Source organism: Triturus cristatus, chromosome 7 (assembly GCF_964204655.1).
Source record: "Triturus cristatus chromosome 7, aTriCri1.1, whole genome shotgun sequence".
In the NCBI taxonomy this organism is placed as follows: domain Eukaryota; kingdom Metazoa; phylum Chordata; class Amphibia; order Caudata; family Salamandridae; genus Triturus; species Triturus cristatus.
In genome coordinates this window covers 537,847,977-537,920,065 of record NC_140590.1, presented here as the reverse complement: position 1 = coordinate 537,920,065, position 72,089 = coordinate 537,847,977, and the positions used below count along the sequence as shown (strand labels likewise).

General features: G+C 49.6%; 1 long non-coding RNA gene across 2 annotated transcripts; it reads left to right on the top strand.

The window, feature by feature from the left end:
* Window positions 1-34,176: 34,176 nt before the first annotated feature.
* On the top strand, window positions 34,177-66,526 carry LOC146810047 (uncharacterized). Of its 2 annotated transcripts, none has more exons than XR_014965626.1 (3): window positions 34,177-34,247; window positions 65,097-65,476; window positions 66,185-66,526. It is a non-coding gene; the product is annotated as an uncharacterized LOC146810047 (long non-coding RNA). The 2 variants fall into 2 exon arrangements; XR_014965627.1 differs by lacking the exon at window positions 34,177-34,247 and adding an exon at window positions 39,491-39,620.
* Window positions 66,527-72,089: the final 5,563 nt, after the last annotated feature.

Below are 72,089 nucleotides of genomic sequence, written 5' to 3'. Positions count from 1 at the left end.
TCTCTCTCGCCCTCTTTTCTTCTTGAATAAATTAAACGACATACACCCCTTTGGTAAGTGTATAATTGGCCTGAACACAGTGGTGTTCGAACAAATTGACAGAAACAAAAACGACCATACTTTACCACGTTACTACCTCTCCTTTTTACAAACATTAAGCCTAATCGGCTGAGAAGGAAAGGACAGGTAAGACGACTGATGTCCCCCAATCTGACCCACAACACGGGGACTATATGTCAGTGGTTTTTGTTCTTAAAGGACACCATCTCCACCACCCAGAATTACTCCCGCCCAATTACCCCGAAGTAATATGTCTAAAGCACCCTGTTCTCCCAAAGATAACCCCAGCCCTATACTAGCCGCCTCAGAGTATTTCGAACGACACAGCTGATGACCTTATTCACTAATAAAACCTCGCCTAAACTGATAAAGGGTTATCTATTGTCACCAGCAAAAATAATGCTTAGCTTATGTTCCTCCCCGAAATGGATACTCGTGAACCCGTGACAGTAGCACCTCGCACTTTCTTTTTATAAACTTAGCAGTCCTCGGAAAGAAATATGTAGTAACAAAACTTGTGTTGGGACGAACGAGCCTCTGCCGGAGAAGCCGGTTCGAATTTCTTTTTTTATATACTAGGAGGTTGACCGATGTCAGGCTTCCTACAACCAGTATCAGGCGCAGGAATCGACACCTAGGGGGCCAGACGATGGACAGGGACACCCACAGAAACTTGCACCACAACAATAATTGATAAGATTAGTAAACGCACACACTATCATCAGAGTTAAGAGACACCAACCATGCAGCAACCGATAAAAACATGTCCGCGACTACTCGGTGGTTGGGAGAGAGGATGAAGTATGTAAATGTCTTCCCTGCCAACTCTCTAAGACTTTTGTTTCTTGTACCCATTTAAAGATAACGTGCTGCCATCGGAAGGGAGGGGTCGGACGTGACGCACAGCCTGGCTGCAGACCTTGGAACATCTATGACATCGACCAAGGGGGAGGCTACGAAGCAAAAGGGGCATGGGACGAGACACCTTTTTCAGGACGATAAGCGCGAGGGGCTACCTCGAGGCCCCCTGCTCACCGACCAGCGCGCCTGAAGTCTCAACCCGTCGGGCCCGATTGATGGGCCCAGTGCTGGAAGATTCTGCTCCCCTTGGTCCACATATTTGATCTGATCCCACTCCACCCCCTCTTCCCTCGGCGTCCCGAAGCACGTCACACCCTTCTCTCTCTCACCATCTTTTATATGGATTATGAATCTGACCCACCCACAGAAGAACAAAAGGCAGGTACCCTGTCTCAAAGTACCTATGGTGAACTGTGTTAAGGAACAGGGCTGTGATCGGAGAACAATGAATGATCACACCCTGCAACGTGAGAAATTGGATTTGAGCTGGACCTTAGCTCCGCCGCCGGTGCTCAACAGTGCCAACGAAAGAAGAACAACAATGAGAGCTTACCAGTGATAGCTCTTTATAAAAAGGACACTGGAAAGAAGAACCCATGTCAAAGTCGAAAATCCTCTCCCAACCACCTTTTTATATTAACTATCTTCTTATCAAGTTTTCATGGTGTTGCATCAATCACTTCCGACTGTACACTGAGAAGTTAAGAAAATGTAACTTTGTATAGTAACATTCATACAACACCAGCCATGTACACAACTATACTGCAACTTTGAATGTACTTCCTCCTCGCCTGCTTCATCAAACTGTATGAGACAATGTACAAATGTGTCAGATTACTCCTGCCTACCCTAAAGACTCTGTATCTTTAAAATGTGTGACGAACATTGACGATACTGTAACTGAAAGGCTAACAAAGGCAAATATTGGCCGGACAAGCTGGCGAGATATGTTAAAAGGGAGGACTGTGGAAATTTAGCTCGCAAACTGAACATTATCTGCGCCATCTTGCCCCTCCCCAGCACCACGCGCAACGAATGCACGGCCGCCATTTTAGACACCCCACTCATTGTCAATCGCCAGCGCGGTCCCCTTGGCGCTGCGAGCATCCCCCGCGCGCTGGCCACCCCCGCTCTCTCATACAGGCCATAAACCCTCTCCTTCTGCGCGACCCTGCTACGGAACCACTTCCGACCGACAAACCCATACATGGTCATGCCTCTCCTTTGATAACCCCCTTCCTCTGCGCCCCATTGACCGAACTGGTCCCAGGCCATCACCTAGCCCTGCGGATGCAGTTTATTGCCCCTACTGTAAAGGAAACACCCCACATCAAAGGGATTACAGTAGAATCAAAGCCCCTACCCCCTGAGACCCGGCCAGTTGCACACACCCCCGGGAATTAGCGGAATTCCCTGCTGCGCGATAGCCATCTCCCACTGCGGGTAGGGTGGGAACTTCTACTGTATCTATGTGTGGGATCGGATCTGAACCGGGGCTTCAGGGGATATTTCCCCGCACATCAAGGGAATCACAAGAATGTACTATGTGTAATAAAGCAATAAACCAGTGTATAAGAGACCAGGTCTCAGAGATGCAGTTAGAGCACCTCGTGACGATACCTTGCTGTCTGATCTGATGTGTTCTGCTCCGACGGAATAAAACCTTGTTTCCTGCCTTCCAGTCTCCGGCGCCTGCCTCTTTTATTGGTAAATTATCGAGTGGTATGAGAGGCGATTATCGCCGGGCAAAATACTTGGAAGATATCGACTGAAACTGCCGCTACCATTTAACACTACGGCCTTATTCGATACCTTTCTAATCTCTTTCTCTTGCTTTTTTCCTCTCTTTTCCCCACTTATTTGTTTACCCCTTCCCTCCCCCACTCCCCTCACCCCTCCCTCTTGTACCCTCTCTTTTTCTACCCCCCGCTCCTCTAACCTTTACCTTTCACAGGCTGCTTCTCAGGCATATACTCGTTCGACTTGATGATGATTCCCCATTTTTAGTTGAGATCGAAACGTTGTCGACTTGCACATTTTGACTCCAAACTGGCTCATTTGGATTTACGTGGAGCACAAGATGTTTTTTGTATTGTGACTGTTCTTAATATGCATCTGCTGATGAAGTAACTATGTGTGTAAATGCCTGAGGTTTGGAAATCTGTTGACTTCCAACCTTTTACACAGAATGTTGTATATATTTTGCTTTGTGTCTTTTGATTGTGCGTTTAATAAATACATTGTCTCTCCATTTGGAGAATTTTGACACAGGTCTCATTGCGGTTCCGTGAACCATTGCCCTTAAGCTCTTTGGAGGGACAGTTTTCTCTTATAATACGTTGCAATGACGTCAGCCGCAGCTGAATCAGTCAATCTACCTGTATGAAAGAGTAGTAAAATCAACATTAATACAAAATGAATGAGTTTCAGGGCTTGTGTTACAGGGTGTTTATGAGGGAATATGTGATGTGCGACTAAAAAAAGTAGGAATGAGCGAAGGACAGATATGGATGAGTTTTTGTAGGTTTGATCTTAGAGAGAGTGAGAGAGTTGGGGTGGGGGGTTATGATTTAACTGGCACAACATTAGTGTTGTCCGGAAGTGGTAGCCCATATTGCAGGTACAACTGCAGTGTGGAGAGGATGTCCTTCTCGGGGGGGGGGGGGAGGTGAGACAGGGACAGGAATTATTTGGGACTCCAGGAAGAACTTCAGCCAGCTGAATCTTGGAGCACTTCTTCTTCACCCACCTCCTTTCACCATGCCATGTTTTTTAATGTCCCCCATGATACAGTCCTCCTCCTCCAATGCATTCACAGAGCCTGTGACCTCCTGCCATGAGGCTGCCTTCTGGGTTCCAATGAGGGAAAATGGAGGCAGCTCATATAGTTGCGTGTATCATTTAACCACAAAGTTTACTATAAGGGCCATCTCCTCAAGTGAAAGTTCTCTCCCTCTTCATAACGGGCCGCATCCTTCAGGCATAAAAACAGGGGTGGCTGAAGAGGCAAAAAACAGATCGTATGGTGTGAGCAATATTTATGTGGTTGTAAGGAAATGTGTGTCAGGTGTGTCTACTTTGAGGTGTATATAATTGTCCTATTCACTGCCATTGGGAGGTCTCTGCCCCAAGGATGCAGAGGTCTCCTATTCACTACCATGCAGAGGTCTCCATCATGTGTGTGGAGGTTTTCTATTCACCACCATGCAGAGTCTCGGCCCTAAGTGTGGTGATAAAATACATCTGTAAGTTATTTCTAGTAATCATATGGTCTTAAATTACGAATATTCTGACTCCACCTTCAAAATAGAGGCATGTAAGTCTACACTTTTGATTAACTTTACACTCGGATTTTGTGAATAGGCAAAAGTAGTAATGTTACTCAAAAGTGTGAGAGCAAATTACATGTGTAAATTACCCACAAGTGTAAGTTACCTTTGGAATAGCCCAGAGTTTGTGAGATACTGGCCACTAGAGGGAAGATCTGCTGTCTGAGGCCTGTAACACATCTTATCACTACTATTGGAGGCTTAAGCCTGTAGAATCTTGGTAATCATGGGAACAGCTCTGCTCCTCAAAACTGGGCTTGTCACCCTTGTACTCTCTGGTCAACTCTGTTGTCTGGGCACAGTTCTGGGAGGTTTAGTTCAAGGCAATGTCTCTGAACCCTGTGAGAGCGGTGTGTTGTATTTTTGTATCCTCTGGAGCCCGGGCGCATACAATAGTTGTATTAGCAGGGATATTTCGCTGCTCCAGTCCTAAGCCTGTGGAATCTGTGTGAACCAAGGGATACCCTCTTGCCTGCATCTGTAAGATCTTTGTAAGTTGAAAGATAGCTGGGGTCACCGGGCAACAGTATAGTGGCGGTGACCTGCCCTTTTAAGCCCAAGGCTGAGAGACATGGTGTCTTTTGAGAAGAAGCAGACATGTCCCCGGGTGTGAGATCGTGCCACATGAGTGCTAATCCTCTGTGCACACATGCCCAGGGACACTTATGCAACCTCAGTGTCTGCCTCCGGAAGATGGTTGTATGTGAGATTCAGGAGTGTCTGATGGCTGTTTCCCAGGGAGGCCGCTCGTATTGTAGCAGGAAACTCATCACAGAGAATGCAGTGAGCTAGAGAGCTTGTCTGTGACTAGCAGTGGTGTATGCAAACTCTCTCCTCACGCATTTGGAGTGGGGAATTAACTCTGGAGGCAGTATCAAGATACGGTAATTACGTTGCCGCTCGGTATTGCCCAATTATTTCGAGATTTGTGTGATTGAAATTAGGAATAATGGTGAATAAAATCGCTACCTTGCTTTTATAAAACGTTTCTCCTGCAATACCGCTAGCATTTTGCCTACAAGTCACTGACAAGCTGAAACTGCCACAGCTGTATCTTCATTAACTTGTGTGGGGAGTAAGAATCCTCATCTTTTTACAATTAAACCTACTAATTGCTGCACTCCAATGGGATCATTTAGAGTCCTTCACAAAAAACCGGGCACAAAGTTTGGGTTATTTTCTTCCTGCAACTATGGAGATGCTTAAAGAAATTGTGAATAATGCACAAAAACTGTATTTCTACCAGTTTTGCCCATGATGCTAGTGTATCTTTTACAATTGCTTTTACTAGCAGCAAAAACTGGTGGTAACCGCAAGTGAAATACCTAAGCAAGCTCTTCTGTAAGGTGCCTGATATTTGGGGAGGTAATACAGTACCAAATAAATACTAGTTCATCAGTTTACAAAATGTTCTCCCTATTTCGAGTTCTGCACCTCAGAACGCATGATATATGGAATGAAGTATCCCCTACTGTATAGTATAAGGATATTGCAAGTCACCGAAGAGTTCTATGACTATATGTAGACACGAGGCTGATATCCTTTATAAGGAAATGACTTGCAATATAACTTAATGTAGGGCAGGTATTTTATTCCTTATAATACATTGTTCCACCATCACTCTCTGACAAACCGCTTAAATCTATGGCGTATTGGTCCTTCATATGAAGAGCTAGTGTGTTTGCAGGCTGAAGAACAAACGCATAATCTGTAGTGGGAAATTGAACACACCCAAAAGCAGTTAGTAATTTGTTGCAAAAATATATCAGAATCAGTTCAATGTAATCAGATTGAAATACTGTAACTCAGAATGTTTAGAACAAGGAGAGAGATCCTCTCTTACCTGTAGTGATGTGCAAAAAATAAATATGTTGCTGTAAATATCTCCTTTCAGCTGATCACTGTTCATTGAGAAAAACAGACATTTTATTAGTTATTTTAAAGAGGTTCAATATTGACTATTACATAAACCATCCAGCACTTACCATAGACTCATGTTGCATTGAGCAATAGCTAATTTTAAAGACATTGTGTAATATGAATCACAAACCTCCTTCTCGCACTCCTAACTCCCCTCGACCATCCGCCAGTGATGACACAGTACGACTTCCATGTGTTCAATCCAATCACCTTCGACACTATAAAAATGCGGTGAGGTCCTCCCTCCACATATTTAGTTCATCTCAGCCTCCCTCCCCTTTGCTTTGTTCTCCTTCTATGTAAACAAGGCTAGAGCTTTCCACAGTGCATGGAGTATTTCAATAAGGACTCCCAGTTGCAACTGTCCTAGCAGAGATCCCCATTGCACCTCAAACTAGAGGTGCAAGAACGAACCACAGGAGGTTACCCCTAGACCCAGTTGAGACCTGGGTAATAAGTGTATATAACAAATAACCGTCTCAACAGGTAATACTTTTTTTTCCTAACTTGTCTTTATTAGTAATGTTGCATAAGAATAGGTAATACTTAAAGACAGTTTTTGAAAATAAGCACAACAGTTGCAAGAAGAAGGATAAAGGGAGGCATTCATGGTTGTTGCAATATATGAGGAGCAGTCTGTATTCAAACACAGTGGGGAAACGGCACAATATTACATTGAATGTACGTGTAACCGTACAAACTTGTGCACTTGTGTGCTTGCGATAAAGGTGAACGGTGCAAAGTGACTAGTGAAACAGTGAAAAAATGGCACAAAAGGGAACAGTAGTGTCAATATATACAAGAAATCTTTTTGTGGTTGAGATTCATTAACAAGGATTTGAGGAAGGTAAATTATTTGATGAACCACAGAGCTTGCATCAAGGAATTGCGCTGGGAGGCCGACGGCGTTTCAGCTTGTTGTAAGTTCAGGTCACCTTCAGGATAGGGTTACAGAGTTGTAAGTGTGGAGGAGAGAGAGAGAATGAATGGCCAGTGTAAGAAGTAGTGACAGAAGGCTGGCGTAGCCAAATCAGTTGGGGAAGGGGTAAGACTATTGTACCTGTGTGACGGTAGGAGGGCAATTCCAAGGAGCTGCGAGAGTAGCACCCAGCAGTGGTGTGCTAGGGGAGACAAGAAGCCTACAAGGCTGTCCAAGGGAAGGTGTGCGTTCTATAGGTTGCTAATGAGTTTTCTCATGGCGAAAATGTTCCACAAGCTTTAATTGACAACATTTGGGGAGTAACCCTTCAAACAGTTGAAGGGGAACATGGATTATTATACCTATTACCAAAAAGTGTTCACCTTCAAGCCACACCTTGAGATTACCAGGTATTCCACATGTATCTTTAGTTCTTAGAGGATTTTCAGTAGTAATATGTACTATTCTTGCACATCTGTGTTTAGTTAAAAAAAATCTAATTTATTAAAAACTTTTCACAAATGTTACTTTGCACTAATATGAATCTCAATATCTAACATGATCTTACATCAAAGTTTTAGCATCTGGAAAGTGGGAGCAGGGACCATGTCATGAGTGATGCAATATGTGACGTCATCAGCAGTGCATTGAGGGTGCGCGAGTTATAGTTAACTCAGCTAACTATATTGGCTGAATTTCTCTGGTTTCGTACTAGTGAAATGTCAGCCTAACTATAACGTTCCTGTAACCTTTGTTTTTTTCGATGAATTTCTAAGGTTTTTGAAAATTATATTTCCAAACTATATCGTCTCTGAAATCTGTGTTATTTCAGTGAATTTCTAAGGGGTTTTAAATGCTAATTCCTAACTATAACATCCCTGTAACCTTTGGGTTTTTTCTGTGAATTTCTAAGGTTTTATCAATTCCATTTCATAACTATAATGTCCCTGTGCCACTGAATGTTTTAGTGAATTTCTGAGGTTTTTTAAATTTTATTTGCTAAATATAACATCCCTATAACCTCTGGTTTTTAAAGCGAATTTCTAAGGTTTTTTAACTAGCAGTCATGTATCTAGAGTGGTGGAGAAAGGGGTCTGGCCATCCAACCAGCTCTCAGGCATTTCGCTGCGTAGGACTTACAGGTGGTAGCAAGAGGGCTTCTTGGCCCCCAACGTCCCTCTGGAGCCAAGGGGACTTTATCCCCCAACTATTAGTGCGCCTGGAGGCACATTTGCAGAGTGGTGGAGAAAGGGTGTGTGGCCTCTGACAACTTTTCGGCAAACCTGCTGTGTAGGACCTACTGGAGGTAACAAGAGAGGTTGCTGGCCCCCATGGACATCCTTGGGGGCCAACTACCCCTTCTATTACCTCCAGTAAGTCCCACACAGCAGAATTGTTGAGTTCTGATAGGGCACGCCCCCTTTCCCCACCACTCTACAAACACGCCACCTGGCGTGCTCTTGTTTGGGGGGTGAAGTCCCCTTTGCTGCAGAGGGTCCTTAGGGGCCAACTAGCCCACCTGTTACCTCCAGTAAGCCCCACACAGTGGGATTGCTGAGAGGTGGTTGCAGGCCAGGCCGCTTTCTACACCATTCTGCAAACGCGCCTCCTGGTGCACTACTATTTGGAGGATGAAGTCCCCTTGCCTCTTGAGGGTCCCTGGGGACCAACTAGCCCTCCTATTACCTCTATTAAGCCCAACACAGCTAGATTGCTGAGGGGTGGTCAGAGGCCACGCCCCCTTTTTACACCACTTTGCAACGTGCCTCCTGGTGCACTGCTGTTTGGGGGATGAAGTCCACTTTAGTCCTGAGGCCCTCAGGAGGCAAGGGGACCTCATCGGTCCACCAGCAGTGCGCCGAGAGGCGCGTTTGCAGAGTGGTGGGAAAAGGGACGTGGCCTATGACCACCTCTCAGCAATACCACTGTGTGGGGTTTACTGGAGGTAACAGGTGGGCTAGTTGGCCCCAAAAGACCCTCACCAAGGAAGGGGACTTCATCCCCCAACCAAGAGCGTGCCAGGAGGCGCGTTTGCAGAATAGTGGAGAAAGTGGATGGAGCCTCGGCGAGCTGACGGCTTCTGTTTTTTTATTTTAGGAAGGGGGGTTGTGTAACCCCCCTTCCCTTGATGCTTTTGGTCTCTGGGGACCCCATCCCCTGGGGCCTGACTCATTTTTAGGTCTCGCTGAGACAGCGAAAGCTGTCTCTTTGAGACATTTTGTAAGTGAGTTTTAAAAGTGCTTCCCCTGGCATAGAGCTACAGTGCACGAGGCGTGCACGCGCGCAAAGCAGCCATATGGCTTTACATCGCTCTCCCTCGTAGCCCCTCTCCGCCCCCTTCCCTGCTGCTATTTCACACCAGTTTATCAGAACTCCCGCTTCTCTCCCCCACCCCCCACCATCGCGTCTCGCGCGTCCAATGCTTGTGTTTTTCACCATCGCGTCTCGCGCGTCCAATGCTTGTGTTTTTTTTCTTTTTATGTATCGAGCACCATGGCACAGGATACGTTGCCCTTCATCGCTAGTGTGTCCCATTGCACCGTGGGTTCTTCGCCATGTGAGGCCGCTCCTGCGTCCTCACCCTCGTCTAGACTGCAGGCCACCGGTTGAGTATATTTGACACCAAGATAAAATGAAACCTACTGCCGTCCTGCCCGTCGGTGCAGTTCAGCCCTGCTGCTACCTCCGTCCTGTACACTTCGCAAGGGAAAATGCAATATTGGGTGACATTATTAGAAAAAAATAAGGACACCAAAACACTTTTCAGCTGAAAATACACATACTTTGAATTCAGCAGAAAATACACATACTTTGAAATACAGCGTTTTATTATGCACTGCAAAGTAGAGCTTATCGACTCTGCAGGTACAGATCAACGCGGGGTTATTTTAAGAGAGTTTTGAAAATGTGTTTAGTGCACAGAATCGACTCCGGACTAATCAAGTTTTCCCAGCTGCCTTTTAATAAAACACCTTGGCGTTTGAGCCTTCTGCTGTGTTTCCAGCAGGGATGACTGGCGCGTGAAAGCAGCTGGGCAGAGCTGGCGGAATCTGGGGCAAATCTAGGTCTCATTTGTTGACGGGCTCATCACACGTTTGGATGTCATAACCAAGTTAAGATGCGCTCATACGGCGTGGCGGTCTATCAGTAACTTATTATAACTTGCTGGCGCCCGTTCTGCTGCCCATGGCCGGTGTAATTAAGAAGGGCGGCCTGCTCGCGGTGTTAGCGGCTGTTGCGCATTCTGTCACACACTGTTTGGCTGTGTGGGGGTAGTTTGAGAAAAGATTAACACCGCTGACCTTTAACGCTCACAGAGGGTTGAAATTAAGCCTGCAGTCCGCTTCATCTTACTCTGATATCAGCTTATGATGGCTAGGAAAGCGGCGTGTCCCTACCTGCAAACTCCATCTGTCAGGCATCTGTCAGCATGTCACATTGTACCCAAGCTACCTAACTTTGGCTATTTTAACACGCATAGGCAAGTTTGGCTTTGTATAGAGTACAGCATTAGAGTGTAAGGTGTGGCTGACTGGTGTTTAATGGTAACATTTTGTGGGACAAGATAACTAGAGAATCAGCAGTGAGCGAGAAAATCAAGAGGGTGTTGCTGCTTGCCTTTAAATTTATCCTTTCGCATACTCTTTCGCTTAGTGTGTATAGGTGTATGTGGGGCGTCTGTGTCCCTAAAGGCTGGGGAGGGGCTCGCGCATCCCCCTCCCCGCTAACAATAATACGGCACCAGAGGATGGGGTACTCGGGACCTGTAACGGCTCGATGAGGGGTCTACATGCCTCCCTCTCCAATAATTATTAAACAAGCATTTGCAATGCAATAGGTCTCGCATTTACGCAAGTTTAAGCTATTGGCATTGTAAATGACAATGCCTTTTATTTATGTTTTAAAAACGAAAACAAAAATAAAAGGCATTGTTAATTGCAATGTCAATAGCTCAAACTCGCGTAAATGCGAGACCTATTGCATTGCAAATGCTTGTTTATTTTTGTTGTAATAAAATGAGAGGGGGGCCGTGTGGCTCCCCTTCACAGGCCGATTTCAGCCCCAGAGACCCCATCCCCTGGGGCCCAGCCATTTATTTTGGTTTATTTACACGTGGCCCCCCTCCTGAGGCCAATTTCGCCCCCAAAGACCCCAACCCCCCGGGGCATGGCCAGGTTGTTGGGGACCGCAGGGGGAGCCTCAAGGCCCCTGCGGTCATTGCCAGCTCCCCGCCTCCTGGGGGAGCGGGCATTGCTTTCGGACAGAGGGAGCTGCAAACATGCAGCTCCCTCTGCCTAAAAGCAATACTGCTTCACTTCATGGAAGCAAGAGCATTTTTCCTGCTTTCGCTTTCATGAAGCAAAGCAGAGTTTGCTATGGCTTGTCCGGAGCAGTGCTCCCACCAAGCAATAGCAAACTGCAATGTCCCAGGCGTGGGCACGGGGCTTGAGCCGGCCCTGGAGGTTGGCGGTCCCCAGGGCCATTTATGGCTCCAGGAGGAGGGCCGCGCCGCCCCCCTCCTATCTAGAACATAGCCCCGGGGAGGTGGTGGTCCCCAGGATTGTGTGGGGGGACTGGTGCCCCCCACTCATTATAATCTACATAGCCCTGGGGAAGTGGTGGTCCCTGGGGCTACAGGGGGCCCCGTGGCCCCCCGCATTACACATACATAGCCTCGAGAAGGTGGTGGTCCACAGGGTTGCGGGGGGCTCGTAGCACCCCCACATTGGATGTATAAGCACCGGGGAGGTTTCAGTCCCCGGGGTTGGGGCATCATTATTTTTGTTTGTCCCCAGGACCTGGCCCACCCGGGGGCTTAAGGAAAACGGAGCTCGGGAGCCAGATCTTCTTTTTAAAAAAATAATTCATCCAGATTCGTGGATCAAGTGCAAATCTCGCCGGAAAAAATATATATATTTCTTTGCACTATGGGTCCCTGTGGGACCCCCTGGACAGGCCTAGGGGGTCAAGTTGTTTCTACCCTGACCCCTTTTCTTCATTTTGAAAGTTTTTTGACTTTTTTTCTTGTGACGGTGTTCAACCGAGTTACAAGATGGCTATCAACACTTGCTGGTTTGAAGTATTGGCAGCCAATCAGATTGCAGACACGAGATCTGGAGGGTTTGCAAATCCACAGCGGCCACAGTTGTCTGTCTGAGAAATGTTTAGATTTCTCAGGAACTACTGGACAGAGTTACAGCAATTAACAAAAAGAGTGCTATCTGAACCAAGAGCTACCTTTTTGCTAAATTTGGTGTAATTCTGTTCAGCAGTTCGGGCTGTAGCAGTGTCCAAAGTTTCCTATATAAATCAACATGGAGAAAAAACGTTTTGGGACTCCTGCCCTTTTTCTTGCCCCCCAATTGACGACCCTGAAACTTTTAGCACAGCAGCTAAAGTGAGTGGGTCATTAGTTTTGAAAATTTCCCGACGATTCGTCAAATGGCGCTAAAGATATTGGCAAAAGAAAAAATGCTTTTTGAATAGAAACAAGGTCCTAACTATAACTACCTACTGGCGACCACCAGTAGGTAATATATAAATTACTCAACTCTAGACTCTTTAGTTAGTCCATTTCACTTTAAACCTCTGATCTTTAATTTTATAACCTCAGCTGGAGTTGTGGAATTTATGAATCCCTGTTATTTTCCTGACTTTTTTTGTGTTATATGCTCTTACAAATACAATTAAACCTTACCCACGCTCACCCTAGTTATATGTATAACTTTAAGCCAGTCCAGTATATTCTACAACCCCCTTCTTTTTCTTTGGGGTTTGTAGGAAGGTGGAATCTGACTATATGGTTGCCCCAACTTTTTGCCTGGTATTTGGATGGTTTTTGACTAGTCTGACTGGGATCCTGCTATCCAGGACCCCAGCCTATCGGCTTTCTCCCTAAAACTGATGTGAGTACCCTAGGTACATACCAATTGGATACTGAGGACACCCTGTCAGCCCCTTGTAGATGGTACCCTAGGTACCCAGGGCATGGGTCCCTCAGAGGCCTACCAGGGGCTGCAGCACTTATTGTGCCACCCCTGGGACAGCCATACCAAATGACACCACCAGACCACTACTGTAGTCTGGGTAAGGTGGTGCTTGCACTCCTTACAGGGATATAGGTATCCTGTATCCCACCTAATACAACACATATATCCTCATAGGTCACCCCTAAGGCAGGCCTTGCTAATCCTACAAGGCAGGGTGCTGAGATATGTGTGAGGGGGAACCCCTACCTGAGTAGGGCCCCTCTGCAACCTTCGTAAAACTATTGCTGGGTTGTTTGTAGTGTAGCCATACCATATACTCTTAACCGCATTATAAGTAAATCGCGATAGCGTGATAACTTGAGAATGGCTACACAGAACCATATCGTGTTTGGTGTCAAACATGTAGGAATCATACCCCCAATCCAACCATGGGACTGAGGGCATGATTCCCCCCTGCTAGAGGGGCGAGATGGGAAAAGCGGCAGAAATTAGACACCAATTTAAAAGTGCACACGTAGTACAAAATGGATGCTACCCGCCCCCCACACGGCTCTGGCTGCCTGTTGCTGGGCAGAACTCCAGCCACGGCAGCTGGACAATAGGGATCTTGTTGCAGGGAGGTGCTCCCACCTCCCCAGACAGACTATGTGGATTGGATCTGGGTGGGTGCACTATAGGATGTCTTTCAGACTTGCACGTAGGCTTCTCCAGTGCCTACTTCTGCATACACCGCCTCAAACCAGTTCAGGGGCATCCTGTCCCCTGCCCAGGCAGGAAACCACACAAAGGGGAGAGGGTGTAGCCAGTGCACCCTTTCCCGCCTGAACTCTCATTGGTGGGCTCTGATCTGGACACTCCCCTAATCTTTGGATAAAGGTGAATACAGGGTCCCCAGAGCCTCAGATTATTCTTGAACTTCACAGACTTGAACTTTGACTTGCTGCCGCACAGCTGAATGAAGAAATCTCCCTTGGGGTAAAGGAGTTACCCCCCTGTTTGGCAGGCACCTGAAACACTGCAAGTGACCCGGTTGGAACCTCGCTGCTCCTACGGACATCGACGACTCTTTCCTACCTTGAGGTGGGTTTCCAAGCATCCCTGAGGCCAGTGACTGTGCACAGCAAAGCTCAGCACCGTGGACCCCGTGGGTGCCGAGATCCCCAATACCGCAGGACACCGGCCACCTCTTGCACAGCACCCGACCCCAATGAGTGGGGAAATTGTGCTTTGGTCCATTATTGAGCCAACCTCTCAGCATCATCTGTGCCAAAGATCGACACCCTAGCCTGCTCCGGCGACCCGTGGGTGCATCTTTACGCACGCTAAATTGCTGCCTCTTGCGGTCCCTTGTCTCTTGACTTGTGGGCCCTAGCGGAGGTCAATCTTTGATTCCAAGAGTTCCCCTGGTTGCTCCAGGCCTGCTCTACAGTCTTCTTGCTGGAGATCTCGGTCAGACCTCATGGGTCTACACCAGTAGCAGTTTTGTTTTTCTTGCGTGGGTTGCGGTTGCCAGGGCTTAGTGGATCTAATCCGGACACTAACACTGCAGCGATCCTCATCCTTTGTGGGACAGTTGCCCTCCAGAAGCTGGCCTTCCTTGACGCCTCCTGGACCCCGTGGCTGACGATCCAAGCTACACCTCTTCTACCTGGAAGCACCCGACATTGAAGGGCTCCTTCTCTTGAGCCCCCTGGTCACTGTGCCGTGACCCAGACTCTGTCCCCTCTGCTTTCAGGTCCTTCTCTTCAAGATCTACATTTTCATTCTTCACGACATCAACGACGCTTCTTGCTAGCAGCAGTTCTTCACGTTTTGCCATTGAAAATCAGCCCGCGACCCGACATCGAAAACGACCTATGCACCCGGCTTCCCTGGGGCAGGTAACAGTGGTACCTCGGTACTCTCGTGGGTGTGGGCCCTTCAAAAGCTTAACTCTAAAGTATTGAACTTGAACTCCTGCTAGAAGTGTTTTTAATCTTGTAAAATTCAACTGCGACATTCTCCATAGGCTTTAATACAGATCCCGACAGTATCTTTAGCCACTGCACGCGTCTCCCGTGGGTCCCCTTCCTCACTACCTTGGGTGGTTTCACAAGGGGCCAGCGACCCTAAATGCCCTAGGCATTGTCTGTAGAATTGTTGTGGTTCTTATACCACTTTTTTGATAAATGGTTTGGTCCCCCCCTGGGGCCCTATGATTCCAGTGCTATTTATTGTATCTATCAATGCTTGTTTGAATTGTATCTTCACCTCTAGCCTCATAAAGAGACTAGTGGGGTTATTCCTAGAATAAATACATATATTTTATATATATACCTGTGTGGACTACTCTTTCATTTGGTTATTCAGGAGGTTATCTATGGTAAAACAATAAGCTTAACACTCCTTCAAGACTTAGCCTGAAGGCTGCTCTCCACAGCTACCACTAGGATAGCTTTCTTTAAAGGTTGTCTTTAACCTATCACCATAAGAGTCGAATTGGACTGGTACAAGGTGTCCCCTAGAACTAGAGGACAGCATATGCCAGGCCAACTTCTCACATTGGTGTGCAGCGTTTGGATTCAAGCTTGCCATTGTTTTACCAGATGACAAATTGAATTTCTAAAGTAAAAGCCACTTGGTACTAAAGGTACATACAAATTTAAGCTTAGAATACAATAAGTTCTACTGAACTTAGGAGTTGTGTGTAGAGGGCTTAGCACACCTTGACTACAACTCAAGAAAAGGTTCAGTAGGCCACACCTAGTGTAGGTAGATACACCAGTACCACTACACTAGAAATGTCTTCTGGATCAGGAGCCCATAAGGCCCTGGAAGGACCCTCAAGGGTCCCAGTCAACAAGTATGACAACCTCTCTTTTGCAGAGCTTAGGGAGATGTGCACTACTAGGCAACTGAAGACAAACAAGGGTGCCAACACTCAACGTCTCAGGGAAATCCTGCTCATTGCAGACTTCAAGCAGACTCTAGTGTCTGAGGGGGTAGACAGGTTGGGTGGGCATCCTGCTGAAGAGGACACCCTAGTGGTGGACTCTGATGAGGACCAGGAAGAGGAAGTTGAACTTGACCTGGATGAATCAGACCACTCACAACATGGAGGTGATGGCCCAAGAGGCACTCCCTCCATCCCTAATGGGAGAGTGGTGGATCCAAACAGAAGGAACAGATCCCTCTCAGAGGGGTCTAACCATTCTGGGAGATCCAAAAGGACCTCTGCCTCTTCTCAGAGAAGAGAATCCTCCCAAGAGAGGAAATGCAGACTAATCCAGTTTGAGCAAGCCAAGCTTCAGCTCAGGAGAGAACATTTAGCATTAGACAGGAAGTCCCTGGAGCTTCAGAAAGCTTCAAGAAAATGGGGTCTAGAGACCCCTGGTGGCAGTAATAATACCCTTAGAGTTAGAGAGAAAGCTACAGACAATAGGAACCTGTATAAGATTGTGCCCCCCTATCAGTCAGGGGATGACATCCATAAATGGATCACTGCACTTGAGAGGGCCTGTAAAGTTCAGAGGGTCCCAGTAGAGCAGTGGGCAGCAATCTTATGGCTCTCCTTTGCAGACAAAGGAAGAGACAAGCTCCTCTCTTTCAGAGAAGAGGATGCAGATGATTATTATATCTTGAGAGATGCTTTAATAGATGGTTTTGGCCTAACCACTGATCAATACAGGTTAAAGTTCAGAGATACCCAGAAAGCACAAAATCAAGATTGGGTAGACTTTGTGGATTGTTCTACCAAGGCTCTGGAAGGTTGGTTAAATGGCAGTAAAGTAAATGATTATCAGGGATTATACAATCTCATCATGAGGGAGCAGATCCTTAATAATTGTCAAAACCAACTCTTACACCAGTACCTGGTGGACTCTGATCTGACCTCTCCCCAAGAATTGGGTAAGAAGGCAGACAAATGGGTCAGAACCAGGATTAGGCCCAAGAACCAAGGTGGTGACCAGAAGAAAGATTCCACAAAGCCCAAAGAGAAAGGTGGGGATAATAAAACAGAAAAGTCCTCTGAAGGGCCCCAAAAACCCAGTTCTGGGGGTGGGTCCCAAAATCCTTCCTCTTCCAATAAGAAACCATATCGCCATGTGTGCAAGCAACCTGGCCACTGGAGTTTGTCCAAAGAATGGCAATAAAGAAAATGTTCCTCCCATTGCAGCTCCGACACCCCCTGTCACTACTAGTAGTAATCCCCCAGGTGGTGGGAGTGCACCCAAAAACTTAGTTGGGCTTTCTTGGGGAACTCAGGTGGACTCTGGCCTAACCAGGTCCCCTACACAAGCAACTCTAGTCTGTGATGGTGGCATGGGGTTCGCCAACTTTACCCTGAGTCCCAATATCTTGGGCAGGTACAGACAAGAGCCCATGATCAATGGTCAGAAGGCTGTGGCCTACACGGACACAGGGGCTAGTGTCACCATGGTGACAAAGAGACTAGTGCCCCTAGAACAGCTTTTACCTGAGTTTAGCTACCAGGTGACCAATATTGATGGAATTAGGACAGACCATCCCATGGCAGTGGTAAATCACAGCTGGGGAGGGGTAACTGGCCCAAAGAGAGTGTCAGTGTCCCCAACCTTACCTGTAGATTGTCTACTGGGGAATGACCTGGAAATCTCAGCCTGGGCTGAGGTAGACCACAATGCCCATTTAAGAATGTTAGGCATCCCTGAGAGAGTGGATGGGACCCTGAGGGCCTTGCCTCCACCCCAGGAAGAATTAAAGGGAGTGAAGCCTGAAACAATGGATCACTCCACCCAAACAGAGAGCATAGGGGGTGAGGAACAGTCCTCCCCCCACCAGACTAAAGGTAAGGGTCAGCTTCCTAAGGGAACTGATCCAGCCCCTTGTGAAGTAACTGCCCCAGAAGTAGTCAGGCCTGTCCTGGCCACAGCTCTGATGGCAAGGGATCCTTCCAAGGTGGTACCCAGTCTGGAGCAGGTACCCTGCCCCTCTCTACCCTGCCTCAGTCAGCCCAGGGCTGCAGAGGGCAGGGAGGTCAGTGGACCCCTAGTGGACCCCTGTCCAGAGGAACCCCCTCATCAGCAGATTAGGGACACCCAGCAGAGTAGTTCTAGCCAGGCGACCATTCCTCCACAAACTGAGGGATTCCCCCTTACCCCTAGGTACAGGTACCCCCCAGATGGACTTTGCTGGGCACAGGGAAACCTGGAGCATAGTTGCCCCAAACCTTCCAGTGCCCTCCAGTATTCCAACCAGAGGGACCCAACCCCCAGCTGTAGGCAGCCAGAGGTTGACCCTTAGGGCCAGATATGACACAGACATGGACAGAAAGGCTTCCATGGTGACCAGTGACCTGAAGAGGTTGAGACCACCCCAAATAGGGCCTCACTTCCAGACTCAGACACCCCACCAGCCTGCTTCTGTACCTATTATGGATTGCATATTTTATGTTGTATTTGCATTGTTCTATAAGAGGAGCTAAAAGGGCGCTATTTTAGATTGCAACCAATTACATTGAACATAATCAGAATCACTGAACATTATCACATACCTTTGAAGGCACCTCTCGTTAGCAAACAATGCATAATGGCTCATTTTTTGCATATGTTAGGTAAATTCTAATGCTTTATCAGCTCTAGGAAAACACTGTGTTTCATTTAACTATAGAAAGTATGAAAAACAGAAATTATCAAAAGGTATATCATATACAACATTAGAAGTTAGGTGCCAGAGTCATGACAATAGCAATACTAGAGTAATCATCTGTTTTTAGATAGTAGGTTATGTTATGTTATGTTAAATTTTATTTATAGAGCGCCAATCACCGGGAGGTCTCTAAGCGCTCATAACATAAATCAGAGGTCCAGAATCCTTTTCACGCTACTGTACTCCACTCACAGTTTATCCAAAACGCCTCCCTGAACAGAAGGGTTTTAAGTTTCCTCCGAAACGGTAGTAACCTAGTTTCCTTACGCATACCGTCTGGTAGTTTGTTCCAGCTCTGGGGGACGGTAACTGAAAATGCCCGGCCCCCAAGCATCATTCTGTTGAAGGGTGGACAGACTAGCAGGCAAGACTCTGATGACCGAAGATAGCGTCCGGGCACATAAGGCCTCAGGTGATCTTTGATGTATTTGGGTGCCTCTCCGAACTGGGACTTGTGTGCAATGCATAACCACTTGAATTTAACCCTTTTCTTGATGGGAAGCCAGTGTAGCTGCTGCAGCAGGGGGGTGGCATGGGCTCTTCTTGGCAGTTTATAGATCAACCTTGCTGCGTCATTCATAACCACTTGGAGCTTCCCCAGAGGTTTTTAGGGAAGCCCAGTGTAGACTGCATTTTTTTTTTTTTGCATATTTATATAGCGCGAACTCGACCCAAAGGTATTGGAGCACTTTACATGAGCACCGTATTTACATTACACATTCAGGGACGGGGAGATTAAGTGATTTGCCCAGAATCACAGGATGTGGATGCGACCTCGAGGCTTGAACCCTGGTTTCCAGCACCAAAGTCGGCAGTTTAGCAGATGGACCACATCCTCTCCCTAGCATTACCATAGTCTAGGCGGGACAGGATTAATGCCGTCACGACCGTCTGTAAGGTGGAAGAAGGCAGCAAGGTTGCCAGTGTCCGAAGTTGCCGCATCAGGCCAATACAACTCCCCAAGACAGCAGATACCTGGTTATTTAGGGTTAATCCAGTGTCCAGCTTTATACCCAGGCTCCTCACTGCTGGTACCGGCATTGGGGTGGTACCCAGCTCTTGAGGCCGAAAAAGACTGGACCAGGGCGAGAGTAAAGGTCCTGCAGTGCAGATCAAGTCAGCTGCGCCACCAATCAGTGGAACGATATCCACTGTCTCTTTGTCTTTCTCTTGTCCAACTCCCTTTCCCTGGGTCTACTTCTAACCTACATATTGTATGGTTGGCAGAGGGTTTGGCGAAGTGTGGAAGCACACATCACTCCCGTTGCATCTGGATTGCAATGTTAGTGCATCTTGACAACATCATCATCATCATGCCCTTCGCTCACCATAAGTTTTCCACAGCTCACTTACAGACACCTTTGCCTGGCCCTCAGATGCCCCTGTAAGAAGCTTAGACAACTCTCAAAAGCCTTAGCCGACTCACACATTTCTACAGCCAGCCCCCACAAACCATGGCTGGTCGTCACTGGCCCTCTTACAGACCCTGATCACCACTCTGCTGAGCCCATTAGCCTTTTGAACTTACTCTATTTGCTTTATTAGCCCCATTGCTGACCCTCAAATGCTGTTGGCAAACGCACACGGCGCCTTGCTGAACCTCATTGCACTTCGGACCTCTTCAAATGGTCCTCGAAGGACCCTCAATTGGCTCCCAGGGAACCCGCAAACATATCTACTGTCTATCAGTGACTCCAGCTGCTTAAAGATCACTTTAAGCAGCAACTCTTGTTGAAGAGTCAAGTGTTGCACTTTTTTCTGAATTTCAGTTAGTTTAAGGTGTTCTTTAAATCTAAGGGAAAAGTATTCCAAATTAAAATGTCTTTGGTTCGGAACGCTCTTTCTCCCCAGTTTTTCAATCGGTTTTTGGCAGATCAAGTTTAGGTCAGTTACAAGATCTCGAGGTATGTGTACAAGTGAATTTCAAGGCGGCTGTGACCTTAGTCATGAAAGGTTAAATGGATGCACTCGGACTGTGACAGTTCGATTCGTTTGCAAGCTCCAATGCTTTTTTGGGCATCCAGAAATACACTAATACACAGCCTTCCCATAATTCAGACGTGACCATATGAAAACATTTTCATCCATTACAGACCAGTTTGGGCGAGGTACCCAAGGAAGGATGTCGCAAACAACAGACCCCATATGGAAACGCCAATGGAAAAGGGCAGAATCTCTTTACTGGCAGAATTTCGTTTCAATACGCGTTTTCCATTTATAATCAAACGACAAAAAAACACGCAAAATAATAGGTCATCATGAGTATCATTGGAGTGCTTGTCAAATTTAAAAGCAACTGCGATGAATTGAAATTGAACCTAAAACAATCCTCAGAAAATCATTACAAGGCACTTTTGAGACACAATTATGGTAATGCTGGAAACTAAAATGCTAGAAAATGTTTACATGGTCTTCCAAGACGCAAAATATCTGATCATGGTCCGAAATACAGACCACAGACACACTGCTCACCTAATACTGATTGAGGCCCTAATTTAGAGGACAATGTTAAACCCAGAGATTTTACCTCAATACAATAATAATGTTACCACAATCAGGAGATGTGGTTTTAATCCTGAATTTACGTAGTTTTTGGCCATAAATTATGTATAGTATTCCAACACAGATTTTCCAAATTTATGGGCACATGGGTTCTTCCAGTTTTGTGCTGGGGGTAACCCTGGGGGTAACCTTTCATGGTTTTCTGTGCTGACTCTAAATCAACAGTAATTGTAAACTGCGAGGCAATACTGATACAGCTGATGTATATCTTTACCTTTAAAACAGGGCGCCAATGATTTCAAATGTGCTTGCACAGACCGAAATAAAAACCCTGGGATGCCAGGGCCTACCAGCAGTGTGATCTGGTAGAGGTAGAGCTTTGGAGAAACTGCCCCTATATTACCTCACATACATCTGGGTTGAAAATAAGCACTCACTGGGAAAACAGCACAACTCTACAAAACTCTAATCATTCCTAGAGAAACGCAGAAGACAGTGGAGAGAGCAGCCGGGTATACTTCTGCATGCCAATTGCTAGATTTCAAGTGATCCCACATTTATTGTGGTCACCTCATCCTGAACGGTTTAGCAATCTAGGTCTTGTAGTTCTGCCTCGATGCAAAGAATAACACCAGGACTGAATGAAATACTTATGCCTGACACAGAACAACTTGAAAGCTATGCATAATCAGAAGAGATGAGACACACAGAAAGAAAGATACAGGGGAAAGTTTTTTCCTGAATTGCCAAACGAGGTTTTACTTGATAAATGCCAGTTTGCAATTGCAAACCCCGTGATTTTGTGAATCGAAGGGGTTTGCAACCGCAAAATGCTTTTGTACATCAGGCCCACATTTCCCTTTATGACTACTTTGTTACTCAAAGATCCTGCGCTGTCACGGACTAGATGGAGATAGCAGGGACAGCTTCAGAACGCACCTGTTGCGCACTACAAAGAGAACCCGGGCATCCCTGGTGATGTGGGTCCAGCAGTAAAAGCGAAGTGAAAGCCTTCGCCTCAGATGTTGTGGAGTGAGACTCCTGATTGAACCTGAGGAGGAGGACAGTGGAGGTTCAGTGATGGGGATTGGGCTTAGGTTTTGTGCTTGTTCTTTACCTTAGAATACATAATCTTGGACTGTGTGACTGAACCTCAGAAGAGGAGGCAGCTGGAGCAAAGGAGGTTCTTGAAGCACTTAAAACGCCTCAGCATGTGGAAAGAAGACTGTGGTCTAACTGCTCCTACTTGGATGATACTCAACAACTAGGCCGCGCACATTTTGTGCTGTTGGACGACCCTGGTGATGGAATGGTTGAACAGATATTTCCATTGAATAGCAGGTCAAGTACTATTTCCTGGGCTGCTGTTTTTAAGCCCAAAGACTTCAGCCCAATGATGTCTGAGGCGTCAGCAGTTTTTGTTTAGCTTCTTCTTTCCTCTAGTGAGGCATATGTTTCCAGTGGTTCTTAACCTTTTGACTTCTGTGGACCACCACTTAATCATTACTGGAATCTGGGAGCCTGGGTCTAAGCAATTTCAATGATTTTAACTGCAAAACAATACACTACAATATGGAAACAAGCATTCATTAAACAAATACACAAATTATTAAATATTTTATTTAATTCACAAACAAAATTAAAAAAAGTCATTTTAATTTTAGCGGGAAGGTTGCAGCTTTTCTAAATTCAATTGTGGCTACCCATCGTCCATACTGTATAATGTTTGATTCACTTGCGCTGCTCCCACAAATCAATCTGAGAATACCGACCTCAATTTTACATTTTACTTCTTTATTTACATACTCTGTATTACTTTGTTAATATTATTTAATATTCTAAGCAGTTGCGGACCCCCTGAGTAGGCGTCTCGGACCCCCAAGGGGCTCGACAATGGGTGAAGAACCACTGGATTATTTTTAATTTTTATTTTTTGCAGAGTTTTATATAGCGCAAACTTGACCCGAATCCAATCAGGTATCAGAGCGCTTTACATAGCACCAGTTACTGTTACGTTACATGAGGACACACATTCATATTTTTGTTAGGCACGGGGAGATTAAGTGATTTGCCCAGAATCACAGGATGTTTAGCGTCGTTACCGAGACTCGAACCCAGTTCCCCCAGGTCCGAGGTTGAGTGCCCTAGCCGTTGTTTATACCACTCATGGGTAGAGCTTGAGAGCAAAGAGAACTAATAGTCAAACATGTATCATGTAAGTAGCCCCTAGCTTGCCATGATGGCTTTAGCATTCTATGTGGGAGAACAAAGCCTCGTGCTTTGTGAAATCTGTCAGTACCACAAAAGACTGCAACTGGACATTCTTCTCAATATAGATGGATCTGTTTTTGGGTGCCTAGCACATGCTGTTCCGAAATGTTGAGATAGGTCTTTCCGAGTGCAGAGCCTTGATGATGTGTGCTGTCTTTGGTGGTGGAGCCTGAGCAGTCATCAGTGCAAGATAGCTACAATGGCACCAGAATCTAGCTGGACAGATCCCGAGAGACCTAGGTCTGCACCTAACAGAACCGCTTGGTTGGGTTACATTCATGTGCCTTTCATTGCCAGCCTCAGTGTCCAGGTCCTACAAGAACGATGGCCTCCTGAGTGAAGGAAGCCTGGAGGAATCACGCAGCTAGAGCTTCGCCCATTGCAGATGGTTTTGGTGGAGAGATTGGAAGTGTTCCTGGAGGGGGGCAACAGGACTGGCATCAGTGGTGCCAATAGAGACCGGGGACCTTGTGCTGGGAGGGTCTGACCCTCTGGTCTGGGATATGAGTAGTATGGGTAACTGGGGACTAGCGGGTCCTGTGGGAGCTTGCACAGGCTTCTTAGGCTGTTTACTTTGCATTAAAGCCATCCAGACCACGTCTAACCTGGGTAAGATAGCCACATGTTGGCAAGCCTTGAGCTCGGATCTGTGCCAAGCACAGCAGTCCACATCATATCAAAAATCATATGCTCCTGATGTGATTAGTGGAGTGTTTTGGATCAGTTCCCCATGGGGTTCACATTTCCAAACAGTGACACACCCAGAGGGGAATGTTGAAAAGATTGAGTCTTAGAGAGATGGGCAGTTTGTAAGCACTATGACCGCAAAAGCCTGAATCCTCGAATTTTAACAGCGATTCAGGGTGAGCTCCAGTGGTTCCTAGATCAAGAGCAATAGTGAGGAAGGTGGTGTTTTTACTGTTACATCCAGCAACCAGGTAGTACTTTACTTGCTAGTCAACCAAGGATTTGGGCATGGCCGACACGGTGACACCATTGCCTTTATGTTCCTGAGCTTCTTGTATTTCCATGGGAAGTGCGATTACAGCTTAGCTCCAGTAGAAACAAGTCTTTTTTTGCTTTTTCTTAAGACATATCTTTTCGTTCATGGGCTTGGTAGCCTTCTTATCAGCAGCTTTCTGCACTGATTAACTACGCTCCATATCAAGGAGAGAGGAGGAGTCAAGAATTGCATGGGGATGGTTAGGTTGGAATATCAACAGAAGGTGTCCAGAGGAGGAGAGGCTGTAGTCCTTGGACCATCCCCACAGTTAACAGGAAGGCCCGATACTGGATGCCCTGAGGCACATCCAGGAAAGGAGGAGTCCTCAACCATTTCTCTGACATCAGAATGAGAAACTTGCTCAGTCCCTCAGTGCAACCACAACTTGAGGACGCTCCACTCAGAATAAGAGTCAGAATAAAACTGATGGCTTAGCAGAATCTCTGAAGCAAAAATAGATTTGGTTTCTGCAGGGGCATTGGGTCCTAGATATTTGGCTCCCATTTCCTACACCATGAGAACTTAAGCCGCCAGCTGAAACAGGTTGTCAAATATCATGGGAGTGGTTGTGCAACCTTATAGTTATTTGCACCAATTATGTAGGAGTGGGGTTTTCCCCCCAAAGAAGTGCCTCGCTTGACTTACTCATACTTGCCACCTCTACTCATTTAGGAGGTGGGCTGGCATTTTTCAGCAATACTGTTGCTAAGCAGATGTACCACCTGCAACTTTTGGGAAAGCTGTATTTTATACTTGTTAAGACATAAACGTCATCTCTGTACACAAGGGCAGAATTTCTTCTGAAAGCCACGAGATATCTTGAAATACCTGTCTTACAGCAGCTGCTGGAGTTACTGACGAACAATACTACTTTGATGTCTACTTGTGAAAATATGTGTTGAGTGATGGCTTTAAGGTTAGCTATACTGCACAAAGGTCACTCGTTTATTTCATGTTATTTTTCTCATGATTTCACCTGCATCTGAAAACACACTGCTATTTGTTCTAAGCTATGTCCAAGTCATGTTATGTAGTTTCCAGTAATGTAATGATTATGTTAGTTGGTGGTTTTGAAACCTAACAAAGACTCTTCTTGTAAGACAATATTAGCAAGTATGCTCACTAGCAGACCCTAGTTCTGGATTCTGCGTTCTCACTTTTGAGTATTTTTCCTAATGATGAAATCCAAATCCATCTCCCTGATTGTGATGTAGTTCTAGACGCTCAGGCGGCTCAGCATGCAATGTCACCCCATTCCCAGTAAAAGTAAGAGACCGCCATTTTGGTGGCTGTTTGTGAAACACCATTCTGATAGACTTGCCTAATTTTGCTTGAGTCCTTCACCCCACTCATCTCATACTACACATAGCACCAAAACCTGACAGAGTATACGCATGCCCATCATCTGTGTGGTAGCATACAATTCTGTCAAGAACGACCTCAATTATGATCAAGTTTTAGATTGAAGTGTTTTTACTGTAGGGCTTTCCTTTGCGTTCAAAGCCCGTTAATCAGTGCCTTTGCCATGGGCTGCAAGCAGACTACCTGCAAGAGTGGCACTGGCAGAGCCAAGAAGCCACACTGCTGCCAGCCTCGGACATGGCTGTGCTACAGATCTGCAGCTACCAGAAGTCCAATGAGCTTCTTTTCTGCAAACTGTACCAGTAGAATCTTGGAGCTGAGGTCATAGGTGAGGTGAGGGTGGAGGAGGAACCAAAGCTTTAAGTATGATGTACAGCATTGCTTACATGAATGGGCTCAGCCTAGTAGTGATCCTGTGACGTTGTGGATCCCCTTTGACACTGCGATGCTATGATTCCAGGTGTGCTATAACACAGCCTGGGCCCCAACTGGTATCATCAAGGCCTTTGTGTGGCACAAGGAGTACAGTGATAGGTGGCTGTCACTGTAGATTGCTACCAGATAGTGCAGTGATAGACGGCTGTCACTCAAGAGTGCTGCTAGATACAGTACAGAGTTAGGTGGCTGTCCCTATAGATTGCTACTAGATAGAGTGCAGTGATAGACGGCTGTCACTCAAGAGTGCTGCTAGATACAGTACAGCGATAAGTGGCTGTCGCTCTAGAGTGCTGCCTGTTAGTGGACACCAACTAGAAAGGCATGGAATGATTAAAGAGATCTGGTACACAATACTGACCTCTGTCGGACTCTATCAGAGACCACCACTGCAGATCCAAACTGTATACTATGACTGTTTTTTGACATGGTATAAAGACAGTCATATAAGGGAAGACAGCAATGCATTCCATTTGAGCAGATCTCTCCCTTCCACGTATGCCAGCTCAGGACTATAAAATATCTGATTTATAGTATGGTATGGTATGATCTGGTATGGTAACCAGAATAGTAGACTGTGAACAGGGCGGCTCCTCCGTTGAGGCGAAGGGGTGTTGCCCTCCTGCATGAGCATCAAGGAGCTACCAAATGTAAGGTACCTGCTAAATTGATGTTAATGCTACCCCTTGGTCTCTGTGTTGTCGGTAGGCTGTCTAGGGCTGGGCGGGGCAAATCCGACTGAATTGGCAGGCCCCATGGATGAAGGTACGTGGGCATGTCAGGTTGGCCAGATGCTTTACTCTGACCTGCCCGACATGCACACTTCAGGCTTCTTCAACCCGTGCTGTGTTGAAGAGCCAGGAGGAAAGCAGCACATCCCCTCCGGAGCGTGTGTTCACCAGACCAAACCAATCCTTGTGTTGCTCATGTGCCCTTTATTACCATAAACCGCATGAGAGCAAAGCAAAGACTGGTTGTCCTCACGGTACTTCAGTATGGTCTGTCCTCGCAGGCCACACTCAGAAGTAAGCCCCGGGGCGGGAAGGTTAAACAAGCATTTACAATGCAATGGTCTCGGCATTGGTAAAGTTAGAGCTATTGGCATTGCTCATGACATTATTTTTGTTTATGTTTTTGTTTCTAAAACATTTAAAGAAACGGCATTGTCATGAGCAAGGCCAATAGCTCTAACTTTAACAATGCCGAGACCGTTGCATTGTAAATGCTTGTTGTTTTAAGCATATGTGGGAAGTGCTTTTATGTAGTGCGTGATGACACGGAGGTGCGTTTAACTATATTTAACCCTGCATAAAGTGCTGTCATGTGTCAATCTCAGAAGTTACTGAAGGCCTCAAAACCTCCTGCAACACACCCGAAAGAAAGGCTGTCCTTTACTTTACTGCTGACCTAAAGATCTTCGTAATGATGCCGGTGGCACAGAGCGTCCCTGTAAGTAACGGGCAACGACTAGGGAAAGGGTCAATAAAAAATAATAAAAATTAAAAAAAAATTAACTTAACCCCCCGCAGAACAGTACAACATATCAAATTATTTTTTAGGGCAAGGTCATTTTGAAATACACTAGAAATAAAAGAATAATAAGATTGGTAGAAATAAAGTCAGGAAACGGAGAGAAAAAAAAAAGGCATGGGACCCACGTGCAGAGAGACTGACTTGCAGATAGCGGAGGTTGTGGCAACGCGGCGAGCAGGACAAAGTTGTAAAAAGATGGAGGTTTATAGAGAATCAGAGACGTGCAGAAAATCCTAAATGAAACTTGTGAACCCAAATTATATTTTAAGAAAGATTAAGGCGAAGGGCGAGCTTATGTGCAACTCGCAAACTGCATAAAAGGTGTAGGGTTGCTCTGTCAAACCCCATATTTCAAGGGCTATATAAATAAACGCCGACACTCATTCCAACTCCCGCACCACCTGATCGCAGCTACGGGCTAGGCCCCTCTGCACCTGCACAGGAGCAGGACCCGGCTCAAAGTGGAGCTGGGGCCGCCCTCTTACACAGACGAGGCAAGCTTCGTGCCCGGGCATATCAGCCAAATCAAACCCCGGCAGGGTGTTCACTGCTGACAGCGTGAGTGCCTGCGCTTGGGCTTCACATGCACGCACCCTACTGCTCCCCCACAGGCCCGAATCCATCCCCTCCCCTACCTGCGAGCAGAAGTACGATCCTTGGATGCCCAGCATGATGCAGGTGGGGCACTGCAGCTTGGCCTGGCTGCAGCAGCCCTGCATCTCGCACACTCGCCTGCTCTCCACGGCCTCCATGCTGCAGCTCCTCCTGCCGCTGGCAGCGCACACTCGGGCCAGGGGAGGAGAGAAGGAAGGAGCGGCCCCAGGTCCGCCCAGGCTGCAGCGGGGAGGGGTGAGCATGGATAGGCCCACCGGAAGGTTGTGTGTGGGGGTAGGGGCCGCTGCAGGACACACCACCGCCTTTCTCCGAGGCAGAGCAGAAATGCCTCGGAGAAAGGCAGCGTCCTTTTCGGATTCAGGGGCGTGTTTTGCTGTTGTCTCCTCCCTGAGACTTCTCGCAAAAAACACGCCCCCCGATCCGAAAACGACGGGGCCTAATCGGAGTGACTGACCTCTTCTCCAGTGGCTGGCCAGCATTTACGAGGCCAGCCAATGGAGAACAGGGGAGAAGAGGGGCGGGATCAAGCCCCTCTTCTCCAAGTCATTAAATCTCGGAGCGAGACTGCGCAAGCGCAGCCTTCGCAGCCGAGACCTAAAAACGTGGCCAGTCATCGTATGGTTTCATTTTAAAGGCACATGGTGATTGGTCATGTTTTATTATGCTGTTCACCCCCTGCGTAGCGCCAGTGAAGCCTTAATGTATTCACAAGGGAGTAAGTATTTGCTTTGGCATGTCATCCTTCAATCCAACGCCCCTGTTGCAGGCCGTGCCCGAATGTGAATTTAAATAACATGGAATTAAACTAAAAGGGTTGACAAAGTGAACCTCGGCAGGGAGATGTCAGACAGTGGAAAAGACACTTCTGAAGCTTGAAAGTTTTAAGAGTTAAGCGGAACGCACACTACATTTCTTTAACTGATGCAGGTAACTGCAGCACGTTATTCATAGGAACAGGTCGTGTCTGAATCTCAATTGCAAATGTTCTGTTCACGCACCCTTGACCCACGGGAAATTGGGAATCAGTTCACAATGCGTGAGGAATAAAGAGCTTTCCTTTTAATATTAGAGGTGTTTGTCTGGACGAGGCAACAAATTAACAGGGCGAGCTGAGCCTTGGAATGTTAGGCTTGGTCAGGTTATGAGTTTAATCCCTCTCCAAAAGTATAGGCAAATGTACAAAATGTGTGATATAACTGACCCCACTACAAAGTGAGGGAGGAGGGTGAATTGTGTGCCGCCCTGTCTCACCAATGTCTGTCATTCTCAAATGTTGATACTCTCATGTTCTTTGCCATTTACTGCCTCCGTGACCGGCTTCTGCATGGGGCGACTCCCAAAGCGACTCTTTTTGTTTGCACACCACAATTCCGAGATTTTTATCTGAGGTTTTTCTCACTGCTGCCCTACAGTGGTGCCCCTCTTTCACATTTGGTTTGTTTGGAAGGGCTGCATATCCCAACTAGGGTGTTGGAGGGCTTTGCATCCCACACATACGTTGGGCAGAAACTGAACCACTCAAAAGTGTGTATCTGTCTATGGGAAATGTTGTATGGGACAATGGGGGCTACAGAGTATGAGAATAGCTCATCATCCACAATAGCGATTATTGCATGTGGACAGCAGGGGCGGCTCCTCCACCAAGGCGGAGGAGCTTCACCCTACTGCTTTCTCACAGTGCGAGAAGCAGAAACATAAAATGGCAAAACTACCATTTTATGTTTCTGCTTCTTGCACTGCGAAAAAAGCAGAAGGGTTTAGTTGGGGGCAGGCAGGTGTGCAGGTCTGCTCTAGGGCAGGGGAGGCGTGGCTTGCCTACTGCTGAGGGCGCTGACTGTTGCCGACCAAACCAGTCATGCGCACTCTGCCTTTTTTCCATGTGAGCTGCATGCAACCTACATGGAGAAAATAGCCTCCCCATAGGCGCCTGGCTGGGCGCCGTCCCGACCAATCACAACGCTGCCAGTGCAGCATTGTATTAACTTAGGGGAGGAGAGGGAGGCTGCCTGCTTCCTGTTCCTGCTGGAAGCAGGAATGCAGGAGCAGACCGAGCAGCGAAGACGCAGGAAAGGTGAGTGGAGGTTTCTGGGAGATAGGTGGAAATTCAGGTGGTGGTTCATGTAGGCGGGTCTTTGGTTGTGGAGGACTTTGTAAGCGTGGATCAGGAGCTTGAATTTTCTTATTTTCTGGATGGGGAGCCAGTGGAGGTATATCAGGTGCTGGGTGATGTGGGTCCTCTTTGGCAGGTTGAGGCTCAGTCTGGCAGCTATGTTCATGATTGCATGGAGTCTTCTCAAGAGTTCGGAGGTGGTGCCTGCATAAAGTGCCTTGCCGTAGTCCAGCTGGCCGGTGATGAGGGTCTGTGTCACAGTTTTCTGGTGCTGATGAGGAGCCACTTGAAGACTTTGCGAAGCATGCAGTGCGTGTGGAAACATGCTTAAGAGACAGCACTGAGATGACGTTTCATGGAGAGTTCGCATCTAGGATGATGCTGAGGTTGCGGGCGTAGTCTTTCGGAGTGGGTCTGAGTTCTGATGGCCACCAGATGTCGTTCCAGAGGGAGGTGTGTCTGCCGCAGATCAATACTCCACTTTTGTCTGTGCTGAGCTTCAGGCAGTTGTCCTTCATCCAGGCTGAGATGTTCTTCCTATACTTGTGGAAGTTGGTCTTCATCGTGGTGAGGTCCGCTGAGAGCAAGAGGACGAATTGGGTGTCGTCGGCGTAAGAGACGATGTTAATATTATGGGTTCTGAAGATGCCACGAGTGGTGTCATGTAAATGTTGAAGACGGTTGGACTGAGGGATGAGCCTTGAGGGATGCCACAGATGGTGGACTTGGTTGAGAGGTGAAGGGAGGGAGGCGGATTTTCTGGGTGCGCCCCATGAGAAAGGATGCCATCCATTCGAGCACATCGTCTGTGATTCTGATCGGGCGCAGTAGATTGATGAGTGTGTGGTGGACACAATGTTGAAGGCTGCGGAGAGGTCGAGCAGGATCAGGGTGGCTGATTTTCCTCTGTCGAGTAGGGTGCAGACGTTGTCTGTTGCGGCGATCAGGGCTGTCTCTGTGCTGTGATTGGCTCCGAATCCGGATTTAGAAGCATGTTTTTTCTTTCCAGGTGTTCAGTGAGTTGGAAGTTGATGGCCTTCTCCAGGACTTTGGTGGGAAACGGGAGCAGTGAGATGGGACCATAGTTCTGCAGCTCCCTGGGGTCTGCAGACGGTTTCTTGAGAAGAGGTCTGACCTCTGTGTGTTTCCCAGTGTCGGGAAAGATGGCTTTGGCAATTGAAGTGTTGAGGATGGTGGTGAGTTGGCGGCTGATCTCGTTTCTACTGAGGTTGAAAAGTCGGTGGGGGCGCATGGGTCAGCGGATGCGCCAGAGTGGATGGAGTTCATTAGAGTATTTGTGTTTGGTGTACTGAGCTGTTCCCATGTGATGAACCGGTGGTTGGTGGCAGTGATCCATGGGATCCTGAGGAGGTTGGGGATCGAAGTTTCTGTAGATTGTTGCTATCTTGTTGTGGAAGTGTTTGGCGAGGGTGTCCCAGAGTTCCTGTGTGGAGGGGATCAAGTTTTCAGTGGCTGACAGGCAGGTGAACTCTCTAACAATGGTGTGTAAGGGCCTCCTTTTTTGCTGCTTTGAGCTAGCAATGGTAGTTTTTGAGGGCCGACTTGAAAGTGTCTCGGTCCGTGTTGTTCCTGCTGGTCCGCCACTTTCTATTCAGTTGGTTGCATCTGTTTTTCGATGTGCTGAGTTCCAGGGTGTACCAACTGGCTTGTTTGGTGGATCTGTGCGTTCTGGCTGGTTTGGTGGGAGCGACTCAGTTGGCGGTGCTATTGATCCAGGCATTGAATTTCTCTACTGCCTGGTTCAGATCTGTGATGTTGGGCTGGGTGATGTTGAGGGCAACGTTCCATTGGTGCTGTGTGTCCTTGATCCAGCTGTGGAAGGGGGTACTGTGGTTGTTTGGTGTGGTACGGGGGGCCCTGCCGATGGTGAGGTGTACGATGGAGTGGTCTGACCAGGTGAGTTCTGTGGTGTGGCCAGCGTGCACGTCCTGAGTGGGCCGGAGGGGTGGGGGCTGGTTTTGTGCCTGGGTAGGGCGGTTTTGGCACTGGGGGCTGGTTTTGGAGCAGTGCTGCAATATTGGCCCCCTGTAACAAAAGCAGGAGCGGTGCTTCTTGCACCCCTCCACCCCCTGCTCTCAGGGCCGGTCAAGCAGCAATCTGCCAGGGTTGGTTGCTATTCTCAGTCCGGCCCATGGATGTGGCTGGACTTGATTCTATTACTGGACGTGAAGATGGGGTCCAGCGTGTGTCCTGCTTTGTGTGTGGTGTCTGTGACCAGCTGCTTGAGGCCTATGTTGTCCAATCGTTCCAGGAGGTTGCTGGAGTTGATGTCAGTGGGGTCATCCATGTAGAAGTTGATGTCTCCCAGGAATACGAAGTGTTTGGATTTGATGGTGAGTGTATGTCATATGTGATAATGAAAAGAAAGGAGGCTCTCTGAAATAAAATATTTGGTTAGAATCCTAACATTTGACCAAGTGGGGAATCCGGGATTGGCACTAGATTTTCTGCTTTAACACTGTGCAATTCAGCAGCTGGGTATCTTTTTCAATTTTTATCAAAGGTTAATGCTCTGTCTTTATGTTTTTTGCACATGAGGTTAGAATTTGGGTGACACGCAGAAGCTATATGAAGACTTAGGTTACTTTGGACCTCACACTCAGCCAGAGCCAAGCATCTGGCTCAAGCCTTCAGTCCCTTGCTCGCCTCGATTTTATAGTAGTATGCATGCAGTGTAATTCTTCAGGATATGGGACACTCTTTCCGATTTTTTAAAATTCAAGACTACACCGTCAGAATTGCTTTTTCACCAAATTCTTTAAATTATCTTTAAAAAGAAGCATTTGTCCCTTTTTTTTCCAACCCCCAAATCGTCATTCACTTGATTTGCTAACGTAATTTACGCCTTACCACTTTCAAATGTCACCAGACACCACTCTGCAGTGGTGAGCATACTTCTAACCATAAATTGTGTGCCTATTTCTCACACTTCCTCATCCATCACAGGATAACTGCACCTCGGTCATCACACACGACATGGAAACTCCTGCCATACAGGATCATAATAAAAACTGTACCCTTCCAACCACACACTCTACATACAGTATGTACCATACTACAAGCATGTGAGCGCTCCACATAGGGCAGGCGCTATATAAATGTAATTTCCATGTATTCTTTCTGTTAAGTAAGTGATACCGCACGCAAACTTGACAAGCCTCCTTTCACAATATAGCTAGAATTCCCTGTATGAAATTATAAATATCCTGCTGCTTAATTACTATAACACTGCTCTCCTTACGTATTTTCTCTTCTAATCAGTCCTATTCAAAATGCATGTTACCTGGTTTAATGATATCTTGTTAATTGCTTACTTCTCATCACTTGGTTTTTAATCTATCCTATATCTTAAACTGTATACTATCTAAACTCTTCTAGTCTATCACCCCCACCAATTCATACTGCATGCCATAACTGCACAAATCTTTCTAGTTTACTATCCCCAAATGCTTCACCGCCTTGGACGAGGTTGTACGCCCTATATAATTGTTCGCCCACGTGAGTGAGGGGTAGGGCCGTGCCTGTGTAAACCGTGCTCTCTCCAGCACAGTCAGGCAACGCTGTTAACGGCTATAGAATTCAGTTTCGTGTTCCGCCACTAGGGAGCACCGGCAGGCAGGTCGAGAATGGAGAAAGCGCGGCTGTAAAAGTAAGGCAGCTTTTATTCTGTTAGAGGGAGAGAGGGGGGTGTTGTGTCCTGCTGGACACAGTCTAGTGTTTTCTGCCAGCCACTCCCCCGAGGGCTGGCCCACACACACCCCCTCACCCATCCAACACGGACGTCACCAGTCAGGTGACCCGGCTAATAAAGGGGCCCGAGTGCACGTGCTCGTGGCCAGTTAACTAACGGTAGCCACGGTGTCTGTGTCAGTCATTGAACATCATGTGGGCCTAGGGCCCACGACATAACATTTGGCGACGAGAGGGTCTATCCCGCGTGTGCAGCCGCCCTGTTCCCGGGGGAGAAGGGGGAATGTGCATCGCCCTTGGAGAGGGCAGACCCTGAAGCAGGTGATTAAATCATCGAAGCGTCCGAGGGGCGTGTGAAGGGCCCCACGGTGAAGTTGAGGTGGTGGGAGCCCACCCCGTGCATGACGAGCCTGCTGACCCCCCTGCACATGACGAGCCTGCAGCTCCTACCGCCGGTGTGAGGTAAAGCCCCATGAACACAGAATGAGCACGGGCGAGACCGGACTGCTGAGACGTGCCCCGAAGAAGAAGTGAGCCTGTCGGGCGATCGGGACAAGGTGAGCCCGAGATGGCGACACGTGCTGGGTGTTTATGGAGCCCCGCAAAGGAAGCGGCAGCCGCCCGTTGCTGACCTGACAAACACCGGTGCACAGCCGTGTCCAGCGAGAACTGCAGAGAGGAAGGCTGGCCGCAGTGCAATCGAGCGGAGCGGGGGCACATCCTGCATTTGATCCGCCTGCAATTCCGCGGGTGTAAGGTGAGCCCTGGCTGCGGGACATCGGGGGCATTGAAGCGAAGCGGTAGCCTGCTATGTCACCCCTCGAAGGAGACAAACAATGCCCCATACCGGCAGCTGCGCCAAACTCCCGCACCCCCCCCCCGCGCAGCGTGTGAACTGCGAGGCTGCGGCGGTGGGGTGGAGTAAGGAAGAGACCGTGTTCCCCCCACCAGGCGATCAGAGCACCGTAAATGCAAACTCTGACCAGGCGGCCGTCAATTAAAAGTGCCGAAGCACACGAGGGCTGCTGGGCGTGGGACTAACCCGAGATGGAAGGCCCATTCAAATGTGTGCAGAAAGAATAAAAAGAAATTTAGAGAAATCTTACCGCAGCATAGAGTGGCCGTGGAGCCACGAGGACTGCTGGTGCCGTTCGCAGAGGCCCAGGGACGTCCAGGTGTGTCTGCAGATTGGTGGGCATCGGGGCTGTAGAGAAGGCAGCACCCACCACGAGGTGCCTGCCCTCCACTCCTGTGCCCCATCGAAGCCCGGGAGTACAGAACAAACGGCAGCATAACGGAACTGAGCGGGGTTCCAGAACGAAGGAAAACGACCGCAGTCAGCCAGAATTTGCCCGGTAGCGCCATCTAGTGGCCGTTTTGCGCTACCGCGGCTAAAAAAAAAAAATCACATTGAAAGCATACAAGAAAAGGGAACCAATTTCTGCAGCATGCACTAAGTGCCAGGGAAGAATGTCATCCATGTGTGAAAAACAAATAAAACATATAACAATCATAATACGTTAGAGGACACAACCAGTGCCAGCAGCAGCACAGAACTGGTTGTTGCACCAGGAACACAGTGAGGGCTGACAAGGGCATAAAGTGATTGTGCAGGAAAGCCGCCATGCCAAAGTGGTGCCAAGAAACTACACAGCTCTAAGGCTGAAGAGATAAGGCGCAGTTAGGCGCCAGGAGCACAGAAACACAGCGCCAAGCACGTACGCAGCCACACAGTGAGTGCATGAAGTAACACAACACTGCACCTAAAACGAAAAGCGCCCACACCCACTGTACTCACCCCAGCCAACCATAAGGAGAGGACAGAGTGGGAGGAACTAAGCAATGGTCAAGACATCACAGCAATAGATGGATCAGAATGGTGCCACCTGCCCCATGGACTGCATGTCAGGTTGACAAAAAAGAAACTGATGCAGAGTGAGAGACCCCCCAGGCCGGTGGAGAGAGTGAGAGACCCCCCAGGCCGGTGGAGAGAAGAAGAGACCCCCAGGCCGGTGGAGAGAGTGAGAGACCCCCCAGGCCGGTGGAGAGAGTGAGAGACCCCCCAGGCCGGTGGAGAGAGTGAGAGACCCCCCAGGCTGGTGGAGAGAGAAGAAGAGACCCCCCAGGCTGGTGGAGAGAGAAGAAGAGACCCCCCAGGCTGGTGGAGAGAGAAGAAGAGACCCCCCCAGGCTGGTGGAGAGAGTGAGAGACCCCCCCAGGCCGGTGGAGAGAGTGAGAGACCCCCCAGGCCGGTGGAGAGAGAAGAAGAGACCCCCCAGGCTGGTGGAGAGAGAAGAGACCCCCAGGCCGGTGGAGAGAGAGAGACCCCCGACCAGGAGAGAGAGACACCCTGCTGCCATGCACACAGAGCCACCCTGATGCCACTACCAATGTCTTCAGTCAGAGAATTACCTACCCTGGAGAGCTGAAAGTGTAGTGAACCGAGAGAAGAAGCCACACAACAGTGACAAGCTCTAATGAGAAATGCGAGCATTTGCACGCCAACTTGCGGTGAATAGTCCCATCGCAGTAAAGAGAACCTGGCTGATATATTACAGCGCCACTGCTGCCAGAGCAGAGGCAAGGAAAAGAGGAGACGGAAGGGCGATTACCCGCCATCTGTAAAGCACCAAGGGAATTCCCAGAAGGGATAGGGGCCCTGTGTGGCCCGAAAGCAGGAGGAAGAGAGATCGTAATCACCCCACCTGCACCAACGTCGCCCAGCAGTGAGCCAGAGATTATTCAGGGAGTGCCCCCAATACTGCCTTAAGACTGTGGTGTGCAACAGTCCGGTGCAGGCGGGAGGAGAGTCCAGCACTCCGAGTGGCACGTCACCACTACTGACGCAAGAGAAGGGAGATACATACCTCCCAAGCGATCCGAAAGTACAGCTGGAATACTCTGTCAAGGAGAGGAAGGGTATGGAAGGTCTTACACAACGGATCCATCAAAACTCACCTACCTCCACTGCCGTTCCTGAAATGGCTGACGCACCTGAGAAGCACAGGTGTAGAAGCGACTTGCACTGCAACACGATGCCATTGCAGCACGATGCTACTGCAACACGATGCCTTTGCAGCATGATGCTACTGCAACACGATGCCTTTGCAGCATGATGCTACTGCAACACGATGCCATTGCAGCATGACGCTACTGCAACACGATGCCACTGCAACACGATGTCATTGCAGCAAGATGCCACTGCAGCAAGAAGCGACCTGCATTACGTGGTCTGTTGACACATTCTAGAGAAGATAAGGAGTGGCGAGATATAGGACAGTGAAAGTCCTATTCCAGGAAAACGGACGACAACAAGTGAACAGTGGGAATCAACAAAAGGGGACTAGAACAAGTACTCGCACGATCACCTGAGTGCACCTTCTAAGATACGACAGCCACTGGGGTGGGGTGACATCATTCTTCATAGCGACCGTCATCCACCTGTCGCCGGCTGCTTAAAGAAAAGGGCATCCCTGTTCTACTTACACAAATGCCAAATCAGAAGAGCTGCACCAAGTGTCCGGCGAGTATCATGACTGCAAAGATTCGACAGTCATCCCTATTCACTGCCAGCTATCACCAGATGTGGTGCAAGTCGTCTTATGGCAGCCACTCCATCATCTGTCATGTGCATCACTGCCATCCTTGGCGCGTCAAGACCAATAACTGGAGTCCCACACCATTTGCCAGAACCAGCGACGATCCGAAAATACAGTGACCATCTGTTGAACCAGCGCATGTCCTGATCCTGGTAGCGAGAGCATGTTTCTGGCCAGGACACATCCACCCCTGAAGTTTGCACGAGTGACGAGGCAGTGGCTCCAGAGTCAGAGCCCATATGCAGTCCCGGGGCAACTCATCCAAGGGGCCTCCCAGAGCATGAGAGATGGTCTGTACTGTGCCCCACCAATGGATTCCAGGAAGTACCCAGGCCATCCAACCGAGAATCTCAACAGGTCACAGAAGGCCAAGACTGTCGTCAAAGGATCAAGCGACGCAATCGTCTGGTGTGTTACAGTGGACTCATCTATACGCTCCTGATGCACCCTTGTTTGAACAATAAGACACTGATTGCCTCACAGCAAGAGTACGCTGGACCGATGAACATCACGTAGGTGGACCATCCCTCAACTGAGGCGAAGCTGAAAGGTCCGGATTTCAGCAGCATCGTGTTCATCCCCAGATATACCTGGTTAAAGTATGGACATGTGCAAAGACGTCCGGGTGCTCCCAGCTGCACCTGTCCACCGGTGTCCTGCGAACTACATCTCTGAACTGTGGGACTTCCATTATTTTAGTTGTTTTTCTCATTCCTTCCCATAGGTTGGACTTTTGTTTGTTGTTTTTCGTTTTATTAAAATTTGGGAGGAATGTTGTGTCCTGCTGGACACAGTCTAGTGTTTTCTGCCAGCCACTCCCCCGAGGGCTGGCCCACACACACCCCCTCACCCATCCAACACGGACGTCACCAGTCAGGTGACCCGGCTAATAAAGGGGCCCGAGTGCACGTGCTCGTGGCCAGTTAACTAACGGTAGCCACGGTGTCTGTGTCAGTCATTGAACATCATGTGGGCCTAGGGCCCACGACATAACAGGGGGCACTGCTCAAATTTGCATTTAACGTATCACTTTTGTATACTTACATTGGAGAGCTTTATCTGGCTTATTTTACTAATAAGATTTTTTTTGGGCGTGGTGGTGGTAGTTCGGTTTTGACCCGGTGGCGGAGGACGAGGGGGGGTGTTAACTTCGACAGTGAGAGGCAAGGACTTGTACCGTGTGCAGCGGGGGGGGGGCTATGGTGGTGCGCTTCAGTGACGCACACGCACTTGGCCCCAGGCCCTCTCCGGCCTCCGTGAGATGTGCGTAGCCACACATTCCTCGAGCTGCGGTCTGAAAAGGGCCTCATTAGGCTGGGGCCCGTGGCCTACTCCCGCCCTTCACGGGCAGGCCCAGGCCTGCCTGCCCATCCTGCGCCTCACGGACCGCCAAGGCCCGCATACCAGCCAGACAATGGCCGCCGCTGCGGTGCTAGGGGGGTTGTTTACTGCTGTTTACCCGGCTGCTCTCGGCGTGGCCTGGAGACAATAGCGGCCTCGCTGCTGCCTCGTCCACCGAGCTGGCACATTTCCCCAGGCCCTTGGGCCTTGGTTGGGTGTTTACAGGTGTTTGGATGGAGACTGGGAACGTGACACTGGCCAGGCAGGCTCCCACCTGACGAAATTTACCGGGCTCGGCTTATAGATATGCAGACCGTGAGGGCGAGGAGGGGAAGCCAGTGAAGGAGCTTTGGTGGCAGTGGAGGTGATATCAGATGAAATACAGAATAAGAGTAGGTGCCGGGAGCGTAGTTTATATTTTTATAGCAGGTACAGTGGACTCATGGCCAAGAGGAATGTGGGGCCACTGAGCTCTAATTTTCAAAGCAAATGTAAGGAGTGGAGGCCTCATAGTAATAGCTATCTCTTAAAAATTCAGAATGCTGGATGATGAAGCCTGTCGAATGTGAAAAGTAAAGAACATTGTTGAGATACATGACTAATGCATAACTGAATATCAGCATTGCAAAACGCAATTTGTGTTGTAGGTCAGTAACAAAAATCATCGCATAAATTAACAGAGTACTAGAGAATGTTGTAGATAAAAACATTTAGCAGGGGGTGTTTTGTAGAAAAATGCGGTAAAGAAAGTGCATTTCAAAGCAACGAGCGTGGGCAAATATCAAAGAGAAGTGCATAGGTTGTTTTTTCCCATGAATGAGAGAAGGAAAAATAACTATAGCACAGAAATACAGAGGGAGAGGGGTTATTTTCAAAGATCGGGATGCGTTTATTTAAAAGCAGTACTGTAGTGTAATTACACAGACAATTGCAGACAGAAGGGAGAGATCATAGTTGCATACACAGTTTTGTCTCTATGTCCGAAAATATTTTGCCTTAGACACAGAATGAGAAAAAGCCTTTCGTACATTAGGCTCTTGGTGGTGTAGATTCCAGGGAAATGCATGGGGTGGCTATCTTACAGAAGCATATGAGGAGTGGGTGGGAGACAATTCCCCAAAAATCCTGAGAGCTGGTGAATGTGACAGAAAAATGTAGAGAGCAGATAGACTTTTTTCAGAGAAATGTGGAGAGCATGCGTGAATATCACAGATAAATGAAAAGGTCGGGGTTAGATATCAAAGATAAATACAGAGAACGTGGATGAAGTGTTTATCAACCTATAAAGAACAAGGGACTATGTGCCAGAGTTCTAAAAATAGCTGCTGAAAATTCCAGCTAAACCTTTAGATCATGGTCCGTATTCCATAGAAATTTGGGAACGTGTGTGTGAATATCACATAGAAATACAGAGAAAAGGATTCACTGCCCCATGCACAACGAGCTATATAACAGACGAACATCCCAGAGAGATGTCAATCAATCAATCAATCAGAATTTCTACAGCACAGCTTATCACCCACGAAGGTATCCAGGTTCTGTGCTGCAGGTCTAAGTTTAAGAACCAGTTCTTGAGTCCCTTCCTTAAGTCTGTCAGCGACGTTGACGTACGGAGTTGTAGGGGAAGGGTGTTCCAGGATTTGGTGGTAAGGTGAAAGAAGGAGCATCCTCCAGTGCGGCGGATGGCAGTATCTGTGCGTGGGCAAGGTGAGCAGCCGTTCCTGGACGGTCAGTGGAAACTCAGGCGGTGGTTCATGGAGGCAGATCCTTGGTCGTGGAGGACTTTTTTACACGTGAGTCAGTATCTTGAATTGGCATCTTTCCTAGATGGGGAGCCAGTGGAGGTCTCTCAGGTGCTGGGTGATGTGGGTTCTATTGGGCAGGTTGAGTATCAGTCTGGCTGCTGCGTTCGGGATCGTCTGCAGTCTTCTAAAGAGTTCGGTGGTGATGCCTACATAGAGTGGGTGCCGTAGTCCAGCCGGCTAGTGATGAGAGCCTGAGTCACAGTTTTTCTGGTATTGTTGGATAGCCACTTAAAAATACTAATGAGCATGTGGAGGGTGTGAAAACAGTCTGAGGAGAGAGTGTTGACCTGACGTTTCATGGAGAGTTCACTGTCCAGGATGATGCTGAGGTTGCGGGCGTGGTCTTTCAGAGTGTGGGTAGGACTGAGTTCCGATTTCCGATGGCCACCAGGAGTCATTCCAGAGCGAGGCGAGTCTGCCGAACATCAGGACTTCTGTTTTGTCTGTGCTGAGCTTCAGGCAGTCGTTCTTCTTCCAGGTCTAGATGTTGTTCATACACTTGTGGAAATTGGCGTTTGTCATGGTGGGGTCCGCTGAGAGAGAGAGGATGAGTTGGGTGTCGGTGTAGAAGATGATGTTTATGTCGTGGGCTTTGACGATGTCTGCGAGTGGTGTCATGTAGATGTAGGGTTGGGCTGAGGGATGAACCTTGAGGGACGCCGCACAGGGGGTATACTTCGGTTGAGTGGTGAAGGGGGGGGGTGGAGACGGATTCTATGGGTGTGCCTCGTTAGAACAGATGCCATCCATCTAAGTGAGTCGTCTCTGATTAGGATCTGGCGCAATCGATCGATGAGTGTGTGGTGGGAGATGGTGTCGAAGCTGCAGAGAGGTTGAGTAGGATCAAGGCGACTGTTTGTCCTTTGTCGAGTAGGGTGCAGATGTCGTCTGTTGCGGCAATCAGGGCTGTCTTTGTGCTGTGATTGGCTCTGAAATCTGATTGGAATGGGTCCAGCAGGTTGTTTCTTTCCACATGTTCGGTGAGTTGGAAGTTGATGTGTTTCTGCAGGATTTGGGGGGAAATGGGAGCAGCGAGATAGGGCGTTCGTTCTAGAGCTCGCTGGGTTCAGCAGAGGGTTTCTTAGGGAGAGGTCTGACCTCAGCGTGTTTCAAGGCATCATGAAAGGTGGCTGTCGCAATGGTGGTGGTGGGGATGGTGGTGAGCTGGTGGCAAGCTGGTGGCTGGTCTTGTCTCTTCTGAGGCTGAAAAGTCGGTGGGGTCTTGGGTCATGAGTGCTCCTGAGTGGATGGAGTCCATCAGGGTAGTTGTGTTCAGTGTGCTTAGTTCCCATGTGGTGAGCTGGTAGTTGGTGGCAGTGCTCACAGGAGATGGGATGCTGAGTAGATCGGTGGGTTGGGGACAAAGTTACTCTATATGGTGGCTATCTTGTTGCGAGTGGTCAGTGAGGACGTCGCAGGTTTCCTGTGAGGATGGGATCACGTTTTCGGTGGCTGACCGGCAGGTGAATTCTCTGACGATGTTCAAGAGATCCATGGTCTGGTTTGCGCTGGCCTCGATGCAGTGTTTCAGGGCCCTACTTTTTTATGGTTTTGGGCTGGTGGTGGCAGTTGTTAAGGACCCACTTGAAGATGGCTCAGTCAGTGTTGTTTCTTCTGGTGTGCCATTTTCCTGGATGCACTCAGTTCAGGGGTGTACCAGCTGGCATGTTTGGTGGATCTTTTTGGCTGGTTTAGTGGGAGCGACTTGGTCGGCGGCGCTAGTGATCCAGGGATTAAAATTCTCTACTGCCTGGTTCAGGTTGGTAGTGACGTTGGGCTGGGTGATGTTGAGGGTGTCGGTCCATTGTTGCTGGGTGACCTTGATCCTGCAGCAGATGGGGTCCCTGTGGCGGTTGAGGGTGGTGCAGGCGGTCTGGTGATGATGAAATGTACGATGGAGTGGTCGACCAGTTGAGATCTCTGTAGTGGCTGTTTCTATCTCTCTTGCTGGATGTGAAGATAGGCTCTAGCGTGAGTCCTGCTTTGTCCATCGGGTCAGTTAAGTGACTAGTTGTTTGAGGCTGATGTTGTCCATTTATTCCAGGAGGTCAGTGGAGTATGTGTCAGTTGAGGTCTGGTAAAAATCAAAGTAAAGAGAGAGGAAAAGGACTAGTTCACTTCCCCTAGTGTGACTTGTATATATCAATATGATCTAGCTGCCAGGTAGGAGCTCCTGGTGTATGTTTGAGGATCAATACGTTTGTATTTTAGGAACACCCTCACTCACCAACCTAGTTGGTGACATGCTTCATTATCGGGTCCCACCCAAGGTACCGAGTGCACCTTGGGTGTGCTTCGACGCCTGGATACAGCGGAGCAGGTTTTGTGCAGTGAGTGTGCAGTGAAAGTGGAATGAGTGTGATTTAAAAAACTGTCCAAAGGATCCCAAATTACAACAAAAGGCTATTTTAATGTATGCGCCCTCGGAAGTAGTTAAAAAAGAGAGAGAGGTGGATATCAGTGGAGGTATTTAGGGGCTCCGATATCCTTTGCGGTCGACATGTTACAGCCAGACTCTCAATATTGGGCAGGTTTCTTCAGGACCTTATGTGCGTGAAAGTTAAAAGGTGTTCTAAAAATTAGTGTTTTAAAGACCATCTATGTGGCGCACTCGCTAAGGTGCGTTATGTGGTAGAGGATGGTTTCATCTAATGGCACATTCCTGTTAAGGGAAGGAAAATGACAAACAAAACATACACACAAATACATTTAGTGGGTTACACAAGACACATAAATTAATGTGACTCAGGAGCGTGGTGTCTGTGCTCTACGCGACCAATTTGCGATGTGAGGATGGAATGTGGCGTATTGGTGCTAGGTGTTTAAAAGTACGCTTCGTATATGCGTTACCGTGTGATAATCAATATGCGGTAATTGCATGGTGTTTGTGATAGAGAAACGTAATACATGTACTTCTTACTCCGAGAGTTTCTCTGGAAAATGCCCCATGAGTTCAGTTTGGGGTCCCGACCTATTATCACACGCTGTGTGATCAGAGAAAAACAAGAGAGGGAAAGAAGCGTGATTGGCTGACGTGCCCTGTAACTCGAGGACTCCATGTCTGTGTCCATCGTCAGCAGGGACCCCCCCAATATAAGCCCCACTTCTTCAAGATCAAGGACCCGTCTCTGTACCTTTTCTGGCCGCATCGGAACTCCGTCGATGTGAGCCTGGTGCGGGGCGGGAGTTTAAATACTCTGTGGATTGCTCCAGGTGAGGCAAATCTGTAAAAACGGCTTCCGGTGCAGGCGCTCTCCTCCATACCTTGCACCGGTGGAATGGAAAGAGAAGAAAGCGAACGCACGTGTGTTGTGTGCTACGCTATGTCAATAAAGTTTATATTGAAGTGGAGGTCGGGTATTGATCTGCAATATGTGACAAGGTTTTAAAGGTTAAAAGATAGAAATGGCTGTGTCGAAAAGAAATTTTATATAAAGGTAAAGTGAAGCTCAAGTTAAACGGAAGCGTTTCATAGGGCTGCTGTGAATATTGGTGCATGCTCTGCATCATGAACTATTGATCTTTCAAAGGGATAGAGGCATAACCCATATTTATGGTTTAAATCTTTTTATTGACATTTCAAAAATACACAGAAAAGCTCCAACCAAGGAAAATATCAACACCTTGCGTATTCCAGGAAGGGTAGGTGGGTTCCTTACCCCTCCGCTGTAGTCTAAGTTAAATGTCGTCCATCCTAGAGATGCCATAGTAGTTCCCAATAAGGTGTTATGGAACAAACGAAAAGCATCTAAAAACTCCCCCCTCCCTTATCCCAACCCCTCCCCCTCCTCACGTTCCACGTCCATCTGTCCCCCCTCCCCTGCTGTCTCTGCCGCTCCCAAGCCCTACTCTTCCTTCTGCCCTTCGGATAGTCGCAGCAAACGTAAATAGCGGGGACAAGAAACCTCCCTGAATTCAGAAGACAACAACGCCAAAAAGGGCTTCCACAGCTCTCCATATTTGGAGCCCTCGCCGGTCAGTGTTAGTGTGAGTTTTTCCATGCCTAGGACATGCCACAATTGGTATAACCAACCCGTAAACGTTGGCGTGTTGGGAGTGCGCCAATGAGTAAGTATGTTCTGTGTCGCCGAGCCCAGCGCTATGGCTATCTGTCGTCCCCTACGCGATTTAAGCGGGTAGGTCAGAGGGTTTGGGAGGCCCAACAGTATCTACGCCGGAAATCGCGGTATCGCAGTGTCAAAATGCTTGTCCACCTCATCAAGCACCTGGGTCCAGTATGGCCGGACACACTCACAATCCCAAAGCAAATGGGTCAAGGTGCCTTTCTTCCCACATCCCCTCCAACAGTGTGCGTCTCTCTTCCGGTCTACCACGTTTAAGCGCTCCGGAGTGTAATACCAATAGGTCGCAATCTTTGTGAGTGTGTCTGTGAGTCCCATGTGGTATGCTGAGTGTCGGGCCCTGTAATATATTCCCTCCCACTCCTCGTGAGTCAGATTCCTACCTAGCTCCCATTCCCAACGTGTCTTACCTGCGTTGTAAGTGTGCGCGAGTCGCGTTTGGAGCATTCTATACAGATCGGAGATTAGCTGTGTGTCTGATGAGCGCGTTATTAACCAACGCTCATACTGGGAAAGCCGCCGGTCTGCAAATGGGCGGACCCGCCCGTCAAGCGCCCAGTGACGAACCTGGAGGTAGCGGATTCATTCTACTTCCGGCAGCCCGTATTCCTGCCTGAATTGCTGAAACAAGCGCACCCCCTCCGCATCATACATATGATAGAGGAAACGGCAGCCAGCCGGCTTCCACCTGTTAAAGGCTACCGAATCCATTCCGGGAGTGAACTCTGGATTGTCAAACAGGGGCGTAAGCGGGGACGGAAAGGTGGTGAGGTCATGAGAGACGTTAGTGCGATCCCAGATCTCTAAGGGGACGCGAGTGATGTGAGAGGCATAAAGATTAGGGGGCCTATGCTGCTTTTGCAGGAAGGGGATTTCCTGCAAGGGCCGGGCCGCTACTGCTTGGTCTTGGAACAGCCAATGTTTCTCCGACTCCCAGCGGCTCCACTCCACCAGATAGCGTAGCTGTGGGGCCCGGAAATAGAGCTGAAGATCAGGGATCCCAAGCCCCCCGTTTTCAGGTGCAAGAGTGGACAATGACCTCTTCATTCGCGGCTTCCGCCCGTTCCAAATGAACTGGGCCAACTCTGATTGTGTCTGCTGAAGCCATCCGACAGGCGGATATAGAGGAATGGTGCGAAAGAGGTAGAGGATCTGTGGCAGTATGGTCATCTTGACCGCCGCGACCTTGCCCAACCACGAAAGGGGATAGTACTTCCACTGCCCCAACTCCCTGCAGATCTTCCAACGCAAAGCGGCATATTTGAGGGCCACCAGTCGCGGAAGTGTAGGAGCCAGCTGGATCCCCAAATAGGGGACCGATTCTTCCGCCCACTGGAATGGAAGTGAGTTCTGCAAGTATTCCCGGGTTGATGGAGTCAAAGAGAGGCTAAGAGCCAACGACTTGTCCGCATTCACCCTGAACCCCGCCACCCGTGCAAAGGTATCCAAGTCCGCCATGCAAGCCGGCAATGCCTCCCTCGGATTCGATAAAGATAGTAACACGTCGTCCGCGTAGAGGCTGATGGTGTGAACATGCCCCCCAAACTTAATTCCGGAGATTCCTGGATTTTGCCTGATCTTCTGGGCAAGGGGTTCCATATATGCGGCAAAAAGCAGTGGCGACAACGGACACCCCTGCCTCGTGCCCCGCGCTATAGGGAGGCTAGAGGACGTGTGGCCATTCACCTGAACCATCGCAGACGGAAATTTATAGTAATTAAAAATATGGGTGCGAAATTTCTCTCCCAACCCCATCCGTAGCAACACCTGCTCCAAATAGGGCCAATGAACACGGTCAAACGCCTTTTCAGCGTCGATCGTGAGCAACATATATTCTCCCGCCGTACGGGAGGCTTTTCCAACCAAATGCAGGACTCGTTTCGTGTTGTCGGGGGCTTGGCGCTCTGGGATGAACCCCGCCTGCTCTGGGTCGATTAGGTCTGGCATATAAGACGCCAGCCGACCGGCCAGTATTCCCGAGTAGACCTTAAGATCGACGTTCAACAGCGAGATGGGACGGTACGCTCCACAGCGAGTCCGATCTTTCCCCGGCTTGGAGATGACTGCTATGTGGGCCCCCAAGAGGTCCGGGGGGATCGCTCCCGCGGCCGAGAAGGAATTGAAGAGCCGGGTGAGAAGGGGCGCCAGCAAGGTACAAAACTTCTTATAAAAGATGGCGGTAAAGCCATCCGGCCCTGGGGCTTTCGCCGGTTTCAACTGGGAGATAGCAGCAATCACTTCCTCAGGACGGATGTCTCCATCCAGCTGATCCGCCTGGAGCTTGGACAGAGTTGGGAGCGTGACCGAGTCTAGAAAGGCCGCCCTATTGGCCAATGGGGAGCCAGCATATAGGTTAGCGTAATATGCACGGAATGCCTCGGCTATGTCCCTGTCTTCGGTAACTCTCGTACCGTCCTCCTGGCAGATCTCGCGGACCCCTTGGCGTTTCCGGACCTCCCGGAGCTTGTGGGCGAGAAGGCGCCCGCACCTATCCCCTCCTGTGTAATAGGCATGTTTTAAACATAAGGCAGCGTATTCCGCTCTATCCTGATCAAGAGCCGCCAGCTGCTGTCGTATGGCTTTAAGCTGACGCCATACCCTCAGGGCGCCCGTCCTCTGATGCATTTGCTCCAACTCCTTAGTTTTTTGTGTAAGTTCCTCCCGCTTGCGTCGGCGCTCTGAATTGTCGGCAGCCGAGATAGCAATAAACTCTCCCCTGAGGACCGCCTTCATCGCCGCCCACTGTGTCGCTAATGTTGTGTCGGTGTTGGCGTTGTGTGCAATAAAATTAGTGATCGACCTACGAATCTGCCCCATCACGTCCTCCCGGTGTAGCAGAGTGTCACTGAGGCGCCATACCCTGTCCGGCCGCACCACCGGCGGCAGAGTCAAAGTAGTAAACACCGGAGCGTGGTCGGAAAGAGAAGCCACCCCTATCTCTACCGCCGATGCCATCCCTCTGACCGCGGGAGAAACCAAGAGGTAATCCAGCAGCGCATATGTCTTATGTGCATGAGAATAATAAAAGAATTCCTGACTCTGAGGGTGGAGACTGCGCCACAAATCGTCTAGCCCCAAGTCCCATAGCCGGTCAAGGCCTGCCGCCGAGAGTGCACCAGTCTGATGCGTGCGCTGACAAGATCTATCTTGTATGTTATCAAAAACAAGATTCAGATCTCCCCCCAAGAGAATATGGCGGTCGCTCGTGGTCGTGACTTCCGTGAGGGCGGACTGCAAAAAGCGCTCCTGACCCTCATTAGGGGCGTATAGAGCCGATGGTGAAGGTCAAGGCTCCCAGGGCAAACCTGTAAACCAATAGCCGTCCTCTGATTTGCGCCTCTTTCTGCAGAACTTTCCCCCTAAACCGCTGGGCCACCAAGATTGCCACCCCCACCGCCTTGGTGAGGCTCGAAGAAAAGAGTTGTATCGGAAATTTTCGGGACCTGAGCCGGTGACAGTCTTGAGCTAATAGGTGGGTCTCCTGAAGGAGACAGATATCGGCCTGTGAGTTCTCCAAACAGGACAGCACGGCTCTGCGCTTCACCGGGTTGTTAAGCTCCCTAACATTGAATGTTAATACTTTAAGTGTGTGTGGCGCCATTCATTCCATCTAGCAATCTCAGGGAACGCAAAGTGAACAGTGCATCATGTGCAAGGGGAAGGTGCCATGGACGAGCGATGTGTGCTCCCCGTGTCTTTGCGTTCGTCACAACCCCACCCCTTGGTAGACGTGGAACCCCGTGCCCTCCCTCAACCAACCCCCCCCAACCCCTACCCGAACATCCCAACATTTGAACAGCAAAAGTCTAGAACCAGTGTCCTCCACCTTCCGGTGGATGGTAAGGAAGCAACGTGGAGTAAGGTATCACAAGAAGAAGGCCCCCCTCCCGCAGGCGGCCCGCTCAGAAACCCAGTAATTAAGCCGGCTGCCATTGTCACACATCTCCGCTGGGTGAAGGGCTGCACAGACCCGCGGAGACAGTCTCTAGCGCCGCTTGCTGTCCTCTGAGAATCTCCGCTACTGGAGGTTTCTTAGCGCGCTTACGACAGCCCTGTTGACGCCACCCAGGCCCGGCCGTCTTTGCTTCCAGTGGGCCCCCCTCAGCCCCGTTGTCTTCCGCCGGTAAATCCACCCCCAACAGCTTTGCCGCCTCCGACAAGGACCACAATTGGTAGAGGGTGTTGTCAATGCGGAACACCAGGCGGAAGGGATGCCCCCAGCTATACTGAATGTTGCGCTGCTGAAGGTGCGCCGTAAATGGCTTGAAAAGTCTACGTTTATGGAGCGTGAGGGCCGATAGATTCTGGTACAGAACCGGCGCGTGGTCCCGGAACTTCACTGGGTGTTTTTGACGAGCTTTACGAAGTATGTCCTCTTTGGTGCGGTAGTCTTGCACGTACACTAAAATGTCGGACGGAGTGGCGGACGAGGGCCTCGGGGGGCCTACCCTATGTGCCCGGTCGATCCGCAACTCTGACTCCAGTGGGCGATCCAGGATATGATTACAGAGTTCTCTCGTGAAATCAAATAGGTCTTTCGAGTCCTCGGTTATCTGCACTGCTTGGATGCGTATATTGTGGCGCCGAGACCGGTTTTTCAGGTCTTCTACGTGCGACTGGAGGTCAACTTCCTGGTCATGGATCCGGATGATCTCTTGTTGTAGCGCCGCCAGTTCTGTGTCGCGCCCATCACTTTTGTCTTCCAGCGCGGCGACCCTTTCCCCGATACCGTCCACATCCCTGCGAACTTCTTTAAGCTCCGCCGTGAATTCTTTTTGAAGATTTTGAATATCAGCTCTCAGACCAGTGAACATGGATTCTAGAAAGGACTTGGTGATCAGTTCAGCTCTATACGTCTGCGTGGGTGGGGGACCAGACGCTCCCGCCGCCATGACGCCAGTCGTGGGCACCGCCTGTGTCTTTGCAAACAGTTGTTTCAATGTCTTGTCCTTGCGGCCCTTCGGGGGCCCATAACTTGCCCCTGTCACCCCCACCGGCTCGCCCGGGGTGAGTCGCAACCCCGCCCGGCAGCTATCCAGTGCCGGCAGCCCGTCTGCCTCAATCAGCTCCGCCGCTCCCGCCGTCTAGTCCACTCAGGCGGGTCTCACTCCGGATGTCAAGCCCCTGCGATTTACAATGCTGCCCCAGATGCAGCCCTGGAGCTATGCTCCCGATTACTCTCCTCCAGAGTGCTCCGCCGTGGTAAACCGCCCACCGGGCGTCAAGGGCCGTCCAGCCGCGCCGAGTTTCCAAACCTGCTCCAACAGCCCAGCGGTACCCAGCCCTCCTCAGCAGGCTCCCGGGTGGAGCAGGGTCCTACAATGCTTCCCCATACACCCCCCCCCCCCCCGGGGGCGGGCCCCACCTTGAGTCTCCACACTGCTGCCCGCCACTCGGGTGCCCCCAACGGCCATCAGTACTGTCACTCACCGGTAGGTCGCACTCCGAGACGACGGGCCCCAGCCTCGATGCTATGCAGCCCGCTTCGCGGGGTGTGTAGGTCCCTTACGGGATGCCAAGTGTGCGTGGAGCCTGTTAGTCTCTGGGCGCTGCACAGGGGTCTACCCCCTGTTCCCGTACGTGTGCTGCCAAGATCCAGGCCCAGTCAGGGGAGCCTCGGGCCTCCTATCGCGGATCCCCCGCCGAACACCGCTGGGTCCCTCACTGGCAGCGTCGACCGCAGCTCCCACTTCCAGAGCCTTCGTTTGCCTGACCGCCGTAGGGGCAGGAGGGCCCGTCCATATAGTTGGCCCCTCCACCAGCTCCGGGACCGTCCAATCGCTGTGGAACTGCCTCACAATGGCGGGCCGGGTCTCTCCGGGGCCTCTGCACCAGGCCCCCGCCTGCTGGCTCCACATTTCGGGCCTGGGCAAAACCCCAGCGCATTACCAGATGGCATTCCCCGGTCCCATCGCCGCGCATCTCACCTCTGCGGAGCCCGCCAGACCCCTTCCGGACTCCACGTGTACACGGAGCCCGCCGGCCCCCAGGCGCTGCACCTGGATCAGACCCCCGTCTTCGTAGGCGTGCTGCCAAGCCTCAGACTTTAGTGAGGGGCACCTCCAGCCTCCCGCCGTCGCCTCCTTCCGTCAACCACCGGTTCTCCCGCAGTTGGCGCCGACAGCAGCCTTCCGCCTCAGAGCGCTCACTTGCCTGTCCAGTGGTGGGGCGGGGGGTCCCGTCAGGGTCGCTGAGCCCTCAACCTGCTCCGGGACCACCGAGTCACTGCGGCTTCCCCGAGGCGGCAGGCCTGCGCCACGCCCCTCTTGGTCCGCCGCGCCGGTTCTGCCTCCGCTGGTTCCTCTACTCAGGGGCAGGCAAGAGTCCCCCACTGTACAGCCCGTTTCAGCAAACCTCTCTTCCGGGGGTTACGTTGCTGCTGATCAGTCCCCGCTGTCTCCGCCCGGCCGCCGCTGCTGCGAGGCCGTGCCGCCTTCCACCCAGGCCTCCGGCTCTCGGGTCCGCTCTTCGCCCCGTCCGGCCTGGCCCAGGGCACCAGGGTTCCACTGCTCGGGGCGGCTGAGATCCCCACGCAGCTCGGCCCGCCTCACCGGTCTCCCTCCCGGGGGCCGCGTCGTGGTAGACCAACCCCGGATGATCCTGCTCGGCCTCCGTTGCGTCCAGGCCGAGCCTTCTCTCAGCCAGGCCACTGCTTCGCGGGCCTGCTCTCCGCTCCTTGCGTTCGGGCCCCGGGAGACAGGTCCGCGCCAGGCTACCGCTCTCGCGTCTCCGCTGTCACCGACGGCACCCGCTGGGTCAAGGCCTTAGGCATCCGCCAGCTGAAAACGGCCGATCGCCGCTGCTATGCTGGGCCGCCCGCGGGAGAGGCAGAACAACACGTCCGCCATCTTAACCACGCCCCCATAACCCATATTCAAAGCACTATGGGGCATGTGTGTTTGAAGCGCCTAATAGGCACCGTGAGTAGTTGGAATTACAAGGGAATGGTATATGTAAATAAGCCATCGGAAGGGTCAACAGTGTACGGTGTGCCTACAACCCAAGATTGTGCGTAGCATGTGCTAGGGAGATATAAAGCAGGTGTGTATGGACAGAGGTGGTACACAGGGCAGTGGCTCCATGGGTACAGTGGGACACCCCTGGTAGGTGATGGTCAGACACACTAAGATGTTTGATGCTTTCAGTTTAGGCTATTCCACGGGATATTGTCGTTCAGGCCTGTCCTGTGGGTAGAAAGACGGTATATCCAGCGTTGTTCTTTCTGCAGTAGTAATCTGTCATTGGTGGTGTTTTGACAATCAATGTGTTCTATGACTGTCCATCTCAAGTCATTAGGTGTATGGGCTGTTGTGATGCAATGATCGGTCAGTCTGCTCAGGTTCTTTCTGCATCGTATTGTGCTGCGGTGTTCTAAGATACGAGTTCTTACTTTGAGTCTGGTCATGCCTACATAACGTAATTTGCAGGGGCATTCGATGAGGTAGATGACATTGTTGGAGTTACAGTTTGTGTGCCTCATCTGGTGCCAGTTTTTTCCTATCTCCAGGTCCAAGGTTCTGGTGGCCTGGGTTAGATGGCAAACGCTACAGTCTCCAAAGGGATAGTGGCCCACTATACCAGGGAGGCCCCAGGCGTTAAGTATTGTGCTGGTAACTGGTGTCGGCTTTCTCTTGGGTCTAGTGGAGACGAGGCGGTCTCGCAAGCTTCCTGCTTTTTTGTAGGCAAAGTGTGGGGGTCCCATGTGAGTGTGCCAGTGTTAAGTATACACCAGTTTTTCTTGATTATTTTGGCCACTTGGTTAGAGGCCGCATTATATGTTGTCACGCAGGTTAGAGGAGTGGTCGTGTTTTCTCGTCTGCTGTGTTCCAGAAGGGCTTCTCTGGGCTGGTTGCATGCCCGTTTCATAGTAGTTTGGATGATTTTGTTTGGATACCACGGATCTTACCATTTTTTTTTGCCAGAGCAGTTGACTGTTTCTTGTAGTCCTGAGTGAGGCTGAAATTGCGAAGGATGCGCAGTAATTGACCGTAGGGGAGGTTTTCCCTAAGTGGCCTGGGGTGGAAACTACCAAATTGAAGTAAGGAGTTTCTGGATGTGGGTTTTTGGTAGGTAGTCTTCTGGACTTTCCCATCCACTGCCTCTATATTGAGGTCCAGGAATGCAATTTTAGAGGTGCTGGTGCTGCTGGTAAAGCGCAGGAACGGGTCACTTTCATTCAGCCATGTGAGAAAGGTAGTAAGGGAATCATTGGTTCCTGTCCATACCATGAGGATGTCGTCTATATATTGACGCCAGAATTGAATGTTGGTTTGGTATGGATTGTTGTCCGGGAGAATATGTTCCTTCTCAAAGTGGTAGACGTAAAGACCAGCCACACTGGGGGCAAAAACGCTGCCCATGGATGTTCCATTCGTCTGTAAATAAAATTCCCCTTCAAACTTAAAATAGTTCTCCTTAAGTGCTAGAGTGGCACATTGTAAAATGAATTCTCTAGGGGTTATGTATTCTCAGGTGGTTTCTTGTAGCATAGTTCTCAGGACCCTGAGGGTGTCGTCCTATGGGAGGCTTGTGTACAAGCTCTCGATGTCCAGTCCCACCAGGAGTTGGGACATGGATCAAAGTTAATGTCCTTGATCAGATTTAGTAGGTGTTTTGTGTCCTTGATGTAAGTGGAGGACTTCTGCACCATGGGGTTAAGAAAAAAGTTGCAGAAGCGTGACAAGGGCTCCAGTAAGGAATTGATCCCTGACACAATTGGGCGTCCTGGAAATGGTCTTATTTCCTTGTGGATTTTCGGTACCGTGTAGAAGTACGGTATTTTGGCTTTCTTGGCGCAGAGCAAATCAGCTTCTTGCTTGGAGATCTTGTTGTGGGCCTCCGCCGTTTCAACCAGCGAGATGATTGTATTCCGGAGTGTTGTTGTTGGGTCCACCTTAAGGCGTCTGTAATTTCTGGCGTCACTCAAAAGTCTTCTGCACTCGTTGGTGTAATCAATCTTGTTCTGGATAACTTTACATCCTCCCTGGTCAGTCGGTTTAATGACAATAAGGGGGTTGTCCTGGAAGTTGGGTACAGCTTCCCTTACTCTGTTAGTGAAGTTTTTGAAGGGTTTAGGTTTATTGAGTCCCTCTATTTGGTTGAATACTGCTTGTTCAAACGTGGTTACTTCAAACGGGGTACATGAAGGTGGGGGGAGGAAGGTGGACTTTGGTCTGAGTCATGTTTCATTAGGGAGCTGAGTAGGTTCTGTAGGTGGTAGCTTCTCAAAGAATGCCTTCAGCTTCAGTTTACGGAAGAATTCTGCCACTTCCGCATGGAGATGGAATTTATCTAGGCGAGTTGTTGGTACAAAAGACAGTCCTTTGTTAAGAACCTCTTCCTCTATGGGTGTGAGCAAAGTGTTGGACAGGTTGAACACCAGGGTGGGCGTTTGTTGATTACTCCCAGTTATCGCATGCCGCTGTGTCCTGGTTGTGGTTCCTTTATTTTGCTTCGGGTGGTGGCACCTGCCGGTCCTTCCTCGTCCGTCCAGTGAACCTGTGGTTGATTTTGTCTCCTTACTCGTGATTGGCGACCTCTCCGTTGGTTGAGTTGGTAGTAGGCCTGCTGTCCAGGTTGGTACATGGGTGGCCATCCGAAGAAAGGGTTCTGGGGTGGGTGACTGAATAGTGGTGGTCCGTAATTTTGGCTTTGATGAGGGTATGTGCCCCATGGTTGTCGCCATTTGGGAGCTCTTCCTCTATTTCTGGTGTTCTGTAGGCTGCCAGTGCTGGAGCTGCTTGAGAGTGAGCTGTTGGATAGAAGTTCCTTTTTATTTGGTGCTACGTAGTTGAGGTCTCCCTAGAAGACGCAGTGTTCAGAATCAATGGTGATGGCGGCGATGAATTCATTGATGTGGTTGTTGAAATAAAGGAGAAATGTGGCACTCACGTGTAAATAGTTTGGTAAAAAAACTAAGAACTGGGGGGCATATGTATGAAACCAAATTTTAGTCGCAAGCGCTGCGAATCCCAAAAAACAGCGTTTGCGACTAAATATTCGCAATTTCATATGTATGACACACATTCCTTGTGCAAATTAAGAAATCGCTAAATTAGCGATTTCTTAGGCTGCGAAACTCCAAAATTGCGATTATACTTGCGATTTGTTAAATTGCGATATTCTCAATTTGCGAAATTCGCAAAAAGGATATCGCAAATTAAGAACTCGCAAGCAAATGTATTAAAAACTCGCTAATTAACACCAAGTGCATGCAGGTGGTAAACAGGTGCAAGGTACTTAAACCACCCCACAATGCAACAGAACAAACCACAATGACAGCACTGTTTGTGATAGCCAGGAGGCTGCTTATTCGGGCTCTTGCACAGAGGAGAATGAGACAGGAACGTATATTCAGGCTGCGCATCACTCTGTTCCAGCACACTGAAGAGGACATCCATGACAAGTACAGGCTGCACCCACAGACCATATAGGACCTGATGGAGGAGCTGAAACCCTACTTGGAACACCCTACACGCAGGACACAAACCATTCCCACACATGTGCAGGTCCTGTGCTCCCTGCACCTCCTGGCGTCAGGGAGTTTTCAACGGGTCATAGCAGAGGTTGGTGGGGTGTCACAGAGTGCACTTTTGCGCTTCTTTCATGCCTTTCTAGATGCAATGCTACAGAGGCTCTCACATCACATATACTTTCCCACCACCCAACAGGCATTACAGCAAACAAAACTTGACTTCTACCAGATTGCACGTTTCCCCCACGTCATTGGCTGCATCGATGGGACCCATGTTGCCATCACACCCCCATCAGCAACTGAATATGTCTACAGAAACCGTAAATGCTACCATTCCCTCAATATACATATTGTGTGTGTTGGAAAACCACTCCCACACTAGAAGGGGTGGTGGTGGTCTTCCGGACACACTGTGGTAGCTTGGCTCGAGTGGTCAGGAAACAGGCGCAGTGCTAAGCATACAATATACCCATACAATAACCATGCGTGCATCCGTTCCAAAAACGACTCTACACCGTAAAAATTATGAAAATATTCTTCTTTATCTTTTTCTCTTAGTTGCTGATTGGAAAAATAAATAAGACAATCACAATATACAAATTTAAATAGTGCAGGTCAAATAAATACTGGCTGTTTGATGAAATAAATAGGGGTGATCATAAATAACAGGGCATAAATACAAGTGCAATATATACAGACAATTAAATACTTTGAGGCAATAAATACTGTACCAATAAATATTGTACACCATCAAGTCCTGTGGACCTATAAATATAGTGCAGCAATAAATAGGTAAAAATTCAATAAATACAGTACCCCCAATAAATAATTAAAAGTATACAGCAACACTCATGTAATCAGATGACACTTCAATTCTTAAGGGCAGATTTGGCCCAGGCACAGCTTGTAGGGTTGTGGAAGGCTTGAGGGGGGCTACTCCCTGGCTGGGACAAGGCTGAGGCCTAAGCTGAGGTAGATCAAAGGGGGGAATACCAGTGCCCTGGCTTTCTCTCTCCACACAACCTCTCTAGGTTAGTCCCAGTTCACCCCTTGCACAGTCAGGTTGGTTTCAGCACCTCCCTAGCCCCTTAGAGCAGTCTCTCAGGTCTCCACAGGGCCTTAGGCGCCCTCTACTCCACTTACTGCCCTTTTTCTGATGTTCCGACGCCGCTGGAGTCGTGTCGACGCCGTGAGGCGGTTCCGGTTCGGTCTCGGCGGCCTCGGCACAATGTCAGTTCTTTGACGACGCCGGTAGGCGGTTCCGGTCCGATGTCGGTGGCCTCGGTTCGATCTCGACCTCCGGTTCGACGGCGTCGGGCAGTCTCTCCACGATGTCGACTTCGGGGCGGCTCCGGTCCGATGGCGCTCTCGGCTCCGATGACGTCAGCCGGCCTGGCCTCGATGTCGACTTCCGGCGACTCCGGGGTGCGATCCTCACCCCCGACCTCCGGTGCTCCTCCACACAGGTTCCGGGCGTCTCCGGAGTGCGATCCTCACTCCCGACCTCCGGTGCTCCTCTACCTCGGTCTCCGACGACTCCGGAGGGCGGACTTCACTCCTCCGATGACGCCGCTCGCTCGACCTCGGTTCACTTCCTCCTCGACCTCTGGTATTCCTCACGACCTCCGTCGGCGCCCTCTCACGACCTCAGGCGGCTCCGGGTACGACGTCTGCTACTTCAGTCAGCGCCGCTTCTCCACCTCGGGCTCCAGGTCTTCAGGCTACTCGACGCCCGACTCCAGGGAAACCAGTTCTCAGGTCAGAATCTTGCTGTTTTCTTGGTTCTAAGGCCTGTTCCTGCTGTCCAGGTCCTTAGGATAAGTTTCTTCTGTCTTCTTCCCACACAGGGCTATAGGCTGGGATCCATCAGTAGGGACAAGTATCAAGGGTGGGTTTATGGACCCCACTCCAGGCACAAGTTTCCACCCCTGCTGCTTCACTCCTTCCTCCTTCACTGTTGTGCTCCTCTCTCTTCACCAGTCAGGTGCCAACTGCCAGCTCCAACTGCCAACTGCCTCTCTTATCCTCCCAACATTCTAAACGGTCTCCAACTGTCACAGAGTTCTGGAATCTCCTGGAATGTTCTGGAAGGTGCTGGTAGGTTCCAGTGGATGCTGGTGATGTCACAGGTGGCCACCATCTTGTGCTCCAGGCCCTCAGACAGAAGTTTCAGGGGTAGCTAAAATGGCTCCCTGAATCTGCAGCAACACGAAAAAGTCTGGTGGTTCCCAAAAAGGAAAAAATTCAAACAGGGTTTGAGGCAAAAGTGGGACAAAATAAATAATGATGAGGAGGGACCACCCAAAGGGCTGACAGGTCTAACACGCGTCCCCCCCAGCTGAAAGTGGGGAGAGCTACCCAACCCCTTGGGAGTTCTCATCACTAAGGCGGAAATACCTTGAGAGACCGTCTGCATTGGCGTGGTCCACTCCAGGCCGATGTTCCACCTGAAAGTCCATCCCCTGTAGGGAAATAGACCACCTCAACAACTTGGGATTCTCCCCCTTCATTTGCATCAGCCAACGAAGGGGTCTGTGGTCGGTCTGAACTAGGAAGTGCGAGCCAAACAGGTATGGCCGCAACTTCTTCAGAGCCCATACCACTGCAAAGGCTTCACGCTCTATTGCACTCCACTTCTGTTCCCTGGGAAGTAGTCTCCTGGATAGGAAGACCACGGGTTGATCCAGACCCTCTTCGTTGAGTTGCGATAACACTGCCCCAATGCCATGTTCTGATGCATCTGTCTGGACAATGAACTTCTTGGAAAAGTCTGGGGCCCTTAAGACCGGGGCCTCGCACATGGCTTTCTTCAATTTCTCAAAGGCTTGCTGACAAGCCTCCGTCCAGACTACCCGTCGAGGTTGTTTCTTGGACGTGAGCTCCGTGAGGGGGGCTACGATGGTACCGTACCCCTTCACGAAGCGGCGATAGTATCCCGTGAGGCCCAAAAATGCTCGGACCTCAGTCTGTGTCTTGGGGGGTTCCCAGGCCATGATGGCCTCGATCTTCGCCTGGAGGGGTTGCACCGTTCCCCTACCCACCAAGTGTCCAAGGTACACTACCGACCCCTGCCCGATCTGGCACTTGCTGGCCTTGATCGTCAATCCAGCTTGTCTCAGGGCCTGGAGAACAGCTTGCAGGTGACGCAAGTGATCCTCCCAGCTGCTACTGAAGACGGCTATGTCATCCAGATAAGCAGCAGAGAAACTCTCCATTCCGGTGAGGATCTGGTTTACCAGGCGCTGAAACGTGGCAGGTGCGTTCTTGAGCCCAAAGGGCATCACACAGAACTGGTAGTGGCCATTGGGCGTGGAGAAGGCTGACCTTTCCCTTGCTCCATCAGTCAAAGAGATCTGCCAGTACCCAGAGGTAAGGTCAAAGGTACTTAGATATTGGGCAGCTCCCAGCCGGTCAATCAATTCATCCGCCCTAGGGATCGGATGAGCATCAGTTTTTGTCACTGAATTCAGTCCCCGGTAGTCCACACAGAACCTCAGTTCTGGTTGGGCACCCGGTGGTGCAGCTTTCGGTACTAACACCACCGGACTGGACCAGGGGCTGCTAGAAGGTTCAATCACTCCTAGCTCCAGCATCTTAGTGACTTCACTATGAATGCTGGCCTTCACCTTGTCTGACATCCGGTAGATCTTGGACTTCACAGGTGGGCTGTCTCCTGTGTCCACGTCATGGACGCACAGGTGAGTCCTACCCGGGACAAGGGAGAACAACGCAGAGTACTGCCCCAGGGCCTGGCGACAGTCCTCCTGCTGTTCAGGAGTTAGAGATGGGGAGAGAATCACTCCCTCCACCGACCCATCCTTCTCTTGAGACGCAAACAGATCAGGGAGAGGCTCGCTTTCCACGTCCTCTCCTCCGTCAGTCACCATCATCAAGATGACTTCGGGCCTCTCGTGGTGGGGTTTGAGGCGGTTGGCATGCAGCACCCGCAGGGGCTGACGAGGGGTCTTCAGGTCCACCAAGTAGGTAGCCTTACCCTTCTTCTCCAACACCTCAAAGGGTCCTGACCAGCGATCCTGGAGGGCACTAAGCTCTCCTGGTTCGATCACCCACACCTTCTGGCCAGGCTCCAACTCCACCGGGTGAGCGTTGTGGTCATACCACGCCTTCATTACTGCTTGGCTGGCTTCCAAGTTGTCAGAAGCTTGCTTCCACAACTTAGCCATTTGGCTCCGGAAGGCCAGCATGTAGCTCACCACATCCTGGGGGAGCTTTCTGGGAGTTCTTTCCCATCCGTCTCTCACCAGGTTAAGAGGTCCACGTACAGGGTGCCCATACAGAAGCTCGAAGGGGCTGAAGCCCACTCCCTTCTGTGGCACTTCCCTGTAGGAAAAAAGTAAACAGGGTAGGAGGACGTCCCATTTCCTCCGCAGGCTTTCAGGCAGACTTCTGATCATGCCTTTTAAGGTTTTGTTAAACCTTTCCACTAGACCATTTGTCTGGGGGTGGTAAGGAGTGGTGAACCGGTAGGTCACTCCACACTCCTTCCACATTGCCCGCATATATGCTGACATGAAGTTGGTCCCCCTGTCGGACACAACTTCCTTGGGAAAACCCACTCGGGTAAAGATTCCCATCAGGGCCCTAGCCACAACAGGTGCTGTTATGGTCCTCAGAGGTATTGCCTCTGGGTACCGTGTGGCATGATCCACCAGAACCAGGATAAACCTGTGACCAGCTGTAGTTGGTGGATCTAATGGACCCACAATGTCGATGCCCACCCTTTCAAAGGGGGTGCTAACGACAGGAAGTGGTTCCAGGGGAGCTTTCAGCTTCACCCCTGTTTTCCCACTGGCTTGGCAAGACACACATGTCCGGCAGTAGGTATCGGACGACACTTTCATCTGAGGCCAATAAAAGTGTGGGACAAGACGGGCGAAGGTCTTGTCTTGCCCCAGGTGTCCTGCCAATGGTATCTCGTGAGCCAACTCCAGAAGGAAGGCTCGATAACGTTGAGGAACTACCAAGGCTCGTGACGATCCATGTAGGGGTGCCTTGGGTTCACTGTAGAGGAGGCCATCCTCCCAGTAAACACTGTAGTTCCCTTCAACGTTCCCTGCTGCCTGGGCTTCGGCCTGTCGCCTCAGCCCCTCAAGGGTAGGGCACTCCCTCTGGCCCTGGCAGAATTCCTCCCTGGACGGGCCTCCCTCCACGTGCCACTCGGCCGGGATGGGTAAGTCCTCCAGGTTGGTAACGTCCCCCTCCGCAGACTCCTGGCCCACCACCTCCGGTGGCCTATCCGTCCTACGGGGTGGAGACGCCGAGGCAGGCTCCTCCTGTCCTCGGTTCTTCCCTTGACTGGCAGCTGGCTGGGCCTTTGTTCCAGGCTCCAGCCGGAATGAACTCCCTCTTCGGGTAGTCTCGGACCTTGTGCTAACACAGGCCCAGTCAGGTGTACCCAGCATCTCGGTGTGAGTCCGGTATTCCACCTCCTTCCAAGCGTTGTGCTCCATGTCATTGCCCAGCAGACAATCGACTGGCACGGCAGGGCTTACGGCAACTCGAAGTGAACCTGCAACCCCCCCCCATTCAAAGGGAACCTCGGCCACGGGATAGTGACCTGTTCTGCCGTCAGCCATCGCGGCTGGGTGGAGTACATCGGGAATTACCTGCTCTGGAGACACCAGCTGGCTACGCACCATAGTCATACTGGCTCCTGTGTCTCTCAGAGCCTCCCCTCTTTGGCCGTTGATGGTGATCCACTGCCCATACTTTGCGGTATTTGCGGGCACCTGGATCTTAGGAACCATCTCCCGTTCTCCCAGGGACACTAAAGTGACACCCGCCCACTCCCTTCCCTTAGTTAAGGGCATCTCCTCCCCGAGCACTACACTAGCTACTCCGGGGGGCTTTCCTCCAGTGGGAGGGGGTGATCGTTTCTGACACTTCGGATCTCCTTTATAGTGTCCAACGCCACCGCACTCGTAGCAATGGACAACCCTTGGCTGCTGACTCTGGCCAGGATTAGGGTTTCTGGGTGGGTTAGCCTTAGAGGTGAATCCTGTTCCCTTCCCTTGGAAGTTATTTTGGGGGCCTTTGGAGAACTCCTTTTTCTTTTCCCCTCCCTCTTTCTTCTGGGGGGCGCCCTGTCCGGCCTTTTGAGTATCCCCTCCAGTCCCCCTTGTGGACACCCGGGTACTAGCCCAAATGTCCGCCTCCTCAGCAAGCTTCCGGGGACTGGTCAGCTTGCTATCCACCAGGTGTTGCCGCAGTTCAGGGAAACATTTCTCGAGTAGGTGTTCCTTCAGTACTAGGTCAAACAGCTCCTCGTAGTTCCTTACTTCACTGCCCTGAATCCAACCTTCCAGTGCCTTCTTTGCATAGTCCAGGAAGTCCACCCAATTCTGTGTGCCCAGCTTGTGACTACCCCTGAACTTCTGTCTGTACTTTTCAGGTGTTAGTCCAAACTTTCTGATGAGCGCCAGTTTCATGGTGGGGTAGTGGGTCTGCTCATCCTCTTCGAGGGCCAATAAAGCATCCCTACCAGCTGGAGGCATGTACTTATACAATCCCCCTCCCCAGTACTTCACTGGAACCCCATGGGCCCTCAACGAGACCTCATAGGCTGCTAGCCACTTGGCGATGTCGTCACCCGCCCCATAGCTAGCTACTATGTCCTTTGGCAGGTAAGGTTTGGGTTCCCTGGTGGACTCTTGGATTTGGCTGCCACCATTAGGAACAGTTGGTGCTCCAATTCTTAGGATCTGAAGCTCTATCTCTTTCAGTCTTATCTCATGAGCCATCCTCTCTTTCTCCGTCTCATGAGCCAACCTCTGTTCCTCCTTCTCCTTCTCCAGCTTTGCTAAATCCCATGTGAGCTGTCTTTTCTCTCTCCGATCTGCTAACTCCACGCTGGTTAAGCCCCCGCTAGAGACAGTGCTGCCCTTCCTAGAAAGTGTCCTGGGCCCTGCTGACAGGTTCCCCACCTCAGGTTGGTACATCTCAGCCCCCTCGGGGTCAGGCTCTCCATCCCTGTCTTCCTCCTCAGCCTTGCTTTCTCGGCGTGCCTCCCCCCAAGCCCTTAAGCTGGTTTGGAGTGCACCCTTCTTTGCTCCTGGGGGACAGTACACCCCCTCCCGCTGGCAAAACTCCCTGAGTTGGGCCACAGTGTACGTTTCTAGATTCTCTAGTACAAACTCCATCTTGCCCACTCAGGTTAGAGGACAGGTTTTGTGCAGTAACAATGCAGGGGGGTACCTTTAATAATACCTCCTCCCACCACCAGAGTAAATTTGGAAAAAACAAAAACCCACAATTAGGAAGGCCGCTTTGAGAAAACTCCCGGTGTAGGCCTATGGACTACCCACAGTTATTGTTGAGTATACGTAGGCACATCTCTATCCCACCGCTGCCACCAATTTATGTTGGAAAACCACTCCCACACTAGAAGGGGTGGTGGTGGTCTTCCGGACACACTGTGGTAGCTTGGCTCGAGTGGTCAGGAAACAGGCGCAGTGCTAAGCATACAATATACCCATACAATAACCATGCGTGCATCCGTTCCAAAAACGACTCTACACCGTAAAAATTATGAAAATATTCTTCTTTATCTTTTTCTCTTAGTTGCTGATTGGAAAAATAAATAAGACAATCACAATATACAAATTTAAATAGTGCAGGTCAAATAAATACTGGCTGTTTGATGAAATAAATAGGGGTGATCATAAATAACAGGGCATAAATACAAGTGCAATATATACAGACAATTAAATACTTTGAGGCAATAAATACTGTACCAATAAATATTGTACACCATCAAGTCCTGTGGACCTATAAATATAGTGCAGCAATAAATAGGTAAAAATTCAATAAATACAGTACCCCCAATAAATAATTAAAAGTATACAGCAACACTCATGTAATCAGATGACACTTCAATTCTTAAGGGCAGATTTGGCCCAGGCACAGCTTGTAGGGTTGTGGAAGGCTTGAGGGGGGCTACTCCCTGGCTGGGACAAGGCTGAGGCCTAAGCTGAGGTAGATCAAAGGGGGGAATACCAGTGCCCTGGCTTTCTCTCTCCACACAACCTCTCTAGGTTAGTCCCAGTTCACCCCTTGCACAGTCAGGTTGGTTTCAGCACCTCCCTAGCCCCTTAGAGCAGTCTCTCAGGTCTCCACAGGGCCTTAGGCGCCCTCTACTCCACTTACTGCCCTTTTTCTGATGTTCCGACGCCGCTGGAGTCGTGTCGACGCCGTGAGGCGGTTCCGGTTCGGTCTCGGCGGCCTCGGCACAATGTCAGTTCTTTGACGACGCCGGTAGGCGGTTCCGGTCCGATGTCGGTGGCCTCGGTTCGATCTCGACCTCCGGTTCGACGGCGTCGGGCAGTCTCTCCACGATGTCGACTTCGGGGCGGCTCCGGTCCGATGGCGCTCTCGGCTCCGATGACGTCAGCCGGCCTGGCCTCGATGTCGACTTCCGGCGACTCCGGGGTGCGATCCTCACTCCCGACCTCCGGTGCTCCTCTACCTCGGTCTCCGACGACTCCGGAGGGCGGACTTCACTCCTCCGATGACGCCGCTCGCTCGACCTCGGTTCACTTCCTCCTCGACCTCTGGTATTCCTCACGACCTCCGTCGGCGCCCTCTCACGACCTCAGGCGGCTCCGGGTACGACGTCTGCTACTTCAGTCAGCGCCGCTTCTCCACCTCGGGCTCCAGGTCTTCAGGCTACTCGACGCCCGACTCCAGGGAAACCAGTTCTCAGGTCAGAATCTTGCTGTTTTCTTGGTTCTAAGGCCTGTTCCTGCTGTCCAGGTCCTTAGGATAAGTTTCTTCTGTCTTCTTCCCACACAGGGCTATAGGCTGGGATCCATCAGTAGGGACAAGTATCAAGGGTGGGTTTATGGACCCCACTCCAGGCACAAGTTTCCACCCCTGCTGCTTCACTCCTTCCTCCTTCACTGTTGTGCTCCTCTCTCTTCACCAGTCAGGTGCCAACTGCCAGCTCCAACTGCCAACTGCCTCTCTTATCCTCCCAACATTCTAAACGGTCTCCAACTGTCACAGAGTTCTGGAATCTCCTGGAATGTTCTGGAAGGTGCTGGTAGGTTCCAGTGGATGCTGGTGATGTCACAGGTGGCCACCATCTTGTGCTCCAGGCCCTCAGACAGAAGTTTCAGGGGTAGCTAAAATGGCTCCCTGAATCTGCAGCAACACGAAAAAGTCTGGTGGTTCCCAAAAAGGAAAAAATTCAAACAGGGTTTGAGGCAAAAGTGGGACAAAATAAATAATGATGAGGAGGGACCACCCAAAGGGCTGACAGGTCTAACAGTGTGCAACGCAAAGTATATCATCAATGACATCGTACCCAAATACCCTGGCAGTACACATGACTTTCATCTTTAGACACAGTGGAATACACAGACGTCTGAGTGCTGGAGAGTTTGGGGAGGGATACCTGCTAGGTAAAATACATGGCACACATCCATACATCCACTACATCACTGGAGGGTGGGGACATTGACTTACCTATTGTGTCTATCCCTGCAGGTGACAATGCCTATGCAGTGCGGGACTTCATCCTGACCCCGTATCTGGATCCAGCCAATGCAAGTGAGAGGAGATACAACAGGGCACACAGATCTACACGTTGCGTCATTGAGCGTACGTTTGGAATCCTTAAGAGCCGGTTCCGGTGCCTGCATAAAAGTGGAGGCACACTGCAATACAGCCCTGAGACCTGCTGTAAAATCGTGGTAAGCTGTGAAATACTCCATAACATGGCTATGAGGAAAGGCACCAGAATTGATATGACCGATACAAACACATCGGATGACGATTGCCCTGCTCCAAATGGCAGACCAGCGTCAGGAGTCGGGGCAGCTGCTGGACGCCAGAGACGGACTGAGATCACACAAAACTACTTCTAGGTGAGCAATGATGACATGAGTCAAAAAATCTTTCTAATGTGTGCTGTGTTTATTCACACTTCACAATCATTAAAAGTGTAGCTGTACCCAGCACATGTTATGCACACAGTGCAGGTGCGGCACAAGTAACTGTGCAATCTGCATAGTTGGGTTACTTCACCCTTTTTTGATTAATTGTCACTGGACAGTTCACCTCCTTCGGTGACGCATTGGTGGTGTTTGGCGTCCAGGCTGAGTGCCCTCCATGGTGTTCCTGGGTCCTGCACCCTGTCTCGAACTGCGCTGTCTTTCTCCAGGCAATGTAGGAGTGATGCTGCTCCTACTGGAGGTTTATTCACTCTCGCCAGAGGCCATGAGAGCGCTGCCACCTGAGTTGGCCATCTGCAGTTGTTCCACGGCACTGGTGACCTGTGCTAGCCCTCTGGCTATGTCCTGACAGCAGTGCGCCATTTCCACCTGCATTGTGATGCTTCTGTGTGTCAGAGTGCTGGTGGCGGTGCAGAGGCGGTTCACGGCCTTGGTATATGTGTGAAGGCGTGCATTGGCACGTCGGGCTGCCCTCTCACTGGTGGCTTGGTTGTGCCTCAGAGTGTCACACAGGTCACGGATGGCACCTGCCATGGCCATGATGCCCTCCCCCATGTTTCGCTGAGCTTTGTGAATACGGCATAGCTGCCTAATGATTGACCTCAAAGATTTACTCTGCAGGCGCTGTTCCTGCAGCATGCTGTGTTCCAGCCCAGAAAATACGGTTTCCTCCGCTTCAGTGGCAGTGCTGCTCCTGGCCCTTGACCTGCGTGTATCCTGTGGTGGAATGCTTGGCCTTGGTGTGTCCTGACTGGGCATGTGTGACACACCCTGACTCCCCTCTCTTCTGTCACTGTCCTCCCCTGTGGACGGTATGTCATCCTCAAATGGAGGCAGTGGGGGCACATGGGTGTGCTTCCTGCGCAGGATTGGTGTGTGCTCCGTATCATCACTGGAGTCCTCAGGATGTGCAGGCTCCTCTCCCTCTGCACTGTCATCACGTGCCCTGGATTGTGCTGTGGATGTAAAGGGGACTACATGAGTTTGTGTCTTTGTCTGCAATTTGCACTCAATAAAGTTTCTACAGTTTGTATCGGCTAACTTCTGACACTGTATCATTCACTTATCCCCAACCCACATGTTGTATTAGATTTCCTATGTCTCATGGACACACTGTCAGACATATTACTACAAGTTCTATGATGCATTGCTGGGTGTGCTGTAAGACGTGGACTGGAATGACATTTTGTGAGGATATTTAGCGCATTTGGGGAAGTGTGCATGGGATGGGGATCAGTGCAGATTGATTTAGCATGCATCTTACCTTGGCTGCTGGATGCAGGGTCGGAGCTGTCAATGTCAGCCACACCACCGACGCTCTCAGGCAGGAGAGTGGACTCCACAAGCTCCTCGTGGGGTGTTGGCTGTGCTGCTGTGGATGGTCCTCCCCCGGTCTGGTTTGCATCTTTTAGTCTGGCTGCCACCCTCTCCTTCGACCTCTGGCGCATATCATACCATCGCTTGCGCAATTCCTCGATGGTGCGATTGGTCACTCCCACAGCATTCACCTTCTGTTGAATGTCCAGCCAGATTTTGCGTTTCCTTGCTTCTGGGACCCGCAGTGCCTTTTTACCAAAAAGGAGCTCATGGCTGCATGCCATCTCCTCTATGGGGACCTCCTGCTCCTTGTCAGAAAACTTGTGTTTTCTCTTCCTCTTCTCTGCATCCTTGCCCTCATGTTGCTTGTTGGACTCCATTGGTGTTTGTTCTCTCCTGGGATGCCTCCTCACACTCTCCAAACAGCCTCTGGGTGTGGCTCAGGTAAGCAGGTGCAGGAAATCACTCCCACTTCCTGTTTGTGATGTCATCAGGCTGCACCTGTATTGCAGATTCCCGTTTTTGCGATTTCTTAATTTGCGAATTTCGCAATTAAGGAATCGCAAATGATGTTTCTGAGACTTTTTTTGCGATTATTAAGAAATCGCTAAACATTTGCGATTTTATTTTTACATACCGATTTGCGGATCTCAAACTGCAAATCGCAAAATATCGCAATTTGAGATTCGCTAAATGGGAGTATCATACATATGCCCCCTAGTGAATAAAAATAATCGTATGGAGTAGAGGTGAATATCCCGTATGACAGAGAAATGTAGAGCAATGTTTGTGAAAGTTGAAAAGAACATGGATGAAAATGCCAGAAATAAGCTGTGATCTTGGGTAACATTTCCAGAGGTATGTAGAGAGCAGGTGGTGACCATGTCAGAGAAATGCGTATATCAGAGAGTAATGTATAGAGTAGTGCTTCCCAAACTTTTTAGAACTACAACTCAATTTGTAGAAGGACAGTCTTTCGTGATCCACCTAATTTTAATGGAAGTGATTATTTTAATGCATGCCTTTCCCGAGAGGTCTCTTAGACTCTTCGACCACGGCAAGAAGAACAGTTTCTATCCCATGTTGGGGTCGGAATCCAGTTTGGGTGGGATGCAATAAATTGTGGGATTCTAAAACAATGAGAGAACCATGTTAATTTATTTCTCTAGTATCTTGCTTATCCCAGGGAGAAGGGGAATGGGACGATAATTTCGCAGAATATCAGGGTTTAAGTTAGGCTTCTTTAGCAGTGCCTTCACCATGGCACGTTTCCAGGGTAGCGGCACTTGGCCAGGGAGATAGATAAATTAATCAACTTGAGTATAAAAAGTAAGACGTCTCAACCGTACTCCTACTTGCACAGATGCCACAGATACAGCAAATCTGATCCTGCGGGCAAATTTTCTCCATTGCTCCTAAAGCATAGAATAACCTGCCGCTACACATAAGAGTTTCCTCCTCACTACTTAAATCTCGCAAGAACCTGGAGACTTGACTTTTTTAGTAGTCCAACTAGACCCTAGATGTGACTCGACTCAGGCCTGCTTAGCGCCAGGATACCCTCCCGGGTGATAGTATGCTCTACAAATATGCACATAGCAAGTAAGTTACGCGCTTGAACGTTGTAACTAGATGATAAGAGATATCCAGTGTTCATGAACTGCGTACAGTTTGAGTTAATCCTAATTAGCATATTTGTGAATATTAATTAAATTCTTTAATAAAGCAAGGACAAATCTTGCACAATGTTTATTTGATGTAAGAATTTGAGAAGGGTTCTTAGCAACCACTCTCAGTCTTGTCACCATGAGCTGTGTGAGGGGCTGAAAGGACCTACATGGTTTATCTCACCTGTGTAACCTTTTTTGTTTTGGAGCAGCACTTTTTTTTGATAATGGAATCTTCAAACCCGGATGTGCAAGACTACTTTATCCTAATTATAAGTTTTGCGTGTTTTTTCCGGTTTCACAATGAAACTGCAAGGGAATGAGGTTGTCTTTAAGACAGTACACACGTGCCTCGCATGAAGTTGGCACACTAGGACCTGTCTGACAGGTTTTTTCAGCCCAGCTCAGTGACAAGCATCTCTTCTGACACGCTTTGACGCCTGCTAATCGGAGGCACGGTTACACCTTAGAGAGCTTGCAACAGTTGAGACCCATTACCTTCCATCCCATGGTAGACAAAGATGGCTTTTCCTTTTCAGTAGGTAGCACCAGGAAAAAATGTCTACTCCCCCAACATTTCACCACAGGCATTACCTTCCAACTTAAATCCAGGTGCTACAACAGACAACAATGGCAAAAGCTCAACCAGCGCAGCGGCCTTAGGGAGTTGGGAGCTTTAACCCTGGGAATGGGTTTCTAAAAACATAGGCACCGTGGCACATGCGGTGTCAATTTGCCTGCCACCACAAGAACTTAAAAGGACATGAAGGGAAGCATCCACCGTTTGGCAAAGTGCCTTTGAAACTGACGAGTCAGGGCTGAGACGCTACACTACTAGAGGGGGTATCGGTCCCCTATTGCTTCACAGAGTGGTTGTGAAGAAGATATGAAGATGCAGGACCAGCTGCTATGACAGAGGGAGCATTAACAATTGTGATCCAACCCGCTTCGAGGATCACTTAAAGAACACAATTTACCTGCACCCGCAACAGGTTGGGAGCGACAACAATGGTCCATTGCAGAAGGAGTGGTGCAGCTCTTGGAAGAAAGAAGATGGGCAAGCTGCCACAACTATCCAGGGGTGACGGTTGAGGTCCAGAACATCAGAAGGAGACAAAGTTACAGTGCAGCAATGAGGGGAAAGGACAGCAGAGCCTCCCCTGTGCAGCCCTTGGGGCGGTGGTGTATTTTTCCCAGCATAGGACACCTCTGGGGCTCCAGCATCTGATCTCCTTATGCTTAAGAAGGGAGGGGCGATGAGAGCAGCCGAAATAGAAAAAGCAGGCAGGGGTTTGAAAGTAGCATCATTACTATCCTCTTCTTGTAGCATCATTACTATCCTCTTCTTGACCTGCTGGATGAAAGAATAAGGCAGATTAACAAGAGGGTTGGACAACAGCACATTACGAATAGTGATTGCTAGTACGCGGTTCAATAAAAGGTCACACGGGGCACTCTCCCGTGAGCAAAATAAATACTGTAGGTTGATTCATATCCATACATGCCAATAAACCCAATTCAGGTGGGAGACTCCCAATTTTTTAAGCCAGAAATGGCTTTATTTTGACTGTCTCCCATCTGAAATGGCCTCTCCTTTAATAGAAGTCAATGGTGTGAAATGCATTCTCCTGATTATGATCCCAATAGTATCCCGCCCCTGATCGCATCCCCCACGACATCCAAACCCTCCTTGACTGAGGGGAAACAGTAGCTTTTATCCTTCTTTACCTCTCTGCAGCCTTCGACACCATATCCCACCTCACACAGTTAGAAAGATTCTACCACCTCGGCATCCAGGGGACGCGCTCCACCTTTCACCTCTGAACCCAAGGAGATCATCTGTGGTTTCCATCAGGACTCATTCCTCAGCCTCACGCTCTTCAATACATATATGACCCAGCTGGTCATGTTCCCATAAGGAACACGGTCAAGACTGATTTGCATAGGGCTGAGTCTGAACTGGGGCGGCGAAGTCAGCTAAAGAGCCATGATAAATTCAACCCAGATCTGTGACTGGGGGGGGAAGTGTCTAAAATGTTTCAGTGCTCCGTCCATCATCTCCCATCTCCTTGTGTTTACTTTGTTTGCCCTAAGTTGGCATGGTATGCCCAGACGTGGGCCCCTTGCTCATTTGCCACTGGATTCAAACTAGCCTGGCTGATGAGGGTTGTTACCCCGAAACTGATCCCAGGATGCTTGTTTCCGGTCCAGGGAAGTCCTGGCTTGGCTGTTCAGGATGGACTGTACCCATAAGGAACAGAGTCAAGATTGATGTGCATATGGCTGGGTCTGAACTGGGGTGGCGAAGTGAGCTAAAGAACAATGATGGATTCAACCCTGATCTGTGACTGGGGGTGAGCGTCTGAAATGTTTCAGTGCTCCGTCCATCATCTTCTTGTGTTCCCATTATAGAGTGGGGTCACGAGCACCTGGCAGGATTTCCAAAAATAATGTTGCTTCAAGGGGAGGAGTTAACATGAGTGAGCAGCACTATTGACAACCCCCCCTCCAGAGATACACTTGACAGAAAATCAGGTGAGAGAAGATTCAAGAGGTCCCAAGGAAGTAAGTGCAACAAAGGGACAGCAACAATTTGTTTGAATTTCGAGAATGAAGATTGCACGTGGGAGCCATCCAGCTCTCATCAGAAGTGTGCAGTGCATGCAGAGGTGGTCATCCAGGCAGCAATTGAGAAGGGGCCCGTCCCCAGCCAGGGGGGGCACAGCTGGTCTAGAACTATTGCCAACATTCATAGCAAAGGTGGAATTGAGAGGCCTACTGAATGGCTAAGTTGGTGAGGCAAGAAAGCTGGTGGAGGGCTTTGAAGAAAGTTTCCCGGTTCCTAACGAGGGACCACGAGTGGTGAAAGCATCATGAACCTAAACTGTGTGGCAGAACACCCTGAGGTAGTGAGGGACAAAATCACGAAGGAGATCGAGCTAGCACAGTGAACCAGCCCCAGCAGCAGCTGAGGAGGCTGCATCAGAGTTGTGTTGCTCTCAACTTGGCAGTTTTTGAAGTTTAGGTTCTGAATATCGGGGCGTACAAACTCAATAAGGCCCGATTACAAGTGACATCTTCTCCCGGAGGTGGCTATGGGCCTCTTCACTCAGTGGGGTACATATGCCCTTAGATCTGTGTTTTGCTGCCAAGTACCCTCCTTATCTGGCCGTTAACATCCAAAAGTTTTCTCCTCAAGGCTCTATGTGAGACATATTCCACCTATTTGTGTTCCCGCCTCTGCTGTGGATCCTACATGTCCTAAAGAAGGTCAGAAGGGACTGGGCCCAGCTCTGCGTCTTAGCCCCATACTTGGTGAGTCTGGTACCTAAACCTGCTAGATTTGGGTATATTCCCTCCATTTCGGCTGTCTCTTTGGGGGCAGGGGCAATTTGACAACCAGCCGTCATGGCTGATGGTACCATTTCTCAAACTTTCACTACATTGACAGGAACCGCGATGACAGTCAGTGTCTCTTAAATAATAGAATAATTTCTTAAGGTAATATAGGTCTCGAAGTTTCCTCATGGCTATCTTGGGAC